At 33.5% G+C, this 72,089-nt stretch overlaps 3 protein-coding genes and 1 pseudogene across 3 annotated transcripts; 1 reads left to right on the top strand and 3 right to left on the bottom strand.

Moving 5' to 3' along the window:
* Positions 1-11,722: 11,722 nt before the first annotated feature.
* Positions 11,723-12,121, bottom strand: LOC114381678. The gene has a single exon (XM_028340912.1). It carries the CDS (start codon positions 12,119-12,121, stop codon positions 11,723-11,725), a length of 399 nt encoding a protein of 132 aa, XP_028196713.1.
* A 3,329-nt stretch (positions 12,122-15,450) lies between these two features.
* On the bottom strand, positions 15,451-33,308 carry LOC114381677 (annotated as a pseudogene).
* An 8,137-nt stretch (positions 33,309-41,445) lies between these two features.
* LOC114382631 lies at positions 41,446-50,850 on the top strand. Its single transcript, XM_028342186.1, has 13 exons — positions 41,446-41,805; positions 42,038-42,125; positions 42,753-42,852; positions 42,936-43,009; positions 43,134-43,205; positions 43,460-43,537; positions 45,926-46,050; positions 46,313-46,385; positions 47,229-47,290; positions 47,365-47,745; positions 48,567-48,669; positions 49,648-49,868; positions 50,603-50,850. The coding sequence occupies exons 1-12, from the start codon at positions 41,726-41,728 to the stop codon at positions 49,834-49,836; spliced, it is 1,425 nt and encodes a 474-aa protein (XP_028197987.1). The 5' UTR covers positions 41,446-41,725; the 3' UTR covers positions 49,837-49,868; positions 50,603-50,850.
* Positions 50,851-61,633: 10,783 nt separating this feature from the next.
* LOC114381675 (ABSCISIC ACID-INSENSITIVE 5-like protein 2) lies at positions 61,634-62,185 on the bottom strand. Its single transcript, XM_028340911.1, has one exon. The coding sequence runs from the start codon at positions 62,183-62,185 to the stop codon at positions 61,634-61,636; it is 552 nt and encodes a 183-aa protein (XP_028196712.1).
* Positions 62,186-72,089: the final 9,904 nt, after the last annotated feature.

Here is a 72,089-nt window from a genome sequence, read left to right as displayed (position 1 = left end):
ACTAGCTGACAGTTAGACTGAATATGTTGTTGATGTGTGTTATGGTTTTCCTGTGGTTCTGTTTGGTTGTCTAACTAAATATGGCTTAAAAAAAATTTAGGATAGTGTTTGAATTTTTGTTCCCATGGTTTATATCTATCTATTGTTGTACCTATCAATTGAGAGTTATTGTCTTTCAAGAGTTTTGCAACTTTAATGAATACTAGTTTTGTAACTTTTGGCTGGTTAAGAAGGTCCGTTTATTATTATTTTTTATATAATGAATCATGATCATTTTCACTTGAGGTTGTTGGGTCGTTTTTATCATTTTTGTTCCTTTATGAGATTGAATTTAATCTTATGAAGGTTGTCAATGTTGTTTTACTATTAGTTGGCTTTGTTTAGTGTAAGGAATAAGATTTGTGTTTCACCATGTATGTTGGCTTTTGTAAGGATCTAAAGACATGCAATCCAAGTCTGAAACTACAAATCGACTGAGATCATATCGTCATTCCTTTCAAACTTGCAGTGTTTATTCTGAGCCTTGGTGGTGTGGTATTCTGAGCCTTGGTGGTGTGGTATTGGGTACAATCCCATGGCCCAAACAATTGCTGGGGCAAATGCATCCAATTCGTCATCTCTTGAATGTCATAATGGTGATTCTGAATCCAATGAAGAAGGTCAGTCATTGTCCAATAATGGGACAAATAAGGAAGATGAAGATGTGTTAGCTCATTGGCAAATGTACCAATTTGTCAAAAGTAGTAAAGTTAAAATGGAAGTCCAAGTGTCAAATCCACAAAGACTTTGGTTGTACTTAAGTAATGCAAACCCAATTATTAAGCAATTAGAAGAAGTAGAAGAGAAAGGGAATTGTAAGTGTGAAAATTGGAGTAAGAGGGAAAGAAAGAAATAACAAGAAAAATAATAAATGATTTAATTGCAAAAAGATGAATTTAGAATGTGATAATGTTGGGACCTAACATGTCAAAACTACTTGTAATGCAATGTTAATGATTTTCTTTATCTAATGAAATCCATGTTTCCACCCACATCTACTAAGACACTCTATCTTTGGTTTCCCGTACAAAGAGCCTAATTTATTTATTATTTTCTCCCAAATTTCTTTGCAGGGATAAAAATAATAAACTGCATTAAGACCAAAGATGCAAAAATTGGGCAAAACAAATATCAGTCTATTTCTAGCAATGAATTTATTTAGATATCCTTTCCCAGTTCTTCAGAAAATAATTATTTTTCAATGCATTCCACTCTAAACATTATATGGATGATCAGGCCATAATAAACAGAAAGGCACAGAGAAGAATAATAGAAACAATATTGCATTAAATAGATAATAGATAGAGTTACATTACAAGAGTTGACCTGCCAGGCTCCTAACAAAGGGGGTTTAGCCTCTCATAGCCATGAGAGACTTTACACTTCAGGGGCTAATGTGGATGAAAGAAGGGGCTGGATGTTTAGAAGAAAGGAAGGGGGGAATGGCTGAGAATAAGGGTTTCCCCTATTAGAGGTGTTCAAGCTTTGGATTTCTTCACTAGAGAGCTCTAAGACTCGGTGTGTCTTTCCCTTTAGCTTTGTACTCCTTTCATAGGCCTAAGGTAGCTTACTTTTCACGTTGACGGTGCACTGAGCACGCACTCTTGGGCTTAGCGAGAATGGCAGTTTAATCACGCGCTTAGCACGGTGTTCGCGCTAAGCACGACCTTGGGCCTTCTTTGCGCTAAGCGCGAGCTGGTTGCTAAGCGAGCATGCACTGGGCCGATATCATGCGCTAAACGAGCTGTCCAATTGTCCCAACTTTTCTTCAAGACTTTTTCTTTCAATTTTTTGCATCAATTTTCCACTTAAGTACTTGAAATCTTCTTCTTTTGACTTTTGCTAATAAAAAATTGCAATCATTATTTCATTAAAAACAATAGTAAAGTGAAGAAATTGCAATCATTATTAGCCAAAATTGACTATCAAATTAACTCAGATTTTGTAGTTATCATGATTGGGAAAAATGTAAATTATATTAAACCCAAAATGATACAACAATAAACGGGGCATACCCCGCAGCTAGAGAAAATCAAAAGTCTCCCTAATACAAGAAGGCCTATATCAAGATGCTAAAACAAATGCAACAGGTGCCCTTGTCTATACATAAGAAACGTAGTTATCATGATGCCACTAAGGTTCGCAGCCTACTGCTCCTAATGGAACAAGTGCTTTGGAGTATCATGCAACCATTTATAGACAAACAATGAAATTAGGGAAAATGATCAATGAATTGGCACTTTAGATTTTATTTGATGTACTTTTGTGATTCTTCTAAGTATTAATATATTATTTTTTTTCTTTGGAGGAAATTATGGGCAAGAATAGCAAGGGATGCAGTATACTACATTATCTGCGGAAGTGGATCATACCTTAGAGAGCATCCATAATATGAAGGAGGTATTTCCAGAACTATGGGAAGCCAATGAGAAGATTGAAAGTGTCGAATGCTCTAGAAAGGTTTCAATTGAAACATTAGTAATAGCTTGGAAGTGTTGAGTGTTCTAGAAAGGTTTCAATTGAAACATCAAAATTGGGAGTGCTTCTTGCCTTTACTTTTTGCTAGATACTTGAATATGTTTGAGGTAAGCATGTAAACTCTTCTGACAATGTTGGTTTTATTCAAACTTTGATAAAATGTTTTGGCATTATAAGTAGATTAATTGAAAATGATTAGGAAATAGATACAATCTATCTCTTTGAAGACTCTTATTCTAAAGCTCAAATCTTGTTTTTTTTTTTTCGATTTCTTTTTTAAATTACCAATTCATAAGAGCTAATTGATCTATATCTTGTAAATCATAGGTAACTGTTGCAAATGGATGTGGTTCATATCCCTTTTCATTGGATGTCCCAAGAAACACTAGGTTTTTGCTCTCCAATAAAACTTCCACTTCTGCAAAGGCTATTGCCAAATCAATAGTAAGCAAATATTTTGTTGCTTTTATGAAATTATAGCATTGGAATCATGATCTAGTTTCTTAATTTTAGTTTAATAATATTTTTTAATTGCAACTACATGTATATTTACTAAAATGCGGTAGTTCTTCATAAAAGCACTTTGAGAAATTGATTAACTTTTGGAACAATTTGTTTACTCACTTATTGCTCTGATTATTTTTCTTAACTAAGCTTGCTTTGTCTTTACCATTTATTTATTTCTTTATTTTTTAAATGGAATTTATTCTTGTAGATATTATCATCTCTCAAATAGGGGTCGATGGACCTATGCATTTGAGCGGTTTTTGTTTCATTTGGTGTTTCAATTTCAAAAGTGTTTACAAAATGAACATATATAAGAATTGATTATAATTTTTCATCTATTTTATTTTTTCTATTTTGTACAACTGAAGAAATTTTGTATCATAGGGGCATGAATAATAGTAGACCCACCGAACAATATCTTGGGGAATCAGAGAGGGATGATAATATCTATGAGCATCTTTATGAGATAGATGCTGCAACAACTTCTATATTGTCTTATGTAGAACCCTTATTGGTTATGCAATTTGTGGCATCTCAGTTTTGAATGGTCCTTGAGACGGTTAGTACTGCTGCATGTATTTTATGTTAAAAGTTCAATAGTTATATGTGGTTAATGGCATGTCCAAAGCATACTTCTTTGCTTGATAGAATGCCTCCTGAAGGATATGATATGATATATTCTTGTGAATGTGTAAATGATATATTCTATTAGATTAGTTTGTTTTCTTGACCAAGTTCATTTTTCCTATCCAAATGATAATGCCTTGTGAAGGATATGATACATTCTTGTCAATATAAATGATATATTTTATTAGATTACTTAGTTTTTCTAAACAAATTCATTTTGCCTAGCTAGATGACTGCAATCCACTAGTTGCAAATTACAGTTATGTCAGTGGCATTTGTTGGGCGTTCATTATTTTACACATTTGTATCAGCTTCATCCATGAAACAATATGCTTTGGCCTTATTCTTCTTCTCGTCCTATGCTTCTTATTATTTTACTTGATGATTAATACTAGACTATAAAAATGAGCTTCAGACATGTTGTCTCAACCCACCCACTCTTTCAAATTTTTATTTTTGTTTTAAAAATATAAAGAAAATAATATTTTTTAATAATATCTGTATAATGTTTTTTTAAAAAATACATTCTAAGATGGTTATAAAAAAATCGTCTTAAAAATAAAAAAAATCATCTTAAGAATCTATTTTCTAAGACGGGTTTTGGAAAAATCATCGTAAAATCCTCGATTTTAAAATATTTTTAAAAAAATAATTAGAGGACGATTCATCCAAAAATTGTTTAAGATGATTTTTTTAAAAACTTTCTTAGAATTCTCAATTTTTTTAAAAAAAAAAACATTTTAAGATGGTTTTGCAAGACAAACCGTCTTAGAAATTATATCCTTTTAAAACGATTTTTTGAAACCGTCGTGGAAAGTCAAGACCTTCCATGACATTGACCTCAAAAACTATTTAAAATCGTCTTTGAATGTCTCTCAAAATAATCGTCGAAGATACTTTTTCTAACGTCGTGAAAAGTCTGACTTCAAAAACGGTTTAAAACCGTCATTGATTGTCTCCCAAAATAGTCGTCGAAGATAGTTTTTCTAATATTGATCTGAGTGTGATAATATTGAGGGAGTTTATTTAAATTTTTAAAAATAAATATATTTTATATAAACACTTTTTAAAGAAACAAATATGATTTATTTTTTTAAAATAAACAAAAGATTATTCTTTTTAAATAGAAACAATTTAAATAAACACACTATAAAAATAAAAAGTTATTTATTTTATTAAAATATATATTTATTTCAACAAATAAATTTAAATAAACTTTTCCAATATAGTTTTAAGAGGTCATTAACTCAGTAAATAGTGGTGGAGCATGCATGAGGATAATGTTGGGGGTGTTAAGTATATCTTGTTTGATTATGCAATTTGTTTTCTTTATGCATTTAACCTCGTTTAACTATTGAAAAAAAAAATTCACATTGCAATAACAAGATTGTCTCGTAGTAATAGACCTTTCAATAGTATCGTATTAAATACGATGTGAATCATGCAAGTTTCAGGTTTTGATTATGCCTAAAATAATTTGCTTGATAAAGATTCTCATTATCAAAAAGGGAGAGAATGTGAATCATGCAGGTTTCGATGATGCTAAAAAGAGTTTGCTTAACATTGATTGTCATCATCAAAAAGGGGAAGAATATGAATGTATAAATACAGGGTTTTGAAGATGCCAAAGTAGAATTAAACAACAAGGTTGCTTCAACAAACATTCAAAGGTTAAGCATTGCTTCAAGAATAATTCAAGGCCAAAGCAAACAAGATCAAGAAAAAGATAAGGCCTCAAGCAATCTCATTGGTTGATCAAGATTTTGCCTTAAAACACATTGTTTCCAACATCCAAGGCTCTGGTAATCGATTACCAGAAGATAATTTTGAAGCAAAGGATTTAAAAAGGGTTTTGAATTTGAATTTTGAATCATGTAATTGATTACCAACAACGACACTTTAGAAAACACTTTGAAAAGACATGACCCTTCAAAATATAACTGTGTAATCGATTACCAGAAACCTGTAATCGATTACCAGTGAAAAATTTCAGAAAAAGCTTTTTGAAAAGATACATCTCTTCAAACTATTTTGAAAAGGCACGAAGGGCCTATATATATGTGTCTGACTTCAAAAAGCAAGAGAGAGATATTCTAAGAGAACTTAATTGCCAGATGCTTTCTCAACAACTTTTGGGCAAACACTTGCAAATCTGTTGAGAATTCATCTAGGAACTTCAAATTGTATTATCATCTCTAAGATTGAGAAATTCCTCTAGGATCTTCAATTTGTATCATCCATTCTAAAGGAGAGAAATCTTTCTATTAGTCTCATAAAGTCAGTTGTAATCAAGAGACTGGTTGTCTCTTGGATTGTGAGAATTGTAATCAAGAGACAGGTTGTCTCTTGGAGAATCTTGAACACAAGGGTGAGGGATCCCAAGGTGTGTTCAAAGTCTGTAAAGGATTTAAAGAGACAGTGAAAAATCTCGAGTGGATTGCTTGAGGAATGGATGTAGGCACGGGAAGTGGCCGAACCAGTATAATTTGAGTTTACATTTCTCTCATCCCTTATCTCATTTATTTTATTGCAATCAATTTTATCTTACACGTTTAAAGAACATCGATTAAATTGATTGTTGCTTCTTCTTCTGCATTCTAAGTCTATCATTTGAAAGGGGGTTAAAGTTTGTTAGTGGAAAAATTTTGAAACTTAACTCACCCTCCCTCTTAAGTTATTAAGGCCACTTGTCCAACATATGATACCTTGAATTCAAATTTTGTATTCAAGCACCAACAATTCACTATAAGGGTCCCAAGCCACGTGTGTGTGTGTGTGTGTATATATATATATATATATATATATATATATATATATATATATATATATATATATATATATATATATATATATATATATTCATCTTTGATTAATAGGAAAACATAAGGTATCCAATTAGATAAGGACCAAGCTGGCTCTCTTGGAATTTGCCCATAACACTCAAGCTTTATTTTATTTTTATATAATCTCAAAAGTTTTTTAAGTACTTAACTTTGTAGCAATTTGTTGTGTATGATTGAATATGTATTACCCTAATTATGTCACTAAAATTAAAGTAAATTATTATTTTGGTTTTTGAAAAATTAATTGAGTCGACTTTTATTTTATTTCTTAAATGTTTTGATTATTGTGTTTCCTTAAATAAGATTTTGAGTTTAAGTCTTGTGAATAAAAATAATAGGATTAAAAAGAGAAAATCCCATCAAATTAAAGGTGACTAGACATGTTTTTGGACAAAAAATAGTCATCGATAAGCAAGTAAATACTTTGGATAAAAAACATAATAACAAAAAAGAAGAGATATATTAGTTTAATCCATGGACAAGATGGAGTATATATGACATCTATAAGAAATTAATATTAATTTAGTCTCTAAATAACATAAAAAATTATGCTAATTTAGTTTTTCTAATAACAAGAAATGACATTAGTTTATTTTTATTACTCTTTTTGTGTCATTATATATGTCAGGTGAGAGAAAAAAATTATTCCAAAATAATTATCATTTTAGCTTTTTAATGAAACATTAATTTGTTATTTTTATTTATATTTCTTATAATATTAATGACAATTGACAAAATCTATAAATAAATTAATGATTATATAAGATTATTTTTTATAAAATTACTATTTTCTTTTCTCTATTTATTATTTTTTCTTGGTTTGTGTAATAGAATCTAATATATATTATTTTGGGACAAAGAGAGTATTTTAATTGATTTCCTGCGTTTTTTTAAATAAAAAATATATTTATAGTATTAAAAAGAAGAATAATAACAAGCGATGGAGTTGAACGACAAATCCAGGGTATTTTGTTAGCCGAGTCATGTTTATGGTGGTTCTTGATCTCGCTAGCAATCAACATCCTTATTGTGGTTCTTGATCTTGATAGTTCTGTATTATTTTTTAGGATAAATAGTCATTTTTATCTTTGAAAGTGTAATTCGATGATAAATGTGTCCCTAAAAGATTTAAATACAAAATTTAGTCATCGAAAGTGTTAAAAGTACGACAAAAATATTTTGCCATAAACTTTCTTCCGTTACCATTAAAAAAGTTGCCTACGTGGCACAAAGGGATAAATTTGTCACAAAATTGATTGTCAATGCGCCCATGCTAACTAGATTGGACGAAAACGTCACTAAGAAATCATTTTTGGACGTAAATGTTAGTAAAATTTTTATGGATCAAATTCTCAGTAATTTTTTTCTTGGAGGAATTTGTTAGTAGTTTTATTTGAACCTAAATGTCAGTACCTTCTTTTGGAACAAAATGTCAATTTTGTGATATATTTTGGTCATTTGGATGAAAATAGTCACCAATTTTGGATGACAATGTCAGTAATTTAATTTTTATGGGTAAAATATAATTTTATAATAGATTTTTGACATTTTTTTATCGTTACAAGCATAACGTCACAATAATCACTTAAAAAAATATTTTGCAAAAATAATTTATAAAAAAACATAATATCAATAATATTGATAATGAATAATAATTTTTCTATCACAACATAACTTATCCAAAATAAATATTGTACCAAAATACCAAAATAAACATTGTATTAGTATATCAATCATTACAAATTTATCCAAATTATAATAATTAATCACTATCTACTATAAATAAAAGATTAATCTATCTCATATTTTAGTTCTTTGAATATTAGCGGCTGGGCATTCCTGGTGTAGGTATGAAGCTCATGTAATTCGGTTAGTTCTTATTATGAGACACTTCATCTGACATTATAATTCGAATTGGTGCTGGAGGCCTAAGTAGAGGTGGTCTAAATTCAGTCGACATTGGTGGAGGTATGAAGATTGTTTCCTATAATAGTAATAAATAGTGGTTAGTTATGCATAACACAATTTAACAATAACTAATCAATAAAATGTAAAAATCACTCACATGAGTTGTAAAAGTCACTTATTGACATTTATATCCTTTAATTATTGTACTTACTGACAAAAATGTCCAGGATACAGGATATTATATTACTATCACATATGCATGCATGAAATCAACTTTGTATATTGAATTGCACCTTTTGGATGCCTGACATGAAATTCCAGCCATATTGCTTGTAGTCTCCTATATCTTCATGTAACAAAGTGAGGAATCACTTCCAGTTATCTTTATCTTCAGCATTTACTATTGCATATGCAATCACAAAAAAGCATTGTTTGCATCTTGTCCCACTGTTGCAAGCAAATGACCGCCATAGTACCCTTTTAGGAAACAACCATCAAGACCAATAAAAGGTCTGCAGGCAACCTTGAATCATTTCTTGCATGCATCTAAACATATACAAATTCAGTGGAATTGTGGAGAAAATCTAGGTATGGGAATGCAATTCATTTTCATAGGTGATCCTTTATTGCTTCTTGTTAACTCATGTGAATAGTCCCTAAGCTTAGCATATTGCAATTGGATGCTTCCCTCAACCAGTGATCGAGCCTCTTTGACAACACATCACGATCATTCTCTAGCCTTTGTAAACCAATACCAGGCACCAAATAACATAATGAAACAAACTTCACATAGTTGCGGCTGGCTTTGCACAATTCTTGGAGTGTCCATACATTAACCAAATATGTTTCAACTTCTTCCCAGACACAGAATTCACCATCGACATACTCCAGTGCCCCATTTTCATTTTATATGAATTTACCATTGTGGTGCAAAATAAGACTGATTTCATCAGACATCCTACAGAGAAACATAACAAACATTAATTGTATTTTCACAAATAGAGAACATAAAAAGTTTCAGAATAGAGAAGAAAAGACAAGTTTCATAACAGAGAAGAGAAGAGAATAAGTTTGAGAATAAAGGAGAGAACACAAGAGAAAAGGTTTGATGTCAGAGGCCAGATGGATGATGACCACCACGAACAGAAGAGAAAAATTAAGTACTTAAAAAACTCTGAGTTCCCTTCAAGTACCTTAGTACTCTCTTAGCAGTTGTCATATGAACTTCCTTAGGTTCATGCATAAACCTACTGATCAAAATAATTGCATAGCATATATCAGGCCTGCTATTGCAGAGATATCTAAGGAGCCAACAATTTGTTTGAACAGTGTTGAATCCATTGCTTCACCTTCATAACTGCTCTCCCATTTGGTGTGGTTTTTGCAGGTGTAGCACTTGGATTGCAGTTTACCATATTTCAATACATCAGTAGTGTACTTCCTATGTTGCATCATGATCCCTTCTTCTGTAGTTATAAACTCTATCACTAGGAACTAGGTCAATTTCCCTAGGTCTATCATCTCAAATTCAGATTTCATCAACACTTTAAACCTTTCAGTCTCAATTGAGTCATTCCCAGTCACTGGTAGATCATCAACATAGAGACAAATGATCACTAGACTTGAGTTCTTTCCTAACTTCACATAGACTCCATATTCAACAGAGCATTTAGCGCACTCATGTTCAGCAAAAAAATGAGCCAATCCTCTTATTCCAACATCTGGGTGCTTGCTTTAAGTCGTACAAAGTCTTATTCAACTTGTAGACATACTTTTCTTTCCCTTTCTGCTCAAAACTAGGGGGTTGTGTTACAAATATTTCTTCACCAAGTGGGTCATTTAGAAATGCTGACTTCACATCAAGATGGTAAAGGGACCAATTACTTTTGCTAGTTAAGGAAATCACCAGACTTATTGTTTCAATCCTGGCAACTGGGGCAAATACTTCTTTGTAGTCCACTACAGGCTTCTACAGAAAACCTTTAGCCACCAATCTTGCTTTATGCTTTGCTATTGACCCATAAGAGTTCAACTTCAACTTGAATACCCACTTTACAACAATGGGTTTATTATTGGAAGGTAGCTTAATTAATTCCCATGTTTTGTTCTTCTCAATAGCTTTTAGTTCCTCCAGCATAGCATTCTTCTAGGTAAGCTCCTTTACTACTTCAGTGAAATTAATTGGCTCAATGTCAATTAGCAATGCAAAGTGTATCAAGTCACCATCATTAGTAACTGCATTATTTGGGAGTATTCAAATTTTTGGAACCTTGAAGGGATTTGCCTCTACCTTTGTGGTCTTTGAACAGACCTTGGCCCAATATCTGCACCCTCAAAGTCTGCATTAGTCTCACGAACATCATTTTGCTCACTATTTTTATTCTCATTAGAGATAGGAATTAAGTTGCCAACTCTGCTCTTTTGTTCTTCCCAATTCCAGGATTCATTTTCACATACTAATACATCTCTGCTTACCTCAATTCTTTTCTTTGAATCAGTATCATGATAACCAACTAGAATCATGGGCTCACTTTTGTCCTGCAATTTTTTCCTTCTAACATCTGCTATATGTTTGTAGCACAAGGAACCAAAAATTCTCAAGTGACTAAGAATTGGTTTTCTTCTTGTCCAATATTCTTCAGGTACCTTTTGCAGAAGTCTCATGGTAGGGTACCTATTCAGCAAGTAGGTTGTTGTAGCCACTGCTTCACCCCAAAAGGATTTTGGCAAACCCTTCTGTTTAAGCATACTTCTGCACATGTTCAACATTGTTCCATTTCTCCTCTCTGCAAGACCATTGTGTTGAGGAGTGTAGGGTGTTGTTACTTCATGTTGAATGCCAAGGTTTGTACAATGAGCTTCAAATTTTCTTGAGGTATACTTTCTTCCACTATCAGTCCTCAAGATCTTGATCTACTTGCCACTATGCCTCTCAGCCATTACTTGGAATTTCTCTAAAGTTGCAAAGACCTCACTTTTGTGCTTGATCAAATACAACCACATCCTCCTGCTGAACTCATCCACAAAAGTAAAAAAATACAGATTTCCACCTAAGGAAGACACTTCCATTGGACCACATACATCAAAATGAATCACATGTAACTAGTCAATAGATCTCGTAGGCAAATAGGAATTAAAGTTGAGTCTAGATTGTTTACCTATCATGCATGATTCACACACCCTTTCTGGTACAACAATCCTTGGCAGTCCAATCACCATATCTTTAGACCTTAATTGATTAAGGCTTATAAAGTTAAAGTGACCAAACCTGAGATCCCATAGCCAGCTCTCCTTGTTCTCCTCAATTGCAATTAGACACTTCACCCTAGCAGGTCGAATTGTAGTTTGAAAGGTTTGTTCTTAGACAGTGGAGACTTGAGCACCAATCTCTGATGTTGATCATACATCTCAAGGTAATCAAGCTTCATGATGACTAAGAATCCCTTCTCTATCAGTTGGCCAACACTCATCAAGTTGCATTTCATTCCTGGTACAAACGGTACATTTTCTATTAATGCAACTTTCCCATCCTTTCTCTTTGTCACAATATTTCCCATACCTTCTACTGTTAGAGCTTTGCTATCTGCAAGTTTAATTTGTGTTTTCTTACTTGTATCAAGATCAGTTAACCAATCTTTACGGCCTACCATGTGATTTGAACATCCAATATCTAAGTACCAAGCCTCAGAATGAAGATCTCCACCACCGATAGTCACCATTAGTAGTACTGGATCAGAGTCAAAATCTCCATCTTGACCCACGTTGGCTTCTTCTTTACTGTTTTTGACCTATTTCCCTTTCCTCTGCCAGCACTCATCCACATACCCACTTCTCACAATTATAACATTGAATCTTCCTTTTATCGAATCCCTTCTTTCCATCTTTGCTATTAGAAAATCTTGCAGTACCTTTTCGAGAAGTTTCTGCTCCACCTCAACTCTTTAATTTCTTCTGGTTCAAATTCCAATTGCCCTTATGGAATTTTCCATTTCTTTTTGTCACTGCTACCTTTCTTGGAGGTTTGGGCCTACATAACTTGTTTTGTAGGTTTCACACTTCCTCTTCCGATTAACCTCAGTTCTTGGGCTTCCAATAAACCTCACAATTCTTCAATTTTCATGCTTTCAACATCTTTGGACTCTTCGATAGCAACTATAATGTGGTCAAAGCTTGGAATCAGGGTCCTCATGATCTTCTCTATGATAATTTGGTCTGAGATCTTCTCACCACAACTCTTCATATGATTGGTAAGATTCAATACTCTAGTGAAGTAATTTGCAATTCTTTCAATGGCTTTCATTTGCAGTTTCATATTGTCTTCTCAGAGATTGAAGTCTCACTTTTCCCACCTTATCTCCACTTGTGTAACACTTTGCTAGGATGTCCCATGCCTCCTTTGCTAAAGATGATGCTTGAATCTTCTCAAATATGTTGGGATCTACACATCGATGGATCAAGAATAATGCTTTCCCATCCCTTCTGATTACTTCTTTGTGCTCTGCTCTCTGTGATTCAGTGGAACTTGCACTTGGTCAATTTCAAGCTCATCTTGAAATCTAAACAAGGCTCTTATCTGCACTATCCATCGATCCCAATTCCTGCGATTAAGAATTGGAAGGTTTCTCGGAACACCACTATTGCCGGCCACTGTTGCTCTTGATGTGATCTTTACTTTTCTTTCATAGCTACATGAATTTGCACTTGAACCTAGGCGCGCTCTAGATATCAATTTGTTGGAGCTATTGATAGCAAGAACTCATACACACCGGAACGAGTTATGGAGAGAAAGAGAAGATTTAGGCTTTTGCACAATAGATGCACACTCATTGTATCTATGTTATTCACACCTTTCTATTTTATAACAACTAATGAAGTTAGTTAGATACAGAAAGGTAACTACTAACAATTTCAATTAAATTGTCTAAATTGGTTCACAACAGAAATCAATTAAGCCATGTGTTGTGGAGTTTATACCATCAAGAACTGTTTTAAAATCCAGCTCGAAAACAACATTTGCTAGCTGCGAGGTACACGTCCACTGAAGAGCATGCAGCAGAGCCAAAGCCTCAGCTTCTCGTGTTGTTCTGCGATTCCAGGGAACCACATTGTTCTAGCCTTTAGAAAAGTACCTTGGCTGTCACGAGTACAAACTCCCGCCCCAAAAGCATTTTGATCTTTAAAGATAGAGGCGTCAATGTTGCATTTGATATACCCTTGATTTGGTTTTTTCCAAGACTTGTGAGGAATAGATAGATCAAAATTGCTGCTTGATGGTTTTTTACAAGATTTAAAGGGAAAAATAGTGTAATTAATATTTTCTATATATTTCCCTGGCGTTTTATTAGAATTCAAACCAGAAAATAGTTCAATTTTGTGTAATACCAATTCAGTCACTGTCTTGTTAACGTGTACACTCATATCGTAGTGTGTACGCCAAAAGTGAATTAGGAGGCTTAAACATTTTCATATTAAGTAACATTAGTAACATGTTCCGGCATAAAAAAAAGTTGGTTTTAAAATATGTGAATTTCGATCTTGAGAAAGTGAGGTGTTAGCAAAAATAATTTCTAATATTCTGTTTTTAACACATTTGTTTTATTGATTGGGATTTATATAGATCTTATTTATTTAAAAATAAAACGTATTTGTGAGATTCTATATATTATACTAAATAAGAAAAAAAATATATCGAAAATAGAATGTTATAAAGTGTGTGTGTATATACATATATATATATATATATATATATATATATATATATATATATATGCTATAATTTTTTTTAAGAAGTTTATAATCTTATTAAAGAAATGTTTCAGAAATTATTTTGAAATTGTTTAATCACATATTCAATTTTTTTTACTTAAAATAATATAATTTTGAAATGAAATAATTTGGTATTTGGTTAATAAGTATTCGATGTCGAACAAATTTGTTGTTATTTTAGAGAGAAAAGCATTTTGTCTCTCAATAAATTATTATTCGTTTTTGGATAGTTTGTTATTTCGTTCTTCGATAAACTTGAGTTTTAGAAAGAAAACTTCTATATTATTAATATCAAATAATTTATTATTTGAACTCGAATAATCAATTATCAAGATTAAATAATTAATTATCTTTTTTCTTAAAAGCATCAAAACCTTTTGTGAATGCTAAATAATCAAAATTTTTAAACTGATTGATTATTTACATTTTTAGAACCATAACTTAATCTTAAATATATTGATGATATGCTATCAGAAGTATACATTGAGTATATATGTATGAAATTGACCCTACTGGTACGAATTTTTTTTTAAAAAAACTTAAATGATCAAAATAAAAATATTTAAAAACTAAATAGACTAAATTGAAACCATTTTAAAATTTTAAAGGACCAAAATTATCATTGTTTGAAACATTGTCGTTTCACTTAATTAACATTAATAGATATGTCAAAAAATTTTGTTAAATATGTTTGCTAAAAGAATCAAAATAAAATCCTTCTGAAATATAAAAAATCAAAATACCATTTTTAAAATTTAATGGACCAAAATAAAAAAAAAACATTAAGATATAAAGGACATTAAACCTTTTAGATAAATAATACACTATTAAGGTGATACAATAATCGTGGTAATGCTTACTTATAAGTACATATAACAATAGACCTATTTGAACTTAGAAGAACAAGGTCATCAAAAGTTAAAAAATATAGAATTCATGTATACAAGAATGCAAAAGTTTAAACACGAGAGTTGACATTGCTCACTATCTCCACAATCTAGCGCTTAAATGTGAATTGCGGAGTATATTTGGTGGGTCATTATAAGTTTCATTTCACAATAAATAGAACCTAGAAGTTATTATAGTTAGGAAGATGAAACACACAAAAATAATAACCAATTTTTCTAGGGACCTATTGGCCTACATCATGTACCTTTCAATAAAAAAATGTACGAATTTTGCACGAAATTTAGCATATGGTATTGATTACATTAGTACTTTGGATGGCAGAATCAATTAGTATGAATACAGGTCTAATGATGACAAATTTGATTAAAACACACTAGCAGTTCAAACCCCAATCATAAGACTGATATGTCACCTTCAACTCAGAAGTGGCAAGTAGGTCTAATAATAATTCTGAGTCAACTGGATCTAAGTAGTTTGACACATGCTTCAAGACCTCAACCTCATTCTTACCCAAATCTGCGCTAAACCTAAGTATCAATAAGTAGAAATTTTAGGATCCTCAAAGTAAAAGATGAAATGCACCTCTACAAGTTAATTATAAGCTATTTCATTTAACAATCACAAGTAATCACAATGTGGAATGCATGCACATATTTATTCAAACTTTCACATAAATACATAAATGGATATAGTTTAAGTGATATTGCTCTTTTATCCAAAATATAAAATCTTATACTTTAAACCATTCAACTAAGTGTAGAATTTGAGATGTGAGAGTGTGTTCATGAACATGAAATATTCCATGATTTCACAATTTAAATAACTTAAAGCACACCAATCATAAACAATCCCTTAAAGAACCTACTATTTAAGGATCTTACTTGCATATGCAACCTTTGCAATAAAATCTATTAAAAGGCCTCCACTTTTTAAGAAACTATGGGCTGCATCCATTATTCTTTGTCGATGTCGATCTCCGGGAGAATAGCATGGGAGTGTTGGTCTAGATCCAGTACCATAAACTAAAGCAAAATGAATAAGGGGCTCGAGGAAAGGGAGGGACACCTAATAAAAAAAGGAGTGCTGCTAGGTGCACCCAGCAATTGTTGTGAAAAGGCCATAATGCCCCTCCCTAATTTTTTTTTAAAAAACGAAACCTCTCTCTCTCCCCGCATTTCCGCTTCTGCTTCTTCTTCTTTCGGATCAACTCTTCTTCTTCCTGCTTCTTCTTCATTCTTTGTGTGTCTTCTTCTTCATTCTTTGTGTATCTTCTTTGTGCCTCTTCTTCTTCTTCTTCGTTGAGGAGGTTGCTGCCATTGTTGCGGTGGTGCTACGAGGAAGCTTCTGCGAAGAGCAACGCCGTCGTTGAGGAGGTTAGCGTCCACCGTCGAGGTAAGCACCGTGAACCTTACCTTTCTTGGTCCAGTGTTGCCGGCGATGGCGGAAACCGCTGTCAGAAATTGCTGGGAGCTTTACGGATCAAGTGATCCGTAAGCATCTTCCGGATCAACTTGATCTGGAAAATGTTTACGGATCACCTGATCCGTAAAACTCACAGTTTGATTTTAATTGAAAAATTGCCAAATATTATTTGATACCTCTGAATGTATGCTAAATATTTGATAAATAGTGTCATGAATATCTACTGTTTCATACAAATTGCCATGAATGTATGCTAATTATTTGCTAAATACTTTATTTGATTTAATGCGAATATGTAATTGCCTTTTATGTAATTGCATACAAATTCATTCCTTTAACTAAGTTATGACCAATATGATTGATATCCCTATAAGCCAACTTCCATGTGCTTCCATATAAGCCAACTTCCATGTACTTCCTTTAACTAAGTTATGACCAATATGATTGATATCCCTATAAGCCAACTTCCATGTACTTCCTTTAACTAAGTTATGACCAATGTGATTGATATCCCTATAAGCCAACTTCCATGTGCTTCATATAAGCCAACTTCCATCTACTTCCTTTAACTAAGTTATGACCAATATGATTGATATCCCTATAAGCCAACTTCCATGTGCTTCATATAAGCCAACTTCCATATACTTCCTTTAATTAAGTTATGACCAATATGATTGATATCCCTATAAGCCAACTTCCATGTGCTTTATATAAGCCAACTTCCATGTACTTCCTTTAACTAAGTTATGACCAATATGATTGATATCCCTATAAGCCAACTTCCATGTGCTTGATATAAGCCAACTTCCATGTACTTCCTTTAACTAAGTTATGACCAATATGATTGATATCCCTATAAGCCAACTTCCATGTGCTTCATATAAGCCAACTTCCATGTACTTCCTTTAACTAAGTTATGACCAATATGATTGATATCCCTATAAGCCAACTTCCATGTGCTTCATATAAGCCAACTTCCATGTACTCCCTATAAGCCATCTTCCATGTGCTTCATCTCAACATATCGAGGCACACAGTCAGCACCCAAGCAATCTGCAGCTTCTTGTACCTAAATTCATATATAACAATTTAATTAGAGGAGAACAACAATGAATAGAAATAGAAAATCCAAATTCTCCAGTTCAGGCATACAACTCAACAGGTATATATAGATAGATAGATAGATGCAAATACTTGCAATTAATGGATTAAACTAGGAAATAGGAATTTGACATGATAGAACTAGGAATTTGGCATGATGAAACTATGTAGTACCAAGAGTGAGCCTACCTGGGAGATGATCGTGGCTGTCCCAACACAAGCTTTTGCCCACTTATTTTTGATGATTGGATGCAGTACATGTATGAAACCGAGCATGTTCAATGGTTGATCACCACCAAAAGGAAAAACATCCTATTAACATAAGGTAGTTTGCTTAGAACCTCTGAGCCTGTATGTGAAGAAATGCATTTGGAATCATGAACCAACTATCCCAAAACCTTAAGTTATTTAGAACTCTAAGCCACATGGTCGGCTATAATATAATATCACAAATGATGAACCAACTATTCCATACAAATGGTTTTATATCAAACACTTTCCATTTCAATGCAAATTTTAGAGCAATAAGCATTTTGATCAAATCTGAAGAAGAAGAAAAATAGAAATATGGCAAAGCAGGTAAAGCAACTGAACCACGTTAAAAACATATTGGAGTAAATATTAATTTTGGTCATACAACAATCACTTCCATAAATTTACCGTTTAAGTTTTAAAAAAATCACAACTTGCATGAGATATTAGAATGAATCATAAAAACACTTGGTAAACTACTTAGTAGTTAATATTTCAATTGCTTGGGGCTCATAGGAATGCACTTCACTGCCAGTATTAGAAAAGAAATAGCTCATAAAGGATAGAGTATCCTTTAACTAAGTTATGACCATGTACTTCCTTTATAGGTTGAACCAAATGAATAAGCATATAGCTTGACCAGTCCACATAAGTGAGGCTTCTATTTGCCAAAAGATGAGGAGTTGCTTCCATTTCAAGAAGATTGATTTCTTCTTTCTTTGGCTTTGTTCATCTAATATCAATAATATTAGGATCCATAATCAATTTCCATTCAATCATATAGTGTACTGAATAAAAACTAACCCGATAAAAGCCTAACATGTGTAGCCTTTCTTGACATACATGTCCTACAATCAATGAAAGCTTGACAGCTTGCGCAACTTTCAGTCAATGAAATTTGCGTTAGACCAATGAAATTTGAGTGAATGAAATCGGTGATTGAATTTGCGTCACTCATTTGCAGATCATGGTTAGGACCAGAGGATTAGGTCATGCCTTAGGTTAGGTTACTGGCAGAGGTGTGGGCAGAGGAGATCGTGATGATTCCGATTATGCTTCGCAACGTCGACAACCTACTGTATCCGCATGGAGGCAGCGAGTCGTTGTGACTGTGGCGCACGATGAGCCAGTCATCCCTGCGCCAGATGTTCAGGATGACCCGATGGAGGCACCAGCTGCTGTAGAGGACATTCCTGCGGACACAGGCGCAGAGGCTGCTGGGGATGAGCATGAGGGATTTCCAGGTGGTCCGAGCGACCCATCCGTGTTGACCCTGTATGCGGATCACGTTGCTTGCAGCATATGGACGGGAGAGGTATTTATACTATTTATTTTTAGTTACTTGTAAATTATACTTTATGATTGAAATTAGTTTTCCTTTAAATGATGATTTTAACAAATTTTGCATTCCTTTATACTTCAATTCAGGAGCAACCTGAATTGAAGCTATCCTCTCATGGGAGGAAGGTCCACAGTTTAGGCAGGCATGTCCCTGCCCTTAAGGGACTTGTTGCTAGTACAGGACTAAGTCCTCTGATCGCGTGTTCAGTAGACACCGGCGATCGGGGACTTTTGTCCGCATTTGTGGAGCGGTGGCACCAGGAGACGTCTAGTTTCCATCTCCTGGTGGGAGAGCTCACCATTACGTTGGACGACGTCTCCTCGCTTCTCCATCTTCCCGTGATTGGCGACTTACACGCTTTTGAGCCCTTGCACGTGGACGATGTGGTTCAGATGCTGGTGGACTTGTTGATGGTCTCTCTAGAGTCTGCTAAGGCTTAGACAGCCCAGTGTCGCAGACCCTACGTATGCCTGCAATGGGTACGTGATATATATGAGCGTCGATGCCAGGCAGGTCATTGGACAGTTGCGACTCGCGCATCTCTTCTTCACCTTCTGGGTTGCACTCTGTTTGCTAACAAGAGTGCAACCAATGTCCATGTTTTCTACTTGGAGGCCCTTCGTGACCTCAGTATGACGAAGAGGTACGCTTGGGGAGTGGCTGCTTTGGTGCATATGTACGACCAGCTGAACGATGCATCTATGAGCCACAGCCGACAGGTTGGCAGTTACATCACACTGTTGCAGGGAACAAATATGTTTTTTTTTTCGTTCAACCTCAACAATGTTCAACTTTAAATTTTGTTACACTTTCATTATTAATATTTATAATTTTGATGTTACATCTGTAGTGCTGGATTTACGAGCACTTTCCGTCGGTCGTGGACTCCACTGCTGAACAGGAGTACGACGAGGATTCTCCGTGTGCGTGTAGGTGGATTGCAACCAAGAAGACCCTGAAGAGCATTCGTACGCCGGCGTACAGGGAGCGCCTGGATCGACTCCAGATTTTGGATGTTTGTTGGATCCCTTATGGGGACCACCGGGAGGTCCGGGACTTTCACGTCAGATCATGTTATTCCGGTTTCTTGCGCTGGGGGCCTGTTGCTGTTTATTACCGACCGGAGAGGGTCGTGCGGCAGTTTGGCTACACGCAGACCATTCCTTCTCCTCCTATCGATTCATGGGTCTCGTATGATGATATACACGACAGGTGGATGCACTACGAGGATCATATTGTTCCAGCAGGTGAGGTATGCGTTGTGCCAGGCCAGTGTTCTAGTGACTACATGGACTGGTTCTTCCGCATCTCCCATCTTTTCATTACACTAGGCCACGCATTAGATCCTCTGCCTCATTGTCACGCCCTGCAGCCCCAAGTCATCCCTCAGGCCCCGCAGACGGATATCCCTCACGTGCCAGAGCCAGGAGCATTGTCGACATCTGCGGAGGAGCCTAGACATGCAGTGGTAAGTAATACTAATAATTTATGTCATTTACCTCAATATTTGCATAATAATTTGTGTAATCAGTTTGTTTTGTATGTAACAGGAAGTTTGTGATGACATTGCTGAGAGGTTGGAGTGCCATCTGAGTCCAGGGGTGGTCACGCCTGGCTCATCGACACATGAGGTGATCGAAGAATGCCTTAGGTTGGCCAGGAGTGTGACACAGGACCATTTAGTATATGTTAGGTCTAGACGCAGGCGGCACACAGATCAAGCGTAGTTTATGTACATATTTTTTTTATTGATATTCCATGTATATACAGATATTGTACATGAACCCATTTCATGAGTATTGTTGGTTTTATTTATTTTCATTAGTAATGTTAGTTTTATTTATTTCCATTGATTGTGTATTCCATTTGTGTCTATATACACGCGTGTTATTAAAATGGTCTAGTTAACTTAGTTATAGTATATGTAAATTATTATAAATGGTCTAGTTAACTTAGTTTACCAACTAATAAAAAATAATTTGAAATATAACTTTAAATATAATTGAAATAAAGAAGTTGAAAAGGGTGTAGAAAAAAATAAATTAAACAAAAAATGGACATCATGAGTAGAGGTCATACAAAAAAATAAATTAATATTTTCGTACAAAAAATTAAACAAAAAATGGACATCATTTGTTATCTAAGATACTTATTTTATATAACGTACTAATATTTTTAAATTCTCTTATAATTACTATTTTCCCACTTATACTAATGATCATGTAAAAAAATGTATTATAAAGTAGTTAGTATTTTAATTTTTAATATAGTACTAATTATTATTTTTTATGTATTTATTGATTTTTATTAATATGTATAAAATAATCTTAAACAATAATTATAATGGGACTGAGTAAGTATTTAATATCATCTTCTAAACAAATTTATTCTAAAAAATATATTAAAAAATTAATTATTTATAATAAATCAATATTTATAAATATATTATAATTAATAAAATAAATAAATATATTTAATTATTTTTCCTCTTACGGATCAAGTTGATCTGTAAGAGATTTCCGAATCAACTTGATCCGTAAGAGGAAAATCAAACAAGAACAATTTTGTCATTTTTTTAGAATGTTGGGTGCACCAGCAATAATGCTAAATACACCTAGCAACACTTAAAAAAAGAATTGAAAAGTGAGCATTTAATCAATAGCATTGCTAATCATATTTCATCATGAAAGCATATAGACCAAACCCATCATTTCTCTCAATTCATTGGATATAATTCCCCTAGTCTAGAAAGAGTCTACATATATAGATATTCTACATAACCTAAGCACCTTAAAATCAATCAAATTAACTTAAATAATTCCATCCTTTTATCCTCTCTTTCTCTCCCTCTAAATTTAACAGAATTTCCTTTTATATTAGATTTGTAAGCATATTATTAAGTCACTAAAATTCCAATTAAGTAAAGGAGTTGTTTTGGAAAAGGAAAAGTTCAGGTCTAAATAATAATAAAAAAAAAACTTTAAAGAGCCTTTTATGTTAGTACTTAAAGAAAGGCCTTAATGTTAGTATGAAACAAATCTAACACCATGGGAATGAAAGCAAAGCTTAATCAGAAATGTACACTTTCTTTTTCAATATTGAATGAATAAAGAACATTTATATCTTACCCTTAAACGCTTATCTTTTGCATTAAATGGGCGCATAAAGGTATATGATGGTTGTTGTTGGTTCACCCTCAAAATACCATTTTGAATAGCCAAAAGTGATTAGGTAGATCCACCAATGACATATTTAAAGTCTCCAAATAATTTCCTTCTTTCCAATGCTCTGGAAGGTTGACCCTATACTAAGATTGCTGTATGGTCATCATATTATATAGATTGATAAAAAAGCAAGTTTCTCTTCTCTAGACAAATCCCATATTTCTCCTCTTTGGAGCTCTTCTACTATTCTTCGATACCTAAAACAACAGTTGTATAAATAACAATGTAAAATTTTAAGAACAATTAGATGAATGTTCATCATTAATGGCGTCTTTTAGTTTTAAAATAAGCCAAAAAAAAATAGATAAAAAAACCTTGCAAATTCTTCACTTCCATGCATAGTTCTATAGTCAACGTGACGTCTATCTTCAAAGCTATATAGGCTTCAAACATTGTATACAATAAAAGCCTCAACCTTGATGCAACTTCAGTCATAGGCTTAGGTTTCACAGTAATTATTCCCCTCGGAATGTTGTAACATAAAGGTGCCACAGTTGGATCGTCATCCGAAAATCGATATAGGTGATTACCATCCTCAAATAGATTCTCACTAAAGCAAAACAAAATCATTGAAATAGGTAATAATTTTCATATCTGTTTGAAAAAAAAAAAACAGAAAGTGGAAACACCAAATGGAGTAGTACTTGAACTCAGTCAAGAACATGCTGAAAGAAGAGTATGCTGGCAAGTTTTCGCGCAAACTCGACAGCCTATACCATTAGATAAGAATAAGGAAGATAGAAAAGACATTTTGACGATAGAGATTGTAAATGAGTTGGATAAAAGGTGGATGATATGTTTAACCATGTGATTATAAATGCAGGAAAATTAAAATTTCAAAAACAAACAATTGCTCCAGAAAAAGCTTTTGAACAAGATACATGTCACAATTATTAAAAGGTAAATTTGTTGATAGAATTAACCTAAAACACGTTTGTGAAAAGAAAAAAAAACCTAAATCATAATACATTTCCAACTCTAACTCTCATATTATAGACATATGTTAATCAAATGACGACTTTTACGAAGATACTAAATCAATTTCATTATCATTAGATTTCAAAAGTCTCAATATACTCTCCCCAATAGTTAGCTCAGTTGTAAGCAAATATCAATGTAGATAAACACGCTTATAAATGCATATGGATTGCAAAGTTTAAGTGTGTAAGTTAATGTTCATTACAAAGCAATATCACCACAAAACAGACTTGAAGTACAAATTACCTTGTTTTATATCCTAAAAAATTATCTCCCCTTCCAATCACATCATGGAATAAAGGAAACATACAAAAGCATCCCACGAAGCGATATGGGCCAAGTTCAAGAAAATAAGTTTTCTTGGAGGTTTATCTTTTATTACAGAGGTGGATCACCAATCAATTCAAACTAGAAATATACTAAATGAACCACAAAAATCACACATGTATAAATCAATTATTCCAATCCATTGCTGCAACAAAAGAACAAAACACCTAAAAAGAACAAGCTATATAAGAAAAGGTAATCAACATGTACAATAAGGTAGTTCCTTCAAAGAAAGGAAAAACCATGAAAAACCAATTTAGTAAAATCATTAAATTATACATCTTATAACCTTTAGATAGAAAGAAAACCCTTAAAAAGGAAGGTATATCATTTATATTTTGTTTGTAATATAAAAGGCCACAATGGGAAAAGAATGAAAAAAAAAGATGAAGGGATAGAAAAACAACCTAAACGAAAATTTGATAAAAAAAATGTAAAATATAAATTTAGTCCTTATATTTGACATTATTTCATTTAGTTTCTTCATGAAAAAAAACTCTACATTTGATTCCTGAATGAATAATTGTTTTTCAAATTAGTCCCTACTGCTTATTAATGCTATAATAGTGATATTGTTTTTCATACAAGGAACAAAATGAAAAAAAAAATGTCAACTGTAGGAACAAAAATGTATAATTTTGTTCTTATGTAGAGACCAAAATAAAGTGCACAACTTTTAAAAGTAATTAAAACAAAAAATGATGTAATACATAGACAAAATATAATAGTATTACAACTTTAGTAAATGATAAGGATTAATTTGTAAACTTGTTGTCATATAAGACTTAACAGGTAGAGATTTTTTTTCATATAGGAATTAAATAGAAAAATGATGAGCACAAAGGCCAAAATTTTAATTAACCTAAATAATATCTTTTAAAGAAATCTACCAGATACTTAATGTTATGTTAACAAGACATTAATAATAGGAATTACAATACCATAGACCTACAATTTAAATAAAAAATTAAGCTAAACCATGGTCTAAGTATTCTCTGTGGTTAAAGAAATCAAGAGCAATTAGATTCTCATTTCTCACACACCAATTACATTTAACTTAATAATAAAGCTTTAAATTATGAGACATCACACAAAATAAACCAACTTTTCTTCGATGTTAATTGCATCACTATTCTTGTTTGGGGAAACCAAATTTTATAAATGCTATTAAATGATTGCTGATGAGAATATATTAAAGCAAACAAGAACGTGTTTGAAACTTGAGATCAAGCTTACCTCTTTCCTTTCCAAATATTGACCTTCTGATAAGAGCTAAGAAAGTAGTTAATAAACTTTCGCATTTTGTAAAACTGATCCTTCACAAAAATGCATTGTTTCATTTTGCGGATAATTAATTAGAGCCATTTCATCAAGTGCCCCATTACTAGACACATCATCCTCTTCAGAAAGTGGTGGAACTAGGCATTCAAACGATTGTGCTTCATTAATAAGGTAGTCAATCTTCTCATTAAGCTCGTCAAATATTGGGAAAAAAATCCAAATTCCACATCAATTAAAGATAAAATCAAGTTAAAGTACATCAGTGAGGGACAATCATCATCCCTTAAGTTAGTTTTTGGAGTTAAGTTAGGCCTAAACTCACATTCTAAATAATCTAAGATTTAGAGATATAGGATTAATGGCTATATAAGCCAAGAGATGCATATTTTGTAACTGATTTGCTCATTTGAGCATTATTCACTTTTTCTTTTTTCTTTTTTCCATCTCTATACCTTGAATTCTATCATGGTATCGGAGCAATACTATTTTTTCTCCGTTGTCACCTTATTTCCTCTTCTTCTTCTTGCTTTGCATATAATTTCTCAATTTCTCCATCCTTATTCTTTATTTTGTTTCTTGGTCCCTGTCAGATTCTAATTATGCCCGTACTCCTCTCAAACAAAAAAGAGAAGAAGAAGAAAAGAGAAGAAAAAGTATAAAAAAAGAAGAAAAGAAAAGAAAAAATAAAAAAAAAAAGAAAAAAGGAAAAAAAGAGAAAAAAAAGGTATTAAAAAAGAAAGAAAATGTGAAAAAAATAACAGAAAATTAAAAAAAGAAAACGTAAAAGAGAAAGAAGGAAAAAAAAAGAAAAAGAAAGAAGAAAGAAAACCTAAAAAGAAAAAAACACAATAGTCAAAGAACAAAGAGAGAAAGAAAACATTAAAAGAAAAAAAAAGAGAAAAAAATATATATATTGTGTGACCTATTAGGCTCTCAAAGAGAGCCCATTAGGTCAAGAGAGACAGGACAACACATAAAAAGCCTAAAAGGAAGGTCTATGGAATTCAGAACATTAGAGAAGATAGATGGGTCACTAGGTAACCCTTCATTCCCTGACTCTCTCACGCGTTTCTTCTCCCCCTTTCTTTCTTTTTCTTCATCTCCTTCATTTTCTTCTTCTTCTTCTCCTACCAAGCCTCACCGTTCGTCTCGCTAGTTAGACCTATGGTCACTAGCGAGATCTATATATGATGATATCATTTTTTTTCTTGGTGTTTTCGCATTCCATCATCCTTCTCTTCTTTTCTTTTTTTCTTCTTCCTTCTTTTGTTTTCCGATGAAGCTAGTGCGCCACCACCGTGGGCCTCTTCCGCACCACTATCGCCCCTGCCATCCCCGTGGCGGCCTTGCATCACGGCGCCATGCACCAATGGTGCCGGGGAAACGTGCCACCCTCCATGGTGGCTTCTCCTATTGCAGCGCCGTTTGGGGAGTTAGGTCATCTAGGGTTGTTTCAACCCTAATGCCTAAATGCGGGTTGGGTCGGGTCGTCCTAACCTGGTTCCAACCCAACCTAAAAAAAACAAACAACAACAACAATTTTTTTTTACACCCCATATGTTAATACAAGCACTCCTTTTCCATTTTGGGCCTAGCCCTTTTTGCAAAACTCGAAATAAAATAAAAACGTTATTTACACCCAATTATTCATGCATGCACCCCTTTTCATTTTGGGCATAGCCATTTTTGCAAAATCTAAAATAAAACGGAAATGTTATTTACACTCCATTTTTAATATATGCACCCTTTTTTACTTTTGGGTCTAGCCCATTTTTTGACAAGAAATAAAATAGAAATGTTATTTACACATCTCGTCTTTCATACATGCACCCCTTTTTCATTTTGGGCCTAGCCCATTTTAGTGGAGTCTGAAATAAAATAAAGATCGTTATTTACATTACCTTTTTCAACACATGTCCTTGCTTTTATTTTGGACCTAGCCCATTTTCTTATGAAGTGAACTCGTTTCTTTATATAGGCATCCTGCCACTTAGGATGGTGATTAAGCTCGTCATGTCAGCATTCCGTCAGTGTTAACTAAGTCAAAGTCAACTCTTTCACTTTGACAAAAAAAATAAAACAAAGAAAAAAATAAAAAAAAATAATTATACATATTAGTGAATAATTCTTTATTTTATTATATTTCTTTATTGTCTCTATCGTTTATTGTCCAGTGTAATTTTTTTTATCATAGCTTGTTAGTTAGTTTAATTAATATTGTATTATAAATATCTCGTTATTCATCTTACTTTCCCCACGTTTCAATCCTGCATCCTTAATTACTAAGTATGTTCCCCACTTCTATTCTATCTCTTTCTATTTCCATTCTATTTATTTGATTTCCTATCACTATGTCAATTATTTATTTATTTTTGCAAATCCACATTAGCATTCTTTAGTAGACGTTTACGTTCTATGCTGGGTCTCCAACTTGCTTGGTGGTGTTTCAATAATTTGTGAGTAAATTTTGTAAGTGACATGTTGGGTCTCCGACTTGCTTGAGTTCACATAGTTTACCACAAAACTAAAGTCTTTTCTAAAAATGGTAACATTCTCAAATAAATAATCCCTCAAAGTTACATGCATTCCATGTTAAATCTCCTCCAACTTGCTTGGTAGTGTTCAATAGAGTGTAAGTAAATTTTATGAATGTCATGATGGATTTACGACTTGCTTGACTTCACAAAGTTTATCACAAAACCAAAATTATTCAAAAAAATAATAATAAAATAAAATCAACTCAACATACAAACATTTTTTTTTTACAAAGCACTACGTAAGTCTGATTTTCTTATTGTACCTGGAGATACGTAGGAGTGAGGGAAAATCCCTTGTCGACAAAAAAAACTAAAAAATAAAATCCTTTTTTAAAAAAAAATTATTTTCTTTTCTAAATAAAAATAATAATATAACAAAGTATAATTCATGTTTTCAATGGAAGAAATAATTAAAAGTTACTTTATTTTTAGCACACTTGATTAAAGGTTGTCTTCTTCATGACGGACGCGTGGGGTGCTAATACTTTCCTCGTGCGTAAACGACCCCCGAATCCTTTTTCTCAAACCGTAAATCATTCCTTATCCTTCTTTAGTTTCCCGATGTTTTCCTTAAATAAACATTGGTGGCAGCTCCCCAAGTTTTCCATTTATTCAAAAACAAATTATCTTTTTATTTCGTTGTTTTGTCGTGGCCCACGTTGTGACAGTCCCATTTTCGATTTCACATCAATCTCCCATTTTCTTCCACCATTTGCATCTCAGGTCTACAACATATCTTGTTTATCTACTTCCTTTTTTTAGATCCATCATTTTTTTTATGAACCCTAACCATCACCTTCACTTCTGATTTCCAACCACCACTGATTGAATTTGGAAAAATGAAACTGATAAATAGATTCTCCTAACAATTCGCAACAAAACCCTAATAAATTTTTTCATCCCCGTTGCGCACCACCGTGAGGCGATTTCCAGCCATCGTGTGCCACCCTCACGACCACCAATCAACTCACCTTTACGTCCACAACAAAACCCCTCTGTTTTTGGTCGCCGCTGCCATGAGGTGATTTCTGACCGCCATGCACCACCTTCCTCCTCCGTGAGTGACAATTTCTGATGACGATGCATATGGAACTATTTTCTTAGGCTTAATGTCAAATTTGATGCCCTTGAGTTTGGTAGACCTCAAGGTTCTCTCCATGTCTAGCATTGCCCAATTTTGCCTACAAGGTGTATGATTAAATGATTCTGAAGAATTTGAAGATATATTGCAACTGTTTGAAGTCTTGCACTATTTCAGAAAGCTGCACACCAACTGTTTGGTGATTTATCTTTTCATTGTTTCATTGATATTTGGCCTGTTTTGGCTTATTGTTTTTAGCCTTTTAGGCTTGTTTTGATGATTGTAGCTTCTGCCATGTGTGGTGGTTAAGCACTATTCCTTTGTTTGCTTTTGTCCATGGTGGTTTAGTACTATTTTAGCTTCTTCCATGGATGATTAAGCCTTGGTTGCTTCTATCTTGAGTGGTTAAGCATTGTTTAGCTTTTGCTCTTGATGGTTAAGCTTTGATGATTTGAGCTTCTGCGAAATGCCCTTGTTGTTGCCTTTGTTTGGTGGTTAAGCTTTGATTTGCTTATTTTGACCTTTGATGCTTGCTTTGGACTCTTAGAAGAAGATTGAGAAGGCTGATGTATTGGATCGAGTGGCCTCAGAATAATTAAGAAGAGGGGTTGAATTAATTATTCCTAAATCTTTACTAATTAAAAAATTGCTCTTCTAAGGCTTTTACTTATGATGTTAAGAGAATAAGCAGTAGAAGAGAAACTTAACCAAAAGTAAAAGCGGAAATTAAAATGCACAGCGAAAATTAAAAGAGTAGGGAAGAAGGAGACAAACACACAAGAGTTTTTATATTGGTTCGGCAACAACTCGTGCCTACATCCAGTCCCCAAGCGACCTGCGGTCCTTGAGATTTCTTTCAACCTTGTAAAAATCCTTTTACAAGCAAAGATCCACAAGGGATGTACCCTCCCTTGTTCTCTTTGAAACCCTAGTGGATGTACCCTCCACTAGAACTGATCCACAAGAGATGTACCCTCTCTTATTCTCAGTCAAACCCAAGTAGATGTACCCTTTACTTGTACCACGATGTACCCTCCAATGTGTTAAGACAAAGATCTCAGGCGGTTAAACCTTTGATACTTTGTGAATGGGGATACAAAAGAATTCTCAGGCGGTTAGTCCTTTGAACACTTTTGTATAAAAGAATGGGAAGAATCAAAAGAATTCTCAGACTGTGTCGTTTTGAATTCTTTGACAAGGGAGAAGGGAGACACAAAAGAATTCAGGCGGTTAGTCCTTCGTTCTTTTGGAAAAAGGGAGAAGAGAGACACAAGAAGAATTCAGGCGGTTAGTCCTTGGCGATTTCTTTTTGGCAAAGGGAGAAGAGAATGAAAAGATGAATAGCACAAGTTTTCAAGGTTTAGAAAATCAGAAAACTTTGGAAAGCTTTTGGTACAAAGAAAAAGAAGAATTTCAAAGAGATTCAAGGCTTGTAAAGGATTGTATGAATAAGTGTTCAAGATGATTGAAATGCAAAACAAAGTCTTGCTTTTATAGACTTTTCATGTCTGGTCAAGACAACCATTAGAAGAGTTATGACTTTTAGAAAAACTTAAAAACCAATTTGAAAAAGTCAAAAACTATTTGAAGAGTTACATCTTTTGATTTATTCAGAAACAGTCACTGGTAATCGATTACCAAATTAGTGTAATCGATTACACAAGGCTTTTATATGAAAGGATGTGACTCTTCACATTTAAATTTGAATTTCAACGTTCAAATGCACAGGAAATCAATTACCAAAACATTGTAATCGATTACAACTTTTTGAAATTAATTGGAACGTTGTAAATTTTGTTTGAAAACTTTTTCAAATCCATTTTGCTACTGGTAATTGATTACAACAATCTGGTAATCGATTACCAGATAGTAAAAACTCTTTGGTAAACATGTTTTGAGAAAAACCATGTGCTACTCAATTTTTGAGAAAACCTTTTCATACTTATCTTGATTAAGCCTTCTCTTGATTCTTGAATCTTGAATCTTGATCTTGATTCTTGAAGCTTGATCCTTGAATCTTGATTCTTGAATTCATCCTTCTTCCTGAATCTTGAAGTGTTCTTCAACTTTTCCTCTTTAGTCTTGAATTTGCTCTTGATTTCTTCTTGAATATCTTGAACTCATCCTTTGATTGACCTTTGAGCTTTTTGTCGTCACCTTTGTCATCATCTTTTGTTATCATAATTGTTATCATCAAAACATCTTTGAATCACTTTTGATTCACCATGAAGCTTTGCTTCTACATGATGTTGGTCAAAGACTTCTAGGAGCTATGTACCATGGTCGCACCTACATTTTGATTTATTTCTATATTTCTGTTTTGGGCGATGTATTTCTGGCATGTTTAACTATATTCTAGTTTTTAGCCTTTACTTCCTTTTCTTTTGATGTAGATGTATTATCTTCTCCAAGCTAGAAGTGTTTTCAACACCAAACACCTTCCAGCTTGTGGGAATATTAAAGATATAGGATTAATGGCTATATAAGCCAAGAAATGCACATTTTGTAACTAATTTGCTCATTTGAGCATTATCCAAAATAATATTCAGTTTCTCTTTTCTTTCTTTTCCATCTCTATACCTTGAATTCTATCACCAAACTCATTTAAGGACTTTAGTGTACTTCCTCCAATAAGTATTTCATTGAAAAAAACCTTGGGAACAAAAGTAGATCTAGAATTATTTTCCAACTCTTTTGTCCTATTGGGATAAACATCAATGTTAATTTCAACATATCTAAGCCTTTCCATATACAAAAACTTCCTAACCTTTTTACATTATTGGCACCCTAGACTTGTGTACACTATAATCATTCCTTTCATGGCTATGGGTAATGGTGAACCTTTAGTTATGTGTTCGTCCGTCAGGATAATTTTATTTTCAGCATCAACATTAGATGCTATTTTAATATAATTTAAGGGATTTCAAGTTGTTTTCTCCATTGTCTTCTCATAAACCTCCTTGATTTCATTGTCTTTGGATGAATATGAAGCATCCTTACCCACATTAGAAGAATTACCTACAACACCTTTATATCTTTTTTCAGAAAGATGACGTAACATAATGGAGACTGCTATTATACTTTTCTCCCTAACAAAGTTTCTAAGAGAAATTGTCTTCTCAACCACACATGGAGCCTTTGGATTGGTGTCCAAAATATGTATTGATGTGTTGCAACCAATTTTAGTGCTATGCACCTTAGATCCACCCATTTCAAGCTTCAAAGTATTGTCTTCTGAAGTATTTTCTGTCTTTTGATTCTTTTGTGTAGATTCCTTGCTTCTATTGCCATCATCCTCTATGATCAAGCTATAACGTCCAAAATTATTATCCAGACTTCTTGACTTTTATGCTCAAAGTCTCCAATGTTTTCTACGTTAACACTAGAAGAATCTTGTCCAACAGTATCAACTTGAATTTTAGATTTCATGGAATCACTCTTATGCTCTTTTTGAAATAAGTCACCTAGAACAACACTAGTCTCTAAGTTTTCTTGTTTTGATCCAAACTGCAAATTACAAATATGGACTATTCAGGGTCTACAAAACTACACATGGCATCCTACATGACACTTCGAGACACGTGTCAACCCTCCATGTCAGTCCTGGAATAGGAGCACAAACACTCGGCCCTTAACAGTCGGGCTCCTTAAGTGATAGGTTATCTCTAACCTCTTATTATTTGAATATATTTGAATCTCCTTATCTCTTGGCATATATTCAATTATCTACAAACTACACATTATCTATAAGGTACAATTATCTACTAGCTTTATCTTTAAGCTACGTATTATCTCTAACATCATCTATAAGCTATCAGATCTTATCTATAAGTTGAGAATTATCTGCAAAGGCTATAACAGCCCCTACAAACAAGGACCCATAACTCCACTCTTCTCTTATAAATACCAGGTTCCATCTAACTCTCAACACATCCCACACACAGCAGCACACAAACAAACACGCTTGTGCATACGCTCTTATGTTTTCTCTCTCTTATTCTCCTAACTCATATACTTACTTGAGCGTTAGAGTTATTTATTTTGCAGGTCCCTCCTCCTGTCCTCTTAATAAAGGTCACTCTCAAAGCTGACGTGCAAAGTCCATGATCCCACTTTGGCCACGTCCACCCAAACGTGTCCCAACTAAGGCTAAAGGATGACCATGATCGACTGGAGCCTCATGTTAGGCATCCCTAGGATGACGAGCTCTCTACCCACACATTGCCTAAGCACACCTAATGAGAATCACGCCCCCGACACACACTCAACACTCTATATGACTTAAGTCTCTCCCATATGCACTGCCCAGTAGGGTGGATTACTCGTCGGCGTCCCTTCGTCGACTACATTATGGAAGCTGACATACCCTTGGGGTGGAAACCACTCAACCTAGAGCGATATGATGGGACCATAGATCCAGATGAGTATTTGGATGCCTTCCTGACTCAGGCGAATCTACATACCAATGACGATGCAATCTTTTGTCGTGTCTTTCCAATGTCCCTCAAGGGGACGAAATTGATCTGGTATGGTGGATTCCCACCTAGATCCATAGACAGCTTCGACACCCCCATCGAACACTTCGGTGCATAATACATATCCAGTAGATCTCACCACCTTGGCCAGTTTACGACAAGCAGACGACGAGTCTCTCAGAAAATTCATGGACAGATTTGGGTGTACCATCGTCTAGATCCAAAATATTGACCCAAAGGTAGCGTTACATTCCATGCTCCTCACCCTACGACCTGACAAGTTCGCAAACAGTCTGTGCAAAAAAATTCCAGTAGCATGGACGAGTTGCGCAAACAAGCTAAAGGCTACATTCATATGGAAGAAATGTCCAGATTCAGGAATGAAGTCAAACAAGCCAGACAAAAGTGTGACAAGTGAGAAGGAAGCACTAAGACTGACTTACACAAGTCGAATAAGAGGCACAGGCCAGACAAGCGCCAACCTCTTCCAAAAGGGCCCAGGTACAAGCACTACACACTCCTGACGGCCAATCAGGCAAGCCAAGCTTTCAACTAGGACGTACCCATTAGGCTACTCTCCATGAAACCTCCCAGGTCGGGGTTAGACGCGACCAAATACCACAGGTATCATCGCGGTATTGGTCATAATAGAAAAGACTATTGGGCCCTAAAGGACTAGATAAAAAAGTTTATACAGGCTGGGTACTTAGCTTAGTTTGTCAAAAGGCCGGACAACCACCAAGTAGGAGCAAGACCCGAAGGACACCAAAATTAGCAGCATAGGAACCAAAAAGTAGACAGAAGAAGAGATAGAATGGAAGATTGAGGAAGATAAAGACACCATTAGCAAAGGCGTAAGTGACAACCTCCACAAGAACAGGAAGCCGCCTAGCAAATTAGAGGTGTAATCAACACCATAGCAAGCGGATTTTCCTATGAAGGACAATCCAGTCAGTCCCGAAAACATCATCTTCAAGCAATTCGGGACATCGACATTAATTTTGTTGACACACAATCACAACGGAGTCTTCCTCCTATCATTTTCACGGATAAGGACTTCAAGGGTATCAACCCCATCAACCAGGACAACCCCATGGTTGTCTCCATCATCATTGCAAACTTCATGGTGTCCAAGGTCCTCATCGACCAAGGAAACTCCACTGCTATCCTAGATTGGAGAACTTTCCAGAGGCTTGAGGTCTCCTCTAACACTGTCCACCCTTATGCCGGTCCACTCCTTGGCTTTACAGGCAAGAGAGTAGAGACCAGAGGCTACATGGACTTAATGACCACTTTCGGTCAAGGCCAGCTCTCAAGGAGTTTCATAATAAGATATCTACTTGTTGATGCAGATACATCATATTTTTCTTTGATCAGCAGGAAGACACTTAACGAGCTTGGAACCATAGTCTCCATGCCGCATTTGAAAATGGAATTTCCTACCCTGACAGGGGAGATTGTAACCATTAAAGCATAACAAAAACAAGCAGGACAATGCTATGCAAAGAGCCTAAAGGTAGCACTCTATCCTCCCACTAGGGAGCCTACCAAGCCTCACCCCACAATGACTCAAGGTACTCAAGTCATAAGCGTGAACGAAGGGTCTCCAATCTAAGCCTTAATTGTCTACCAAGCAAGCCTAGACAATGAGTTTGATATAGATGAGCGCGACAACACTTCTAACAGAGGCCCAAAACCCATCGAAGAGCTCGTCAAGCTGCAGCTCAAACCTAAACCCGGGTAATGTGTGCAACTCAGTAGAGACCTCAGCAGCCATGAGCATTGGCGCATTGCTGACATGCTACACAGAAAAATAGATTTGTTTGCTTGGCAGCCATTTGACCTGCCAGGAATCCATCCCAACATTATCTGCCACAAACTTGGAAAGATGTGAGAAGAATAGTGCAAAGTTGTTAAAGAAGAAATGGGCAAACTCCTCAATGCTAACTTCATTAGAGAAGTCAGGTATTCCACCTAGCTCGCCAATGTCATCATAGTCAAAAAGGCTAACAACAAATGGCAAATATGCACCAACTACACTGATTTGAACAGGGCGTGCCCCAAAGATGCATACCCTTTGCCCAGTATCAACATGTTAGTTGATGAAGCGTCTGGGTTCCAAGTACTAAACTTCCCGGACGTCTACTCCGGGTACAACTAGATTTGGATGCACGCTCCAGACAAAGAGAAAATGGCATTCATCACTAAAGATGCCAATTTTTGTTACAAGACCATGCCCTTCAGCCTTAGAAACACAGGCGTTACATACCAACAACTGATGGACCAAGTCTTTAAATAGAAAAATTGGACGAAACATCAAGGTATATATGGACGACATGGTCGTCAAGTCTCAAAGCATATCCCAGCACGTGGCAGACCTGGAAGAAGTCTTTGGGGAACTTTGCAAATATGACATGTGCCTCAACCTTGAAAAATATACTTTCGAGGTAGATAGAGGCAAATTCCTCGACTTCATGATCACTCACTGGGAGATTAAAGCCAACCCCGACAAATGCACTGTCATATTAGAGATGCGTAGCCCGACCAACACCCAAGAAGTCCATAAATTGAATGGTAGGCTAGTATCCATGTTCAAGTTCCTCTTGAAGCTCGCTGAAAAGTCAAAGCCGTTTTACAAACTGCTCGAAAAAATTGAGCCCTTCCTATGGGACGAAACTTGCTAACTAGCCTTCTTGGCTTTCAAGAAGACCATAACTACACTGTTAATCCTGAGTTAGTCTAGGCCAAAAGTACCCCTACTCCTATACCTTTCGGTAGCTGACGAAGTCGTTAGCACAACCCTTGTGCAAGAAGAAGGAAAACATTAGCTCCCTATCTATTTCACCTTTTGTATACTTCATGACACCGAGAAACACTACCAAATGATAGAAAAGGTGGCACTAACACTCATTGCCTTAGCCCAACGACTTAGGCCCTACTTCCATAGTCATCAAATGGTAGTCAAAACGAACTACCCTATCAAGTAGGTTTTGCAAAAGCTTAAACTCCCAGGAAGGATGGTGCCCTGGTCTGTAGAACTTTCAAAGTTTGACATCTAGTATGAACCTCGCAGCCCCATGAAGACACAATTCATGGCTGACTTTTTAATAGAATTCACTAGAAACGACAAAACCACCCCAAACTGGTGGAACCTCTACATGGACAGTGCGTCCAACATGAAGGGAAGTGGGGCATGAATAATCCTAGAAGGCCTTGACAATGTCACTCTAGAGCAAATCCTCAAGCTCAACTTTAGAGGCTCACACAACCAGGCAGAGTGCGAGGAGCTCATTGCAGGTCTAAAACTAGCAACAGAAGTCGGGGCCAAGAAGCTATGATGGTACATAGACTCGTAACTTGTCCAGGGAAAGGTTGCCAACAGATACCAGACTAAGGAGACAGTGCTGCCCAAGTACTACCACATTGCTAAAACTTTCATCAACAATTTTGAATGCTTCGAAATATACTACATACCTAGAGAGAACAACACTAGAGCAGACCCACTCTCCAAGCTAGCCAACACCAAAAAGTTTGAGCACCTTAAGATTATCTTCCAAGAGATGCTCCAAACTCCCCCTATAGACACTGAAGAAGTTATGGCTGAAGAAAAGGAGGAACCATACTGGATGACCCCCTATAGGAATTTCCTAATCCGATGGGTGTCGCCATTAAACGAGAATGAAGCCCGACACCTGAAACGGAAGGTCAACTACTACGTCATCCTTGATGGTGAACTATTCAAAAAAGGGTCGACAACACCTCTACTCAAATGCCTAAACAACCAACAAGCAGATTATGTCATGAGAAAACTCCAAGAACGAATTTGCGGTCTCCATACAGGAGGACGCTCCCTGGAAACAAAGGTGGTACGTGCTGACTACTACTAGCCAACACTTAGGGTAGACGCCTTTAACTTCATAAAGAGATGTAGATGATGCCAAGAGTTTGCAGACATTCCACGCACCCATCCTGACAATCTCCGTAGTCTGAGCTCATTTTTTCCCTTTGTCATGTGGGGAATGGACATACAAGGACCACTACCAAAGGCCCCAAGAGCAATCAAATACTTACTAGTCGTTATCGACTACTTCACCAAGTGGATAGAAGCAAGGCCACTACAGGAAATTACGGCCAGTGAGATGGAGAAACTCACCTGGAAACATCTCATATACAGGTACGACCTCCCATACGCCATTGTCACAGACAACGACACTCAATTCAAAGCTCATACTTACAAAGACTTCCTAACAAGGCTAGGCATCAAGCACCTAGTCACCTCTGTCGAACATCCTCAGACCAATGGTCAAGCAAAGACAGCTAACAGAGTCATCCTTAGGGCCCTGTGTACTAGACTTGAAAAGTTTAAGGGTCTATGGAAAGAGGAGCTCCCCAATATACTCTGGGCTTATCACTATTCACCACAGACAACAACCAATGAAACTCTTTTTTGACTTACATATGGCACAGACGCCATGATCCTCGTGGAAGTCAAGGAACCATCGACAAGGAGAATGTTGTTCCAGCAACAACAAAATGAAGAAAATATAAGGGTAGAACTTGAAACAATAGACGAAGTCCAAGACATAGCCAAGATCAGTGAAGAAGCCACCAAACTCCAAGTAGTGATGGGATACAATACAAAGGTTCAACCACGGGTCTTTCAACCTGGTGACCTCGGAGTTTAGCAGCAGGGCTTCCTAACTGACAGGTTATCTCTAACCTCTTATTATTTGAACATATTTAAATCTCCTTATCTCTTGGCAAGTATTTAATTTTCTACAAACTACACATTATTCATAAGGTACAATTATCTACTAGCTTTTATCTTTAGGCTACATATTATCTCTAACATTATCTATAAGTTATCGACTCTTATCTATAAGTCAGGAATTAGCTACAAAAGCTATAACAACCCCTACAAACAAGGACCCACAACTCCACTCTTCTCATATAATTACTAGGTTCCATCGAATCCTCAACACATCCCACACACAGTAGCGCATAAGCAAACATGCCTGTGCATACACTCTTATGCTTTCTCTCTCTTATTCTCCTAACTCACATACTTACTTAAGCGTCAAAGCCCTTTGTTTTGCAGGTCCCCCCTCCTGTCCTCTTAACAAAGGTCACTCTCAAAGTCGACGTGCGAAGTCCAGGAGCCCACTTTGGCCCCATCCACCCTAACGTGTCCCAGCTTTGGATTTTGGTAAGTACAAATTGTCACCCACCCTTTGAGCCAAAAGATATGCTTTTGTCACATTGTCTTTTGTTTTCTCATGACTACTCAACTTTATGTCTATCACCTTGTTTATCTTGTCTGACATATTATCTTGCTCATTGTCAAAGTTGGGGTCATCCTGACAAATATTTTGAATTTTTATTTCCCCACATTCCTTCTTGTGATCTTCACTCTGAATGGTAAAAACATCTCATTATGTTTTTCCAATAGCTTGAGAAGTTACATCATCCACTAAATCATGTTCATTGCCAAACTTAAGGTCACCACAGTCTACATTTTGGGTTTTCGGGTGCCTTGAGTATTTTTCCCAATCTTCTTCACTCTCAACGATAAAAGAATCTCCTTCTACATTTCTAATGAGGTTAGGACTTGCTTCATTTGTATCCTATGACTCTTTCTTTTCCATGGTGAGTGTAGCCAAGAATCACATTTTCCACATCTACATAAGTCACTGACAATAAAAGACTATTATCTCCCTAATAACACCAACTATGAGTGTTCACACTTGAATAATAACCAAAATCATACCTAAAATTTATATGAATTAAGATTCAAAAAGTTAGAGGTAGTAGTAAGTTAACCACAAGATTATTTTTTTGTAAAAGTAAAAAAAAACTCCTATTTATGAGCACAACAACATAATGCCTTCCAAATTTGTTTTCCCTTCCACAACTACCTATCCTAATTAACATTTTGCCTATGACAACTACAAGGGGCAAGGAATTGCAAGTCATTATGAATGCCATTTGGAAATAGAACCAAGAGTTGTGAAGAAGAAAAAAATCTAACCAAATAATTTTACAAGGTTTGTAATACATTAGGATCAAAACATAGGTTTCTGAACATGTGAAAAAAATGTTAAAGAGTTTTGTGGAAAAAGGTTATAATAATGCTGAAACATAAATTGAGAAAAAAATTATGACTACAAAATATGTATATGAATCATAAGGAAAAGATAAAATGAAAAGAAGGGAGAAATGAGATGGGAGAAATTACAGATCTGATGCAAATTGACCCAAAAAAGTTGATGAAATTCAAAAGAAGGGTTAGGTTTGTGTTGCGTTGGACGTTTGAGTAGAAAGTCAAGGTTGGAAGGGAAGGATGATTCAGACAACCAAGAGGTGTAAGTTAGTGGGTTAAAACTTAAATTCGTACCAAAAATAATTTTGTTTCTTTTTTTTTTTTTAAGGAAAAACAAGTTTATTTCTATAAGCATCATTATTATGTAACACCTTTTTGTTTTTATCAATTTTCATACATTATTAATGTAAAAAAAACAAACAATTAATTAAAATATCTTAAATATGCAAATATCACACATAGTAATTTATTTAATAATGTCACTACATTTAATTAATTTTTTATCAAATATATTTTCTCGGGACAAAATATTCAAATAAAAAATTATATAAATATTTTTAAGTACTTTTATCAAATATTAAATTCATTATAACGCCAAAAATAAATATTAAAATTAGCACCTATCAGTATAATGTTAATTATATTAATTCATAGGCTATCTAATCTAATTCTCCCAAAAGAAAATAGATATGTAAACTAAAACAAGATGTATTTATTGTTTATTTTAATTAAAACTAGTAGTGTGCAATGCACGCGCGAGTACGTGTATAAAAAATGGAATTATCCGAAGAGTCAAATTTTTGTACCTTAACTCCTTAAGTATTTAGTAGATTTTTTTTAATGTAAGTTTTATCAATATAAATGTTGAGTCATTGTGTCTTTGTGTATGCTAATACTATTCAATTTCCACTTAAGCAATTAGGTAACATGTTAATTACACAGTTATGGTTAAATAATAATGTGATAAGTGCACATTATTATTTAATATATCCCGACTCACATACTAAAATCAATTAAAAATAAGTTTTAGATAATAAAAAAAGTAAAATTTAGATAATAAAATAAAAAATATACTATATTATAAGTATAAAAATATTATTTATATAATTATCTTTATATATATATATATATATGAAAAAAGATACTTGAAAGTCACTTATATAAAATTTGGTGTAACTTGTTTATGAAAGATATACCTATTGTTGAAAATTAAAATAAAATATTATAATAATTGATGGTAAAAATGTCTAGAAGAAAGGTGATATCAAATAAGGTTATTTTCTTTATAATATAGTTATATATAAATAAATAAAGAGAATTATGTTAATTCTTATTAAATGACACAATTAGAATTTATAGGGTAGGAAAATTAAAATTTACGTAAGTAGAGAATTACTTTTATATATATATATATATATATATATATATATATATATATATATATATATATATATATATATATATATATATAACATTCATCAAAATTGTTTGCTTTTTATTTTAAAAACTAATTTTAAGTTTTTTACAAACTAGAATAGTTTAGCCATAGGTCCAGTAAAAAAAAGGTTTAGTCATAGGTAAAAAACTTTAGTTAAGAGATTTGAAGAATTTTTTTTGACTTGAGATTTGAAGAATAAAATAGTTTGTATAAATTATAGGTAAACTTCGCACACACAAAAAAGCTATTTTTTTAAATAAAATTAACGGAAACTTATTTGATAAAAAATAATTTTAATTTTTTTTTCAAAATTAATATATTTTTAAATTTTAAAATAAAAAATTAAAAAATAAACCAAATAATCTTTTGCTCATTGAGCGTTATTTAATTTAATTAGAAATTAGTTGAGATTATAGTCTTATCTTATAAATCTTTAGAGAACAAAGAGAGAAGAGATACTCTGTTTCTCTAAAAAAAGTTTAATAATAAAAAAAATAGAATTAAATATAATTAATAAAAAATGATAGAATAAAAAGATTAATAATAAAAAATTAATAGAAAGATAATGTAAGTTAAAAAAATTAAAATTTTAAAAATGATTTAAATGTAAACTTATTTAATAAAAGTGAATAATGATTAATGAATGATTACTTAAGTTTGATTAGTGGGTTAATTTTAATTTATATAATTAAAAAGAATTAATTATTGGTATTATTTTAATATTATCAAGAATAAAAATAAAATGGTAAAAAAAAAAAAATGAAGACCAAAACAGTTATACGAAGTTGTTGTATCCTTTTATATATTGCTATAGATAGTTACAACGGAAAACGGAGATGCGAGCGGGTGCGTGGGCATTGCTTCCGCGATCAGCTTCTTCGTCGGTTGTGTTAGGGTTTCCGAAGTTTCACTTTCCCTTCGTTTCTTCTCACTCACCACATTTCTTCATCGCAATGCGTTTCCGAGACCGATAATTGACACTATTCAACGCAAAGTCGCAGTTCCATCATAGTTTTGTTTCGCCCAACTCGCGAAATCGAAAGCTTTATCTACACGGCACGACGCGTTGTTCCTTTGTGAGAAGCTGGAGATGGCGAGAAAAACTAGTAACTGTGCCATATGCGAGAATTCTAATCAAGCTTCCATTTGTTCCATCTGTGTCAACTACAGGTATATATGTATGCTTTGATTAATTAATTAGTTAATTAATTATTGAATTACTTGATTAATTTATGCTTTAGGTTTTGGAACTTTGTTAATCAAGCTCAATATGCTACCTCTACAATTTGTGTATTTTTTAAAAATTTCAGCGCAATTTTTTTTTTGGATAATGCATTTCTATATATTTGATTGAATGATTTGTTTATTTATTTTGGTGTTGATGATCTTTTTGTCTTGGCAGGTTGAATGAGTATAATACTTCATTAAAGTTACTGAAAGACCGTCGAGATTCGTTGTACTCAAAATTGAGCGAAGTTCTTGTCCGCAAGGTTTGAATTATGGCTTGCCTTGTAATACTCAAAATCACATTATCCTAAGTTAGGTTGATAAAAAAAATGTGATCCTAAGTTAGTAGACTCTTGAAAATGAATATGATCCTCTTCAATTTTATCTTAAATGCATGGAATGCAACAGAAATTTTAAAGCTTAGAGTGGGTATATGTAAAATGTAACATGAAAAAAGTAAAACAAATACATCAGGCAATTAAAAGAGACTTAAAATTCAACGGTGGAACTGAAAGGAAGAAATTCCCAAGTGTATCCAATGTATATCTTTACTATGGTAGCCATATAGCAGTTCACTTGCATCCTAGATCAAAACTAATACCTATTCATGCTCCCAACGTACCGAACCTATTTGTTACTCATAAGTGGGTTAAATAACATGCGTATTTCCTGTTGGTTGTGGCTTTTGCTCTGTATGCTTATGTTAGTACCTTTTTCTTTCCCTATGATTCTTAGCGCCAATTCTTTATATTGCTTTTGGCCATTGTTGACTTCTGTTTAGTTTGGAATTTCTCATTAAGTGATGGTTGCTACAACCTTATATTTTTGCAAGGCACCTTGTGACTTTGGTATACAGTTGAAGTAATTCTTTTGTGCAATATGTTGATTAGGGAAAGGGAGATGATCAAGCAAATTGGAGAGTGCTTCAACATGAAAAGCTTGCAAGGTTGAAGGAGAAGCTTCGTCAGGGTAAAGAACAAGTTACTCAAGGTTAGAAACCTTCATATACCAACATGAATTTCTATAGATGCAAATTTCAGTCTTTTAACCTAAAATAATGAGTAACATTACAGGAAGAGCTAAGATAGAGACTAAGTCTGCCGATCTGAAACTTAAATATGGGTTGCTTGAATCTGCCCTTTCTACGGTATTTCAGTTACTGTTTTTGACATTACGGTGCTAATGCTATTGCTATGGTCGTCATGGATGATTTATTATAATGTGCTTGAACATTAATGAAGATGCTGGATGATTTATTTTACTCTTTGCAGCTGGAAAAGAATCGAGTGGAACAATTGGAGAAATTCTATCCTAATCTTATTTGCACCCAGAGCTTAGGGCATGTGAGCACTGCTTGTTTATTACTTCCAATATTTGTATATTTTTTTTGTGTATTATATTATAATACTGCCTTTTCACAAAAAACAGTACGATATAAAAGTTAGTATTTAATACCTATCTGCATCTCCTTAATCTTCAATTTCATGTCAAGGTTGAAGATTTATGTTCCTTTGATGCTTTCTATCTAAAATCATATACAACATATCTATTGTTTTTCTACGAACCTCAAAATTATCCTTATATTTTTATTTTGCAGGTGGCTATTACCTCTGAGCGTCTTCATAAACAGTCCGTGGTCATAAAACAGATATGCAAGTTGTTCCCACAACGCCGGGTAATATAAACCTATGATGATCAATGTTTTGTTGGTTTATCTCAAGGAATATGTGATTTATGAAGTTCAATTTCCTTTATAGATTATCAGGATATTGTGCTTATTACCTGCCTCTAGGGTTAGAATGTAGCAGGACTTTTTCTTTACAGTAATCATGTGCATTGTGAATTTGTAATAGATAATTGCTTGGGCAGCTCACTATTTGTTCTTCAAACATTTTTTTATACCTATTCCATTTTACCACTTTAGGGCAATCGGCACAATCACTTTGGAAGAGTGTATTTACCAAATTCTATATGGTTTTTGATCCATCTAAAACTACATTTCCTAATGCATGTTATTTAATACTTAACAAAATTATCAAAATTTTAAAATGCATAAATAATTTCTGAACTTTTTGGGGCTATTTAAGCAGGTTAAGATGAATAGAGTGTGTGGCACTGTTGCTATTAAATTGTTACGATTTGTTCACTGGCGGAGGCTTGAAGAGAGCATTATTCCTAACTTAACTTTCCATTTAAAGGTCAAGTTTGGTTCATTTCATTGAAATGACTTCTGAAGGAAAGGAACTGGGAATGGAATGTAATCATCATTCCTTTTATCATATCTTGGTATGATGATGAAATAAACTGGTTCAGATTAGGCACACAAAGAACATTGATGAACATAAAGAATGCACTAATTCCCTGGATATTCGAGAGATCTAGGACTCTCCCTTGCCACAACACTAACTGCCCAACCACTCTCCCTCCATTTTCCTATTTATGGGCAACATGCCTTATTTCTTCAACCAAATCATGTAACTAACAAATAGTTACCTAACCTATGATGAATGAGAATAATCATGATTCATCCTGTCCTTTTCTTATCTAGTCCTGTAAAAAGTTTTGTACAATGAGGATAATACCCATGATAGTGGTGGGTGATGGTGTTGGCTGTGGGGTGGTGGTGGCGGTAATGGCAGTAGGGTGCATGGATGGTGGCGGTAATGGCAGTAGGGTGCATGGATGGTGGCGGTAATAGCAGTAGGGTGCATGGATGGTGGCGGAAAAGGCTTCCCTTTTAGCAAATGTCTTTAGAAGGCTTATGCGATATTGAAGATAGTCTCATAGGCTTTCTTCCTTTAAAGCCTTTAGTTATAATCTATACAATGCCTGAGAGCGTAAATTTTATAATGTCATTTCTGATCAGTCCTTAAGTTACAGAAATAATATTTTTCCTGGTCAAGGTTGTCAAAATCATGATTTTACTTGTAAGATCATTTGGTCATATGATTTGTATGGAGACATATAATCCCAATCACACTGAGGATAACTAGTTGGTGAGATTGTTGTCGGATTGCCAGGGTAGATCATGAAATCAGTTGCATCATTGATCTTCTCTCTCTCTGCTGGTTTCAAACCGAAGACTCGTTGCTTGGGAAATGCATTCCAAACCATCAAATCGTTCGGGAAACCGGCTTGCATCATTGATCTTCATGTGCTGGGAGATCCAAAACTCTTACAGGTTTTGAAAACTGACCTGTGACTGAGGCCTCACTGACCTCCTTCCACCACTTGACTGCTCTCAGTCCATCACTGTGATCTGTTCCTCTTTGTCATTGATCTTTATCTCATAATTCCTGTTTTGTTTCCCAAACAAATCTTTTTATGCTTTCTTATCATTGTAGACCTGGTTCTTCACTGTTTCTCTGTTTTACTTCTTTTAAAATGTTCCTTTGTGTGTGATTGACTTTATGCATTTTCAATTTATAATACTTTAATCAAATATTAGTAGTGATTTAATGTTTATTTTTCATACATGTTATTTTATGTGCATGCACCTGCGTGTGTTAAAATAGAATTTTGTATTTAGGTGTATGATCTCATGAATTATGTGCCTTCTCCCCTTCAAATCCTAGCTAGAATCTTGATTATCATTACCTGAGAAATTCCTTTTCCTTGCACATTATAAGACCTAAATTGTTTTCTAAAAAATATCTCAAGAAAAATGATTTCATGCATTACAAAATTGTTTGACTTATTGAGATTTTTTCTTTTTGGTTCTTTTATATGTATTTGCTCAAGGAAATGGTAATAATAATTCTATCACATTGGAAAAGACATTGTTGAGATTAGTGTTTTGACTATGGAATATAAAGATGTAAAATATTGGTTTGATATGCTTAAAATTTAAGAAGAATAAGGTTCCCTTTAGGAGAAACATGAGAGACGTAGAGCAACTGCTTTCTTTATTGGTAAGTTTTTGGACTAAAGTAATGTATTGTTTCACAATCATTTTCTATCAATGTATCACATCGTAAGAATGAAGTCAACTGTAGTGTTATAGAGCTCTATTGTTATGCCCCCTTCAAACATGCTTATCGTGCTCATGTCCTTCTTGTGTCAGGTGGTCATAGAGGGAGAGAGAGGGGATGGCTGTTGTGGTCAATTTGATCAAATTTGCAATGCGCGATTACCCCGAGCTCTTGATCCCCGCTCTGTTCCATCAGAAGAGCTTTCCACTTCTTTGGGGTAGGCAGTTTTATTCTTTTGTCTAAGGTCTTATGTGCATACATAATGCAGTTTTACAAGTGAATCTTTGGGTAGGCAATACTTCATTTTATTTTTAAAATTGCAATATATCTTCATGTCAATATTGGTATTCATATCCTATTTTAGTTGCTTCATCAAGTGGTAATAAATCCTTATTGTGACATAAATTAGAAATTTGAATATTCTTGTTAGTTGTTATATTGTAATTGGTTATTTTCATGTTTTGTATTTTGCAAAGCAGATACATGGTGCAACTTCTAAATCTTATTGTTCATAACTTGGCTGCCCCAGCACTTCATAACTCAGGTTTTGCGGTAAGCATCATGTTGATGTTCAAGCAATTGTTACTGTTTCCTTGAAAATTATGACTTATGATGTATTCAAAATATTCATTCTAGCATGGTTATCTTGGCCATCTTCATTTGATGGCTACTGATAAAAAAAAAATCTATGTTTGATAGTCGTTGAATGTTAAAATAGCAATAAAATTCACATGTTTAATGTTGATACAATTTCAGTTTGAGGAGTGCTAGGCTGCTAGCTGCACACTTTCTAACATACTCTTTACTGTTGCTTAAAATTTATTGGAAACTACAAAAATCATGAGTGGAACACATTAAATCAGAAGCAAAAGACTCACAACATCGTTATTTCCAATAAATTTTAACCAATAATAGTGTGTGCTAGCATTTCTCTTTTAACCTATAGGGTGCTACACTGTTACTGCAATCCACATAAAAGTATTGCTTTATGGAAATTGTTGAGATTTTTCTGTATGCTTTCCATTTGGTGCAAGTATTTTCTGTTGCTTTTGATGCTTATATGATTTTTAAGATTTCAACTTGTTGAATGTTGACATGAGTCTGGAAAATGAAAAATTGTTGGAAAAAAATTCTTTAGCATATTTTTTAGAAGACTAATGTTTAATATCACTGGGTTTCAATGTATGCTAAATGTGATTTAATGTTCGAAATGTCTAACTCTAAGCCTTTTCCTTCTCTAATGTATATTCTCATTTACTTTTTTCGTATTTCTTGTTGGCTAATCCATCTAAATGGGCTTAATGATACATTTTTGTCTTCTTTTTTTTCTCTGGAATGGGGCTTAAATATTGTAAATTTGCAATTTATTGAATATATTTTTTAACTTTACCTCAGGGTTCTTGCTCTCGGATATGGCAACGAGATTCTTATTGGGATGCACGTCCTTCCTCAAGGAGGTATTTTGGCTGAAATTATTTGCATGGTTTATCAGGAGTAATGACTTTAGCCTGACATACTTTCTTGTTTTCAGCAATGAATATCCCCTGTTTATACCTCGCCAAAATTATTGCTCTACTGGTGGAGAAAACTCATGGTCTGAGAGAAGCTCAAGCAATTTTGGAGTTGCTTCGATGGAATCTGAGAGGAGGCATCGCCTAGATTCATCTGGGAGTAGTAGCTTTAATTATTCTTTAGCTTCTTCACATTCTGTTCAAACACACAAAGATTTGCAGAAAGGAATTTCACTTTTAAAGAAAAGCGTAGCCTGCATCACAGCTTACTGTTACAACTCCCTATGTTTGGATGTCCCTTCTGAGGCATCTACATTTGAGGCTTTTGCAAAGTTATTGGCAACACTGTCATCATCCAAGGAAGTTCGATCTGTTTTTTCCTTGAAAATGCCTCGCTCTAGGTATTATATTTATTTCCTGTGCCATTAATGGACATGTAATTTGATGATACTTTATACACATTGTAAAAATGTAAGTAAATTTTTACAAATTAACCTTATTCTGACATTATTCTGTTGTCTTAAGAAGCATTTATATATGAATTAGTTACAACAAAAGCCTTATCCAACTTGCTGAGGTTGATTACATGATCACATGATGCCATTCGGCTTGGTTAAAGATCAAATCTTCAAAGATATTATTTACCATGAGTTCTCTCTTAACAACTTCCTCAAATGTTGGTTTCCCTCTCATCCTTTTCACTGGATTAAAAACTATGCAATCTACTCTCCTCTTTTCATTGGTGCTTATTGTAACTATGTAACTTGTCTTAATTATCTCTTTACTATCCATATTCTATAAAAATATATGTAGTTGTTTAATTGCAGTTCTGCACCCTAGTTTGAAGGACCGTTTTATCTGTTGTTTCAAGAGATGCCCTTGGTTATGTTAAATTTTGTTTTAAATATACTTGGTAGTTGGTATCTAATTTGTTTCTTGTAACCCTTATGCATTTAGCTTCTTTGGCTATTGAAACTGGCTGTCAGAGAAACCATGTAACTCAGCTCTTTGAAACTTCTGAGGAACTACTATTGTGTATGGGAGCATGTGTCAGAGCTCCCAGATACTTAAATTTTTTTTAAGGCTTCTCACTTTTGAGTTAAATGGGTTTCTGTTTGCAGTAGCATTATAATTTTCACTTAAAGTTCGCTGTAACATCCACTTGTATAGAATGCAGATAGCATTGTGCCTGAATTTCTCTCTCCTTTTTCCTTTGATTCAGGACATGCAAGCAAGTTCAACAATTGAACAAGTCTGTTTGGAATATGAATTCTGCTATTTCATCAACTACTTTGCTGGAAAGTGCGCATTCTGTGCCCACAACGGTAAAGGTTCTCTTGTCACTTCTAATTTGGAAGAAAATGCTGGCAGTGTTAATTGATCCTTTAATGCTTTAGCATCTTTGGTTCATCCTTTCCAATATGTTGGGGATTTCTTGGAATTACTTGAAAAAGAGCACAAAACATTCAGAATGAAATTCTATTCTTCTATTTTTTTATTCATAACCATAATCCTTCATTATTCACTGAATAGTGAATACAAGTTCGTTCTATGTTAACTTTAAAGGCCCTTTTAGAGACCTGCACTTTTATTTTCCAGTTATACTATTTTTATCTTGTTTTAAAAATAAAATGCTTATGTAAAGCAGAATGAAGCAGGCTGTAGTTTGCTCTCTCCCTGGAGTTACATTAGCTACATTAGTTAGTATTTGTCTGTTATTTTCAACCCCAATTATGTTTTAATCTTTGCATGCATACTAGTTTTTTTCCTTTTCAAGCCATCCTTGTGGAGGAGTACTGATTTGGAAATTCTCTAACAATGTATGCGTACGTGTTAGGAGAAATAGGAAAGAAAAGAAAAATTTATCAAATTGAATGGAAAGAACAGAAAATAGGAGAGATATCTATCCTCCAAGGGTTTCCCCTTCGTAAAAAGAAAAACTCAATACTCAAATGATATACTAGACTGAATGAATCCCCTTGGCCTACATTCCTCTATTTATTTACCTAACTCACCCCCTACTAATTAATCATTACCTACTAACTTCCTAACTCTGAACCTTATGCCTTTGTTTTGTGTGGAGTAGGACTGTATGTATCAGTGTTCCTTGGATAGGGCTTTTGTAAGCAAAATTATTACTTAGAACTAATACCTAGTTTATTACTGGAATATTAATGATCTATGTACCTGGGCAGAATAATCATTGTCCAATAATGCATATTTTTATTTTTATTATTATTGTCCATTGGATGTAGTTAACATATTTGTTCATCACAAATGGATTTTATACTTTTCCTTTGCAGAGAATTGAAAATTATCTGCCAAGTGCTACGGCTAGTTTTCTTTATGCCACTGATTCTGACGGAAAAAATGAGTGCCTAGTTGAAGGATGGGATATCGTTGAGCATCCCACATTTCCTCCCCCACCATCGCAAAGTGAGGATGTTGAGCACTGGACTCGAGCCATGTTCATAGATGCTAAAAGGAAGTGATCTTGATCTGCAACAGACGACTTTCTGTTTCTGTATGCTTCCTTTCAACCAATTTTCTTTTCAGACTTGTTAACAAGAATCCACTCCTTGATATGGGCTTAGTAATTTCACCTTTACACACAAGTGCATGTTTGCTAAACACTTTTTAAGAAATAATTATTTCTTTTAATAGGTATCATAAGGCTTTTTCCAAAATAAAATTAGATTAAACGCGTGCATGCCAAGCAACACTGATATTTATTCCCTAGTTTAAAGAAAAGCACATTGACAGTTACAGTTGGGTTCCAAGTTGTATTTTGGTTATAGAAAATGGATGGTTATGGAACTAACTGTGCTTCTAATGAATTACCCCATCCCGTTTTTTTCTTTTCTGGGGTAATTTTTTCCTTATTAATTTGCTTAATCTACATGAAAGAGTTGATATATTGTAAGGATGTAACTGAACTGATTTAAGTTTAACTTTAAAAGGTTCAAGATGGGTGGATTCAAATTAATTAAAGATTGATCTTTGGCCTGAGTTTTGGGTGCACGTGCACCTGAGCCATTTTGATTAAATTTCTTAATTGAAGACAGCTATCAGCTTAGTGTTATATGTATCGTAATTCTTAAGTCTTCATAATTGGAGATAATTTGCTTTATAGCATTCAATCTTTCAGCATTGTTCCTTGTTTGAGTAGTTCTTATTCTTATTATTTTGTCTTACTATAAAGTTACATTTAGTTTTTTTATGTTTCTCGCTCATTGGATTTTTTTTTGTACTTGTCAGGTTGAAGGGAGTGATGTTAGGTAGCAGGAAGTAAAAAGCCAACATAATGTTCTTCAGGATGGATTAATGTGCAAACTAATTGGAATATTTTAGTTCCCGTTCATGTTTGTAAATACAGATTATAGACTAATGATAATTATGTAAATATGTATAGGTAAGGTTCATTGAATTCTTAAATGCCCCTAAAATCTCATCAATAATAACTTATTCAATATATATTTAGTGATTCATGATTTGACAGGTTTAAATTCCTGACCAATGTTGAATAGAAATAGGTATAGGGATAGACTTGACCAATAAAGTTTGCATTTTAGATGAGTTGAATAAGTTTGGTCCGTACAATAAATGAGTTTTTTTTTTAGTTTATATCCCGTTTGTAAAAGTTCACGGATAAATTGATCAGTTTTAGGGTTCAAATAGTTATTTGAAAAATATATTTTTTTATAAAAAAAATATTTTAATAAGTAAAAAGATGTATAAAATAGAAGAAAAAAATCTATCAACATTTTAAAAATAACACATTAATAATAACAATCTAAATTATAAATCAAAATTTTAACATAATAAATTAATAATAATTATATATTACCCTTAGATGGACTAAATGGATAGTTTATGAGTTCACTGATAAAATCTGTTAGATATGTGGGTTTAAAAAGTTGACATAAGAAACTTTATAATTATAAGAATTTTAAAATAAGAGACCAGTTGTTATCTGCAAAGTTCACGGGCTTACTAGGTGAGTCCAAGAGTGTAAAATTTAATTATCACTTAGACTCCACAAATGCATTTAGAAAAGATAGACAAAAGACTCAAGTATTATTTCTAACGTTTGAAAAACATACTAATAAGAAAATTTTTAAATTTTTAATTAGTGCATTTCACCCTATGATCTTTAAAACTTCCTAAAAGACTACTCTAGTAAGACCTTAGAGAAAAGAGTTGTGACTTAAGTTCGGCTGGGATGAAAAATCTAACCCATTATATAGACCTCAACATCAAGCATTCCAAGGTTACCCACTTATCAAGCAAGGATATTATTTTTAAAATATGTAAAATTTAATTTGCAAAGTAATCTGCTGCAATTTCTTTCAAGCCGGTTCCTAATAATGTGTTTTTTTTTAATTGTTTGTGATTTTGTTTCCGATACAATTGTTCGTAACTTGTTAATATCTTTATGCAGAAACTATTTGAATATAACATAACTTCATTAGATATTAAGTTATTTACAAAATGTAAATAATTTTATGTCAGAATGACCACGTTCTATCATCTTGTTAATTATTTAAGAGTTAGTTATTTAATTACTTTTCATCTGATTTGTAGATTTTAGATGGATGAGTTTAAAATTTTAATCTTTCATGAAGGAGTCAGCTTAGCATAAATGTGAACAACAAGAAATCAAAAGAAAAAAAAAATAACCAGTCATATTGTCTCATGTATCTTTTATGTTGCAATTTTTATATCTTGTATGTTATAATAAATTAAAAAATAAAAAATGTATCAAAAAAAATTTCTGAAAAAATTACAAGAAACATTAAAAAAATTATACAAAATATAACTTGTATGAGAATATGAAAAAATAATCTTAATTTTCTATGAATCTTTTTAATGAAATTAAGTAATCATATTAAATTCTAGAAGATTGTAGAAAAAAATTGCAAAATTCATAAAAATACCCAGGTTCAAGATGGTACAAGTTTTCGTACACTAAAAATCATAAGAAAAATAAGCTTGAAAAAATAAAATAAAAAATTATTATGAAATAAAAATTAATGAAATAATTAATGTATAAAGAATATTATTAATCATAAAGGTTGATATTATAAAAAAAAACTTAAAATGTAATAATAACGTTAATATGTCCATAAAAATAACAATAATAAAGAAAATAATAAAAGATTATATTCTTATAAGCTCTTTCAATTACTTAAATCATTAATAATTTACAAATAAATAATTTTAAAGAATACTTGAAAATCTTATAGGAGACATAGTGAGAAGACTATTTTTATGAGTTTTTTTCATGCAAAGAAAGCACAAGGACTAAATGGTTGTTGCCATCCCAGCTATGCTGTCACCACAATAACCACAAGTACCATGCACAACCTGAATTTGTTAAAACGATAAAAATTTATTGTTTGGATATTTTTTAATGAAAAATTTAAATTTTTAGAATTTTAAAACGGAATTTGAAACAACTAAAAATGTGGAATTTTAATTTCCTTCTAAAAGGTGAGAAATTGAAATTCTCTTCTTGATAGAAGAACCTTCTAAAAGGTTTGTGTATTTTCTTTATAACCTTCATCCTCTCTTCCACCTTAAAGTTCTCAAACTCTCGTTCTCGAATTCACGACTCTTCCCTAACGTCGATAATCCTCTTCTTCAAGAAACACTGTTTGAGCTCGAGGATCTTCGATCGGGTGCGAATGTAGCGGAACACGTAGAACAGCACCCATCAGTCAGCAGCCATCGCTGCCTATCACGCAGTAGAGGTGTTCGTCGGCGCAAAGGATCTGGGTCATGTCTTGCACCGTTGACTGAATGTTATGCTCGGGTATGGTGGTGTATATCGTCATGTTCCGATTCCCGTATAACTCCCCATGTCACATCAATATTCTTCTCTTTGAAAGCACACCAACCATATTTTCTCTTCTTTTTGCATTCATTTTTCTTTCACCCTCACAATTTTAATTTTTTTTTATCCAAACACAAAATTTTAAAAATAAAAGAATTTCAATTGAAATATTTGAAATTCTTAGAATTTAATTTGAGAAATTAAAGAAGAACTATTTAAACCTATAGTAAAGCCTGTCTATCTTGCCCAAAAAGATTTGTAACAGATATGGGGTAAGTTCCACCAACAAAAAGTGTTTATGGAAGAGCTATGAGAGGCTAACCTATTAGAACAAGTGTTCCCCTCATGGTAAATGTGACCTGCAATGAAATCAAATGACTTGGTCAAATGACTCCTATTCCTAATTTTCCCTGGGAACTAGATGAGGGTAAGAAGAGAAATAATGTGACTTCTTAAAAATTCAATGTGACATGTATTTTTTAATCATAGACCATTCATGATAAGATTTAATTATGAGTATTTATTCTTCTTACTCTAACACAAAATGAACCTCTACAAAAATTACTTAAAAGCTATATTTACCATGATTTTTAATTGATTTAGTATAAAATACAACATAACCATTAAACTCTAGTAAAATTAATTTAACATTCATGACAAGCTATAATTAAATGAGTAAAAAAAATGAGTATAATGATTATATTATTAATCAATAAAAAATCACTATCATGCACTAGCACTAGTATGCTTTTTAAAGTAATAATTATAAAATTATCAGCGATTTTTTTATTTGATGAAAATTTAAAATTACTATCAGTACATAATTTATTTTCTAAAAAAAATTACACTATCAGTATATTTAAATTAGATTCTTATAATTTATTTAAACAAAACTGTAGTAATAACTTGAAAATTGGAGTGATGCATATTTAAAAATGCAGGGCGAGATTTTTCTTATCGTAAAAGCATCTTATATTATTTTTTAATGCATAACTCTTTTGTGCTGTAAAATTATATAAAAAAGTAAATATTACTTACATACTTTTCGTTATGATATACTTGTTGTGGTAGTCATTCCGATAAAGTTTTAACGCAGAAGTAAGGATATATATCCTTGTTGTGATATATACCGAGGCAATAGCTACCTTCATCAACTTGTTTCAATCTTCCTTCTTTGTTGTTGTTGTTGCATGAACACAATTAAGTCTACTTATGGTACGGTCCTAATTGAAAGAAGGTTCATAATTTCAATAGCTCTCTAAGGAACTCCACTCCTGTACTTAGATTTCTTAATTGCTTAAGGTTGTTTTCTTATCTTTGGCTTCATTACTTATTATGCTATTGTGATCTTCTGAAATATGAGAGAAAAAATCTAATGCTAGTGCTGATAGATTCTACAAAGTAGGACTAGAGGTACTTTTATTCACCCTAATAAATTCAAACCTAGCTAGTCAATGACAGTCGTAGCATGTGCTAATTGCAGTGTGATTGATATGTAGTTCAATTACAATGTTTGACAAGGAAGCATATGAGAGAATGTATTGTGATCTTGTTTACGAATCAAAATAAACCTTGTAATTAGTATGAATTAATCTTGGTTTCAATGCAAAATTATACGAAAAAACATGTGTTATTGCAAACTTAAACTCACACAACATGATATATTGCCTTATAAAACTTGAATGGTACAATTGCGTGAAAAGAAACACATGAAGGCAAGTAAAGTACAATTAATATCATAAATTGAATATAACACTACACGGTTAATTGTATCTTACTCAAGAAGAATAAACATACATAAGAAATACAAGCAAAGGAAGAAAAACCTAGGTTATTGTTGCTCCAATTATATATATATATATATATATATATATATATATATATATATATATATATATATATATATATATATATATATATATATATATATATATATATACACTCAACTGTCAAATGCACACGCGAAGGTTATAAGCATATAGCTGTCTTTTTCTTTAGTACTCATACTTCTTATATAAAGATATAGTAAACTGCAACAATAAAATTTATGTACCTGACTACCTCACTGTTAGTTCTCATTCTTGACATAGTACCTTAATTTGTAGGCATCCAACCTGATATATAAAGAATCTGATATCAACTTTCAAATACTTCTGTTTGTTAAACATGTCTTAGGAGAAAAGAAATTTGCCCACGGATTTTTATCTAAGAGTTTGATATGTGCTTCAAGTAATGTCTTGTAGAATCATATAAAGACCTATCCAATTAATCACATAAAAAAAAAACGTTAATTATTATCTTAAATTATAAAATAACCGTTTCTCAGTGTGGATCATGGCCAAGTCTGACCTCCAAGTCCAGATCACTCTCTTTCTGATTTCCTCTCCTGACATGATGAATCTTATCATCAATATGATTTGGACCAATTTGGAGACCTTGATTTCCTCTCTTTTTGTTGTTCCTATGGATATTCATATGCCCCCCTAAGCCTGAGCATTTGTCAAGCCTCTTTTGCAGAATGTGCACTCTTGAGACTATTTGGTTCCACTAGTGTCATCATATTCATCATGTTTCACTTGCAATTAACTATTTCCAGCAATTTATACAACCCCAAATCACTGAATTGAAAAAAAAAATTAATGCGTGTAGCATGATTAATATGGTTGACAACATTTTCACCATGAGGGTGAGAATTAAAGCCTGATTAACTAGGATTAAATCTTATTTCTTTCTAGGAAAATTCTATAAAATTATCAAATTTAGTACATTTAAATCAATATTTAGTTTTGTCACCTTAATTTTAATTGACAGCAACACCCAATCCTAGGCACAGTTGACTAAAGAACCTGCAAAAATTTATAAAAATAAAGTTGTATGTATCTATCACTTGTGGGATTTAACAGACAAAAAATAAGAAAATTACACAAAAGTCAGTGTTTAATTAGGCAATCATCTGTTTATAGCCACCAGGAATTACATAATTCCAACTTTCGTCACAACACTTATGTACCATTTGAGTAGAAAATATACAAAATCACATATAAAAAAGTACAATTACACACAAGCAATTAATCCACGATACAATTGAAATCCATAGGAAGTTTTTTGATCAGATATTCATGTGGTTGGTCTTTTGGATCATGTTAACTTCCATACCGAATTAAGGCACCAAACCATACTAAAAAGATAACTACGACCACACCTCCACTGTTGTATGCTCCCATTAATTAATGCTGAACTACGTATACACTCATGTATCATTGTATTCAAACATATTTTGATATACAAACAATGAGTTGCAAGTCACATGGGATGTTTATATGCTCCCCATTTGATGAAAAATTGTATTTAGGGGAAACACGGCCTTGGGATTTGGCTCATTTTATTCTCTTACTCTCGACTTCATTCCTTAATCATCGAGATTGTAGTCACATGACATGTTTATAATGCATTCTAAGACGGATATGCTAGTGCATTTGTTTTGTTTTTCGTTTTATTTGTTTGACTATATTGGTTTACATTATATAACCTTAATTAGGTTTCAATCTCTAACAATGTGTTTTGGTTGTAGGTACAAGTTTTTGATGAAAACTTAGGAACTTAATTCTTCTTTTACGACCAGTGTACTTCAATCTTGACTGCTGTGTAGAACATACCACTGCTCTCATCACATTCGTTGTTGTTGTTAGTTACCATATTCCGAGTGCATAGTTGAATGTAGTGGATGATGACATGTCACTGCTTTCATCTTGTGTACTTGGGGACCTATGTGAAATGCTGTCAAAATTTCGGCAAATTTAGAAAAGACAAGTAACTTGTATTGTTCAATCTATTATAAAAAATGTCTTTCTGAATGGGATAGGACCACACCTTTAATGCAAAAAATGAGGTCTACATGCATGTCGGATAACTTTATGAAATGTCACAACAATAGGAAAACATGGATCGAAGTTAGATGAAAGTATCACGCATTAGTGACAAGTATGGAAATGTGGTCGAACGATTCCTCCAATTTAGTGAGCTTAATGCACCATCTTTGTGTGGGAAATTTTTCTGTCCATGTGTTAAATGTGGAAATGGGAGACACCAATCAATAAATGACATAAGATCACATCTTATATGTGACGGAATCATTCCAAATTACACAAAATGGATATGGCATAGGGAATTGCCAGACATGCCAACAATCTCTCACACTGAGCTGGTCGATGTAGACATTAGACATCATATAGAAGACATGATTCGTGATCTTGGGCAAGGCGGATTTCAACAAGCACATGGACTTTTGTATGAGAAAATAGAAAATAATTCAAAGAAACCTTTGTATTATGGGTGCACAACTTTCACAAGGTTGCCAGCCGTGTTAGTTTTGGTCAACTTGAAGGTAGGATTTGACTGGAGTGACAAAATTTTTATTGAATTGCTTGTGTTATTGAAAAAATTGCTTCCTAAAGATAGCACGTTGCCGAAGAATCAATACGAGGCGAAGAAGATTTTATGTCCAGTGGAAACGGAGTATCAGAAAATCATGCATGTCCAAATTATTGCATATTGTACAAAAATCAGTTTGCATGAGAATGTAATATATGCTAATTTTGTTGAGTAGTGATTGAATAACAATACCTCAAGCATCTGAATCTGAGTACTTTATTGAACTTAGCATTTTAGATGAAATTTCAAGTACCCCTAAATCAAAGTCTTGGGAAATCACACCAAAACAAAAACATCTATCACACAATTACTTTCTTCAATCACACCTCCCATTAAAAATATTAACTTCCCTTCTTTTTCTTTTTTTTTTTCTTCTTAGGTAAGAAATTTTGAAGTGCTATGGAATTTCAATTTTATATGTAGAAACATGTTCAAATTCTAGTTAAAAATGTTGCAGTTCTTCAAATTATCATGGCTCAACAAACTAAGATATAGGCTACCTTTTTTTGTAGCTTATCAACCACAGTTTTGCGTCATTCTTTAAACTTAGTCATTACTTTTTTTTTGTATTTTATTTTGACTATCATTGCTTACTACCACCACTTTCTCTGTAGACATTGCTGCTCAAATTTTCTTCCGTTTGAATGTGATGGCAACTAGATAATAATTAACTAAATAGTGGTGAATGCCAGTATAGTTTTTATATATGCACAAATGCATGAATCACAGTATCTCAATTTTTGGGGAGTAAAATACCATATGTTGTTATTATTGTGGTATAATTGGTAGTCACCAGAAAACATATCTATAACAAACTGACAATTTAGATGTTATAAACTTTTGGCTCGTATGATGCTTGCGAAAATACAAATGCTCCATTCCCTTTTTTGGAAGATTGATTATCATGAAAATTTACCTGATTATACGTATATGATGTCAATATATAATTGAGTCTGATTAATGATTTGAACCATGACTCTACCTGTAATTTTAAGGTTTCCTACACAAAAGTATTTTTTGGGAAATTTTGCCTGAGTTGTAGAATGAAATCATTTACAAGTGGTTAGGTGTCACACCGGCTAAAGTGATAATATTATATGAATACCTATTATGATTTTCAAATCTTATTTTACTATTAGTTTAATTTTAGCTGTTAGGGAACGACAAATTGCCTTACACAAGGTTTTACTGGTTGCCACTAATACATTTTGCTACATTGGGAAACCAATTGTAACAAATGTTGTAGTATATGCAATAGTGGAAGAGCAGGTACACCTCTTTCTTTTTGTTTCCTTTCTCCAAATATAGGATTAAAAGAAAAAACTTCTACCTTAACCATTTTATTTTTATTGAAGGGTCTAGACCCCAAAGTAATTGTCTTCAAATATAAAAAGAAGAAACACTATCCCAGAAACATTGGGTACAGACAGGTACTACGTCTCTGCTTTTACTTGTGCAATGAAATTATTTATCAAATATTATCCAATTAAAATGCCAGTTTGCATGGCTTGAAAGTAGTTGGGAATTACTACTATTTATTTGAAGGGGTGAATTCTTGTACCTTATAATCTATGATGGGAGCTCGAAAATATGTGAATGCATTTTCTTTGTGTATGTGTGACTTAGGGAGCAAGGGTAAATATGTTCTTGGCCAGAAATAAGTCATTACTCATTAGTCGTTACAAGTTATACAACAAACGGTAATACATGCATGAAATTTTTTAAATGCATTTACCATCCTTGGTTTTTAATTTTCGTTTCTTTTATCCGGTTATTTTTAGGGAAGTAGAATTCATCCAAGGAAGAAAATAATAAACCCCTACATTGTTTTTGGTCTTTATGCTCATTGTTTCCATTAAGCTTCTATCTCATTGTACAATAGCGATAATGAGATTTAAACTTAGGACTTCATGCAAACTATCCAAATCCCCACTACTAGGCATTTTTTTTACTTCATTATGAAGGAGTTAGTTAAGGCCAATCTTTATGATAAATTCTTTTTTGCTATAGTTCATAAAATTTTCGAGAGTAAAATAAAAAGAGGAGGCAAAATACTGATGAACTTATCCCTTTAGTGTACAATTTGGTAAGATGATCTGTGTGAGCTTGAGGAATGGTGAAGTAAAATTGAAATTTTGGTTATCATCAATTTTTTTCCACGCCTTTGGAACCATAAATTTGGGAATCAAATATCTCATTCCATGGCCGTCATGATAACTTCACCATGCTTTTTAAGGTGGCTATAGTCACATCTAGAATGGTTCACCTTTTATACTGAGTGGTGCAATATTACCATGTCGTTATGTTTAATTAAACCATTGAATGATTTATCTAAATCTAATGCAAAAATTAAAAATTTCAATAACATCTCACCAAATAAAAATTGTCCGATTTGTGTTTAATTTTTAGCTTATTTAAAAATATGATTTTGTCTATAATCAAGGCATGCTGAAATTGTTTTATTGGGAGGATTAGACCGAAATGTGATGGTTGTTTACTGACTTCCTCCTTTAGGAAATTATTGTTCAGACAAGAAACCTACTGCAGTGAATTAGATCGGGGGACATGGGAAATTAGTTGTTTGTGAAGCAATTATGAAAGAAAAATTGGAGTAGAAGGTACTGAAGATCAACGCGTTTGCCCTGATGGAGCTTAACATGCTCAAAAACCTTGTTGGTTTTTTTGTCACCAGTGTTGTTGGTGGGTTTAACGCTCATGCTAGTAACATTGTTTCTACCATCTTTATAGCCACTGGCCAAGATCCAGCTTAAAAAGTTGAGAGTTCCCATTGCATAACCATGATGGAAGCCGTCAATGATGGGAGGGACCTTCACATCTCAGTGACCATGCCTTCCATTGAGGTGACTTGACCTATCCCATCTCAGATTATTTATTACTTTCAGTAGATGATTTTATCATTGACCAGTAATCACCTGGCGATTAAGATGGTTATTAGCTTTTTGTGCTGATTTTCATTGCTTTTGCCAGTGCATTTCATGCTCTGCGGATTTTAACTGCTTTTGCCAATGCATTTCATGCTTTGCAACCCCTCAAAGTTCCTACATTCATGTTAGGATATTCTACTTGTGATTCATATTCTGCTGTATTGTGGTTTAGTTTAACAATAATGGTATTTGATTGTAATGTACACTTGTTAAGTGTTTAACAATACTTGCATGTTATCATTTCATAATAATGTTTTTATTTTTTAAAATTAATTAACTATTTTAAAAAAATTACATTATAAGATGGTTGCCAGCTAAAAACTTCCTTCTAAGATGATCATTAGCTGACAACCGTTATGGAAAGGTACACTTCTAAGACGGTCGTTAGCTAACTATCGTCTTAGAAGGTCATGTTTTTCTAAGATGGTTTTTTATGAAATCATTGTCAAAAGTCTTAACTTTCGACGAATTAAAATCTAAATAGAGACTAAAAGATATAAGTTTGGAAATTATAAGAATTAAATGAGTAATTAAATCTTTTTTATTTGACATGCTCTTTTGCTAAAATAGTCCACAACATATATCTTCCACATATATATACCTGATAATATGTGTTTTTATTTATTTTTTCTCTCTTTTGTGCATCCTTTCAAATTATAAAACTGATAAAAAATGTCATTTTCATTAACATAACTGTTGTGGTAGTCATTAATAAAATCTATTTGCTAATCAAACAAAAAACAATAATACAGGTCATGCAGGAATCTATATATCATAATATAAGATTAATTAGCACAACACATACATATAACATAACACAAAATTATTATTTTCCCTTGCAAATGGATTGTTGAATGTACCTTAGCTTTTTGAGCTGACTATTGATTTTCTGCAAGCGACACTTCTCTTTCTCTAACTTATTAATGTGTTCCTTGAATCACATGAGATAAAGGAGAGAAGAACGATATAAATTTCTTTTGTAGGTGAAGATATATATATATATATATATATATATATATATATATATATATATATATATATATATATATATATATATATATATATATATATCCTGCACTAATCGCATGCATGCTTTGATGATAATTGAGGAGTCATTCTAGTACTAACTTGCTTCTTTGTCCTGGATCTTACAACAGATTCGCGGTTCTTGGCCATTCTCTTCTGCTTCCTCTCAATAGTCTTTTCCAGCACCTCGTCTGAATACTTGTTCTTTCCAAAAATAGCACTCTTTGAATCTGAATATGTTGGTGACACTGAAATCCCCCCTGGATTTTCTGAGTAACCAATTTCCATTTCTTGGTTCTCATAAAATAATGACTTAGGAACAATCAAATCTTGATGCTCCCCAACATCTCTTTGTTGATGATGTTGCTCCTGATGTTGGTGCATGTCAATAGCTATAGGAATTTTCAATTGCAACCAATGTTCCTTCTGTGAAAGCATCACCACTGGATCCATTCCCATCAGGGCCTGATGATGAGTATTACCACCAACAACAACATTATCATTATTGTCATCTTGATGATCTCCTACATCGATCACACCTGCTCGAACTAGAAAACTTTCTAGGGTTTCCCCCAAACTAGGTTGCTTCAAGGGGGTGTCCATAGACCTATTCACATGTTCTTGGTGAACAATCTCCTTCCAAGGCCTATTAATATTATTATTGGTTTTGTTACTCAATGTGCCAATATTATTATTTTTCAAACTAGGAAGAATAAATGAATTATGATCAGATAAAAGGTCTTGCACAAGTTGTCCACTTTGATCAGTTGAGATCACATTTTTTTGAAGTTCATCATCCAAATTCATACTATGGAGAGGCTTCCCTATGTTTCCTAACCTCGTCAAATGTGATGAGGTCATATTTATATGAGCCTTGTCTAACCATAGGTGGATACTGTCACTACTAGAAAAATAGCATTTTACATTGGTGGAAAAAGCCTTTCAAAGACGATGGATGTCTGTCTTTGAAATTAACGACGTTGTAGAGGCCAGAACTTTCAACGACGGTCATAAAAGGACTGTCTTAGAAACACGTCATAAAGCAAGTTGTTGCTTAGCCAACAACGATGTAGAAAACACTAGTTTCTACATTGGTCGTACACTAATCGATGTCGTAGAAATAGGTGATTTCTAAGTCGTGCTTACACCAACAACGACGTAGAAAACAGTGGTTTCTACATCGGTACTTGCGTAAGCACTGACTTAGAAATCACATGTTTCTACGATAGCGGTTAGTCTACGACCGATGAAGAAACCAGTGTTTTCTACGTCATTGCTGGTGTAGAAATGTTAATATTAATTTATTTATATATAAATTTAATATTAGAAATTTATAATTAAAAATAATTACTTATATTTATAAATAATTTTCAATAAGTATTTAAAATGTTGCTTAATTAGATTAATAATTAATAATAAACATAATAATATAATATTAAATTAACTAAAACCTATATATAAGCTGAAAATTTAAAAATTATTATTGTCAAGTAATTATGATAAATAATGATAATTATCAATAAGTTATTAAAATGTAAGTTAATTACATTAACCATAATATAACATGAAAATTTTACCTGAAAATTTAAAAATTATTTGACTATATAATTGTTTACTAACTATCATAAGTACATATAATTTTTTTACTATATATCATGGTTTTAGTTAATTTAATATTATATAATTAACCAACATAATGATAAATAATGATTATCAATAAAGATAATTATTAATAAGTATTTTATATGTAACTTAATTAGAAAATTAATTCAATATAAACATAATTATATAATATGAAACTAACTAAAACCTTAATCATAGCTGAAAAATTAAAAATTATTATTGTCAACTAATTATGATAAGTACATATAATTCTTTTACTATATATTATGGTTTTAGTTAATTTAATATTATATAATTAAGCATCATATAAATAAATTAATATTTTGAAAATAAGTACATATGAAGCAAGCAGGACTCACAACAGGAAAACAAGTCAAGATCTCAAACAATCACGAGTCCACCTACTCCCCCTGCATGACCAACTCTATTATCTAGACCAGCTTCGAGGAATAAAGCACTTGGAACAATGTCCTACATCGATGTGAGAGACTAATGGCTTGTTTGACAATTCCCCATGCCATATCCATTTTGTGTAAGTCAAAATGATCCCATGACATAGAAGATGTGATCTCATTTCATTTATTGACTGGTGTCTCCTATTCCCACATTTGACACATGGACAAAAAAATTTATCACGCAAAGATGGTGCATTCAATTCAATAAATTGGAGGAATTGTTCAACGCCGTTCTCATACTCATCACTAATGTGTGATGCTTGCATCCAACTTCGATCCATGTTCTCCTTTTGCTGTAAGACTTTATCAAGTCATGTAACATGCATGTAAACCTCACTTTTTTCATTTAAGGTGTGGTCCTATCCCATTCAAGAAGACTTTTTTGTATAGTAGATTGAATACTACATGTTAATTGTCTTTTATAAATTTGTTGAAATTTCGGCAGCATTTCGCCTACGTTCCCAAAAGGGATGGAAATGAGCTGAGTCGCTTGTCAAGGGCCTTTGGCTCGACCTATTTAAGGCTCGGCTCGGCTCGGCTTGACTTGTTACTATAAAGGTCAAGCTCAAGATTTTTTTTTTATATAAAAAGGCCAAACTCAAACTATAAAAAAAGCTTGTTAAGCTTGACAAGCCAGCCTATTTAAGTAATAATAATAATAATAATAATAATAATAATAATAATAATAATAGTTATTATTATTATTAAATAAAAATCTTTTAAAACTCTTCAGATTTTTATAAAATAATAAATAGAAAATAAAAGTACTTTTAAGTTGTATTATAAGTGACAGATTAACGATGATTATCTATACCATTTTTATGGCATTATGAATGACGGGATGAAGTGGCATAAAGTGCTCAGAGAGTTCACTTGCATGTGGAAAATTTTTAAAAAGAAAAAGACTCAAACTAAAGAGGATAATGCAATCAAATTAATACTTCCAAGGAAAAGAATATTTTGTAAAGACATTTTCAGACAATTTAAATATTTTTGTTTGGCTATATTAATATAAATCATCTCTAATCCATACATTTTTTAATATTATGCTCTCTTTTTTTTATTTCCTTTTGATATACTTTGTGTTTTAACGACTTGAATTCAATATGATTTTGTTTATCAATTATTTTTGGATTTGTACATTACTTATACGAAATTTTATAAGTTTTTTTTTAGTTAGTATTTCACTAGGTTTTAAAATAATTAATTGATCAAAGACGTCTTTAAGCAAGCTTTTAAATATGCTCGTAGGCCAAGCTAGGCTTTTATGTAAGCCATGTCGAGCCTTTGAAAATAGCCTATAATAGGTAATGAGCCAAACTCAAACCTTGCGTATTCAACTCAAGTCGAGCTCAAGCCTAGTAAAGCTTGGCTTGGCTCGGCTCATTTCCACCCCTAGTCCCCAAGTACACGAGATAAAAGCGGTGGCATGTCTTCGTCCACCACATTCAAATATGCACTCGGAGAACAAAGTGAAATAAAGTATACCAAAATTTTAACAAATTTAAGAAAAGACAATTAACATATACGTATTAATCTACTATACAAAATGAGTCTTCTCAAACTGTCCAAACGGATAATTCAAGATTCCATACAACGATTAATGCAAACTTTTCTGTATTAATCATTGTATAGAATCTCAAATAGGAAACTAAGGTTCACTCACAATGCACATAATTGGTTATATAACACAAAATTGATAGGTAAATAATCATGTAATTATCATTCGTGTGAGTCAAACAAATACATACATGAGAAATACGGTCAACAACAACAGCTACAAGTGGGATCAGAGCAATGGCAAACCAAAGATGACAGTGTACAGTCAACTCTAACACTTGTGAAACAAGAAATTACTTCATAACTTGAAGTCTCAACCTACTACCTACAACCAAAGAAAACATTGTAATATATTCAAAGAAATTCTTAGTAACTTAAATTAGCATTCTAGAGACTACTATCTAGAACAATGATTAAACAGTGTATAAGGGATTTTTTACTTTGTATAGAGAGTACTTAGAAAAAAGAAAAGAAGAGTGGACTTGGCATTTGCTAGTGTTTATCACTTAACTAAAATTGGGGTAATATTTAGCAGTTAAGTCTCATTCTTCTTGTTCGCAAGTGAAAAAAAAAACAAAATGGTTTTTTTAGATTGAAAAAAAAATAATCATTCTATTCTACTGTAACTCATTTCTTTTGTGACTCACGTCTAAAATCAGAATTGACACTTTGATACTTTGGATTTTGTTCAGATTTAGACAAAACAAAGTCTAAACTTATTCTCGTCCTCCAATTCAAATTTTCTTTATACATTACTTGTTGTACTCTTGATGTTCCAATACAACCGAAAGACTATTAAGTTTAACAAGTAGCGTTTCTTTAGTAGCAGAAATAACAATTGTAGTTTCTACACAATTGCATGCCCCAATTATTATAGTAAAAGAATAGGAACCATGGCTGGTTAAAACTGTGATGAAAAACAAGTTTATATTATTTTTTTATGAACTAAAAATCATTTTAATTTTTTCATAACCTAAAATTCAATTCTAATAAAAAGATGCTTCGGGTGATCACAAGTTGTAACCACCCACAGCAACACAAAGGACGTACAACGCATGAAATACCAAAAAAAAACAAGGATTAATGGATAAGCCTCCTATCCAAACTGCCCTAGTCCTCGATGATTCTACTGACCCTGCCATTAAGGTAAGCAATTTTCCTGCCATTATGTTCCCTAAGGACATGATTCTAAGGATCCAATTCAACTTCGTAAGCATAGAAGTTCATCACAAAATATTGTCTCAAGCACAAACAGCTTGATACAGGATATTGACAAAATAAGAAATACAGGATGAACTTCTGCGATCTCAGTATCAGCTAGGAGCAATAATGGACAGTTTCAAGCACATGGGAATCAACTTGTTGTCATAGTAGTGCTTAATGGAGAAGGTTTGTGGAGATCATTGTCGAAAAATACAAGTACATACCAAAGTAATTAATATATACCATTATTATTATTATGTACACATTTTTCTTAGCTAGGTACTATTACTACTACCTTTTTGTTGACTGTGAATAAAATTTCTCGTACAAGGTCTAATTTTGTACCATTGATTGGCTTTCTCTCTAGTTTAATGGCATTTTGAATTTTTGCTTCTGAAGGATTGTTGAAATGCGGGAACAGTTGTAGGCTAAGGTGGATTAACTATCTAAGAGCTGATCTCAAAAGAGGAACCTTTTCTGTTGAGGAGGAAAGTATGATTCTGAAGTTGAATGCTTTGTTTGGCAGCAGGTTGAGAAGAATTTGAAGCAACTTGAGAAGCTGTGGAAAGAAATGAAGACAAGAAGGGTAGCACCGAATAAGGTTAGTTATACTACCATCATTGGTGTTTATAGTAAAGTAGGTTAGTTTGAAACCTATGTCAAGCTTTTCAATGAGTATAGGATGAATGAGGGGCTTATTGATAGGGCCATGGTAGGTATAATGGTTAGTGTGTTCTCTAAAGTTGGTCTGGTTGATGAATTGGTGAAACTCTTACAAGACATGAAAGCAGAAGGAACAAGACTAGATCAGAGGTTGTACCAATCTGCTTCGAATGCTTTTAAAGATGTCGGGTTGCAAATTCAGGCAAGGTAGATCAAAGAGAGTTTTTTTGTGAGATAATGTTGTTTCAATTTTGCAAACAGTGGCCAAATGTGAAGCTGAAATATTCGAAACCGGTGAGTTATTTGACGCTTGCTTCTTCAGACACTTTGAGGTGTACAAAAAGATCTATCATAGATATATATATATATCATGTATAGGTTTTGGTGATGAAAGGTTGTTGCTTGTACAATTTTTAGCTTTATACCCTTTCTATTGTATGCTTCCAAAATCAAATTGTACTCAAGAAACATCTTTTTAATTATGACTTCCATAATCAAAAAGGCCATTAGTAGCAGCACAAGATGGAACTGTGCTACTTTTTTCTTTTTTCTCCACCTATAGAGGACTAACCAAATAACACAAGTTATAGACCTCCTCACCATCTTATTCATGATGCAGGTAAAACCACAAGCTAGGTGCAAATACTAAATACTACATAGCATGATATCCCATGAGTATAGGATTAAAATCAGACTATATATTTACATCAACTTAATAGTGAATTTGTTAGAGTAAGAGAACTACAGTGATAAAATGTACCTGCCCTGGAGATACAGTCAGGAGGAACCTCCCCTATAGATGTTCCAATACCCCAAACAATAGCCTCCAACTGAACATGAGGCAAAATGCTGCAAAGTGGAACCTGTCATTTCAATAAATAAATAAAATCACATATATTCAGAAACTGATAAAAATTTATTCAAAACTTGAAGAATGTAATCAAGAAAAATCCCAGCATTGAGTGACACGCATTAAAAAACCATGCTTTTTTTATCAGCAAGAGTAAATATATATATATAAGTACCAGTGGTACTAATAATACAATACGAGTTTTAGGTAGGTTGGATCCAAGCTAGTCACCTTATATACTGCTACACTATCCATCAATTGGTGTGATGTCCTAGTTACAAAAACCTGTTGTTAGGTTACTAGACCAGTGGTTATAGTGCACTACAAAATCTTTCTCCATTACTCTGAGCCATGATCAGACTAAGAGCACTGCATCTTCCAACAGCTTGCTTCCATTGAATGGTTCATTCGAAAAAATACTCCTATTTCTATGCTGTCAAATGGTCCAAGTTAGGGCTACCCACCAGCACTTCCATCTGTTGTATTTTTTCCTTCCATACAACCCGTTTACGTGCTGCAAAAAATGATGCCTTGGATTGACAGAAATGGCCCTAGGGTTTTAGTCCAAGATAGGGATTCCCACCATAAAGGTTGTGTTTTGGTGCAATCAAAGAATAAGTGGGATGCATCCTCCTCCTTATTTATGCAAAAAGGGCACATTGAATCACTTATCTGTACTTGTCTCCTTCGCAAGTTAGCTTTAGTCGGCAATCTATCTCTGATTAGCCTCCAAGCAAAGATTAAAGCTTTAGCTGGGATTTTTAGCTCCCATAAGTCCTCGAATGCATCATCCAGATTCACCTCCGCTGATTCCCCTTGCAGTAAATTGTACGCACTCCTTATAGAGTAGTGGTCGTTGGGTTTAGGTTTCCATATCTAGCAGTCTGCTATCTGTTGTTGAATTGAGATCTATGATATGTCCCCCAAAAAATCGACAACCGAGTCAACTTCATTATCAAATAAAGGTCTTCTCCATTCAAGGTTCCATTCCTAGGCTGTTTCTGTGTAGCTCCCCACTTGTTCAATGAGTTTTTGTTGTTGACGGGAGATTTGATATAACCCGGGGTATTTCATCATTAATGCTTCACCATCACAAGTCTAGCAGTCCTCCCAAAATCTGATTTTGTCACCACACCCAACCTTCCATTTTGAAGGACATTATTCAGTTGTTGTTCATGTGTCATCGCCATTAGGTCCTGCCACCAAATTGATTCGTTATTGACTCTTTTTCCTTTAGCCAATGATCTCTACCCTCCATATTTTGAGTTCAGTATTCTAGCCCGTAGTTCTTTATTTTGCTTAAGCATGTCCCACCTCCACTTTCCAAGTAGTGCTTTGTTGAATATCCTAATATCTTTTATGCCCAAGCCACCCTTTTCTTTTGGGAGACAAATTGTTTCCCATTTGAGCCAAGCGATCTTCCTTTGTTCCATTCCTCTTCCCCATAGGAATCTTCGCTGAATTTTGACCGGCTTATCCGCTATTTTGTTGGGAACCCTGAAAAAAGAGAAAAAAATAAATAGGGATAGATGTTAGGATTGACTTTATAAGAGTTACTGTCCCCTCAAAAGATAAGTGTCTTTGTTTCCATCTGGCAAATTTTCTCTCACACTTTCTAATGATCAGATCCCACAACTCGCTACACCTTGGGTTTACCCCGATAAGAATGCCCAAATATGTGAACGGCATGGACAAAATTCTGCAATTCAGATACTCAGTAGCCTCCTTTCTACACTGATCAGATTTTCCCACTGCCCTGAAACAACTTTTTGCATAATTTATTTTAAGGCCAGATGCAAGTTCAAAAACCCTCAGGATCGTTTTGATTACCTTGACATTTTCCAATGAGGCCTCACCAAAAAATATAGTATCATCAGCATATTGTAGGATGCTGACTTTTACATTATTTTCCCCCACTATAAATTCAGTGAACAGTTGTTGGACAAATGGCCTCAGTTATCTTAAGAAGGGGGGGTTGAATTAAGATACAAAAACTATTTCCCAATTAAAATTTCACTCTTTCTTTTTGGATTAACTATGCACCCTTAATATGAATTACTCAAAAGATAATTCAAAATAAACTTCTTTAAAGAAAAAGATAAATAGCAATAAATAAAAGAAGTTTAAGGGAAGAGAGAAATGCAAACATGATTTATACTGGTTCGGCCACTTCCCGTACCTACGTCCAGTCCTCAAGCAACCCACTTGAGATTTTCCATTCTCTTTGTAAAACTCCTTTTACAAAGTCTGAACCACACAGGGATAACCCTTCCCTTGTGTTCAGGAATCCTTACAACTTAAGAGACCCTCGTTCTCTTAAACAATTTCCTTTGAATAAGAAGAAGAAGAAGTTTCTCTCTTTAAGAGAAGGATATTATAATTGAAGATCAATCAAGATTCCTTATTGAATATACAAGTGTTAGACCAAGGAATCCTTTTTTAGAGGATAAGACATTTCAGTTCAGAAAAACTCTCAGAAAATTCATGTCCCAAGTCACCTATATATAGGCCTTTGATGGCCATTCAAAATCATTTGAAAAGATGTGACTATTGGGAGTTATTTTAAAAAATTCTTCAATGGTAATCGACTACCAAAATGGTGTAATCAATTACACAATTGTTTTCTGAAGAGTTGTGACTCTTCACATTTGAAATTTGAATTTTAACTCTGGTAATCGATTACATACATTCTGTAATCGATTACAGACTTTGAAATTTAAATTCAAATTTCTAAAGGCTGTTTTAAAGCATTCAAAAACTTCTGGTAATCGATTGCAAGCCTTGTGTAATCGATTACAAGCTTTCAAAAATATTTAAAACATTTTAAAACATTCCAGTAAGCATTTTGGCCACTTGTAATCGACTACCAGAAATTAAATATCTTTTAAAAGCTTTTGAGAAAAACCTTTGGCCATAACTTATGCATCATCAATTTGGAAACTTCTTTCTAAGACTCTAGAGACTAACTTCATCATTTATATTGGATTTCATGGAGTCTTGTTTTGGATCAAACTTGAGAAGCACGTTTCTTTGGCATCATCAAAACATCATGATATCTTTGCTTCTACAATCTCCCCCTTTTTGATGATGACAATATCCTGAAATCAAGATAAACTATATACAAGTTGATAGCACGTACACACAACCCTTACTCCCCCTATCTTTTGGAATTTATGCCTAAGTTAATGATTTCTAACCGATGTTCTCTCCCCTTTTGGCAACATCAAAAGGCCAACAACGTATAAGGAAAAGAACTAAGGAAAACAATCAATAGTAAACAAAGTTAGTCATAAACTAAATCAAACCACACAAAGTCTTAAACAATCAATTCAAAGTCTAGAAATAGTAATAAAAGTGCAAGATAACCATAACTAAAACAATAAAAGCCAAATACACGACTGAAATAAATAACTACGAATAATAGTAGAGACAACTAAGGGTCAACTGGTGGATCCAAACAATTCCTAATGAAGCTCATATCGTCCTCAAGGAGAGTGATCCTCATATCCATCCCATCGAAGTGAGCATCCATGGCATCCAGGTGAGTATCCATAGCATCAAAGCGGTCACCTACGAAAGCTCAAAGACCGCAGAGTTCAGTAAGGATGTCGTTCAGAAGGGAAGAGGAATCAACCCTTTGTGGCGGAGGAGAAGGGGTACGTTCGTTAGGAATTGGCTAAGGTAAGTCTTGTTTCCGAACCTACTAACCATCATCATCCTTATGGTAACCAAATGAAATAACCGCACCAGCACCAATAGCAAAAGACCTTTGTACTTGAACAAATGGTTCATCATCCAAAGGAATTTTGAAATTATGAAGAAAAAGGGTGACAAGGTGAGGATAAGGGAGAGGTGCATTGGCTCGTAATGCCTTATGCATCCGATTCCTAATCAAATAAGCCCAGTCAATCTGACGACCGGTAAGAAAATCCCACATTAGAATCAAATCCTCCTCATAGGCTTGAGCAAGATTAGACGAACGGGGTAGAAAAATCCGAACAATTATGTAGTGCATAATGCGGCAATCAAAGGTTAATAACCCAGTAAGAAATCTGACGGTCATATCAGCCTGGTCATTACAGACTAGACGGTGAGCATCATGACTCAAAAAATCAAACTTCCAATCATCAACAAGGGTGCCCTCTAAAGGAAC

Source organism: Glycine soja, chromosome 13, assembly GCF_004193775.1.
Source record: "Glycine soja cultivar W05 chromosome 13, ASM419377v2, whole genome shotgun sequence".
Lineage (NCBI taxonomy): Eukaryota > Viridiplantae > Streptophyta > Magnoliopsida > Fabales > Fabaceae > Glycine > Glycine soja.
The sequence above is the reverse complement of the archived record's forward strand: the minus strand, read 5'-3'. Positions and strand labels throughout refer to the sequence as shown.

Bases quoted from the DNA above. Each gene is read 5' to 3' on its own strand.
- LOC114381678 (XM_028340912.1), bottom strand. From the start codon at position 12,121: ATGGTGACTATCGGTGGTGGAGATCTTCATTCTGAGGCTTGGTACTTA.
- LOC114382631 (XM_028342186.1), top strand. From the start codon at position 41,726: ATGGCGAGAAAAACTAGTAACTGTGCCATATGCGAGAATTCTAATCAA. The intron at 42,126-42,752 runs GTTTGAATTATG...TATGTTGATTAG, and splicing joins GCGAAGTTCTTGTCCGCAAG to GGAAAGGGAGATGATCAAGC. The intron at 43,010-43,133 runs GTATTTCAGTTA...TACTCTTTGCAG, and splicing joins TTGAATCTGCCCTTTCTACG to CTGGAAAAGAATCGAGTGGA.
- LOC114381675 (XM_028340911.1), bottom strand. From the start codon at position 62,185: ATGGACACCCCCTTGAAGCAACCTAGTTTGGGGGAAACCCTAGAAAGT.